Source organism: Mytilus californianus, unplaced genomic scaffold (genome assembly GCF_021869535.1).
Source record: "Mytilus californianus isolate M0D057914Y unplaced genomic scaffold, xbMytCali1.0.p SCAF_4, whole genome shotgun sequence".
Classification (NCBI taxonomy): Eukaryota; Metazoa; Mollusca; class Bivalvia; order Mytilida; family Mytilidae; genus Mytilus; species Mytilus californianus.
This window is the reverse complement of record NW_026262690.1, coordinates 105,219,393-105,291,481: the sequence shown is the minus strand read 5'-3', so window position 1 is coordinate 105,291,481 and position 72,089 is coordinate 105,219,393. Positions and strand designations below refer to the sequence as shown.

Genomic DNA, 72,089 nt, shown 5'->3' with positions numbered 1-72,089 from the left:
AAGTGTCGGAGAAAGGTTGTCACCTTGACGTACACCAGTATCTATCGAGAACCATTCCGTGAGTAAACCAGGTGATATAATCGGACAGCAACTTTTAGTTTTGAATAAAGACATCTTATCGTTTTGAACGTATTCCCAGATATTCCTGAACTTAAAAGTTTATTCCACAAAATAGTGTGGTTGACCGAGTCGAATGCTTTACTAAAGTCTACAAAACATAAGAATGTATCCAAATTCCTCAGTTTTCTATTTCGTAGAATTGTGCACAATGAATAAATATGATCAAGACATGACCTGAGGCACCTAAATCCATTTTGTTCTTCGCTGAGTAAATTGTTGTTTTCAAGATATCTAACAAGTCTTTCATTCATTATATGACTAAATACTTAAGCAACAGTTGACATTAGACTTATGCCTCTATATCCCAACGGGTCACGATAATCCTTTTCGTTCTTTAATATCGGGCAAATAATGCTTTGACACCACATATCAGGTACTACATCATGTAAAAAGCAAACGTTATATAACTCATGAAGAATGTTAGTCAATTTGTCATTTTTTAGAATTTCATTAGGAATGTTGTAGATTCCAAATGCTTTGCCATTCTTTATACTTTGCAATGCACGTTTTGTTCCTTCAAGTGAAATCGGATCGTTCATTTGTTGTAATTCCGTATCAGTTGTTTCGGTAGAAGGATTGAGAGTTTCGTATTCATGCTCTAATTGTTCGTTTAATTTCTGTAATTGCTCAAAAAATTCAGAGTCGGCTTGCTGGATCTCGCTGGAAAAGAGTCTTGAATATTCCTGTTTCCACCTGGACAAAATATCATTTGGGTTACTAGAGACACTTCCATCATCCATAATCACACTATCGATATTGTATTAGCTTTTCCCGGACCAAGTTTATTTACTTCCCGCCAGAACTCTTTTGGATTCGTACGGTTAAATGTTTTAATATCATTTAGTCTCTGAGCTATGTATTTGCGTTCTTCCTGGCGTAAAAGTTTATCAAATTTTTCTCTAAATGTGTTTTTCAATTCGTTTTTCAGTCGTCTGTCTCCTTTGAAATGTAGATAGTTTTTCTCTGCTTTATTCGTACTTATCAATAAGTCTCGTAAGTCGTTATTCCAGTACGGCTTAGCGTTTGCGTTTGTTAGAGCTTGGTGTGAAATCTTTGAAGTCCATGTTGTCGTCTGTTTCATTGTCAAGAGCGTCAATGAGTGATTCATAAATAGTTTTTATTCTTCCGCAAATGTTATGGAGATCACGTATTTAGTCAACCACATTTTCAAGACATCTTGCACATCGCTCACTGGTGAATAAACCTTGTGGTATAGCGGAAACATTATATTTACTTGTAGATTGATATTTTATACCTGTAGAGTTAGCTTCACTTTCACATTTACCAGGCCTTTCGTTGCGGATTCGTTCATATTCCGAGATATTTAGTGTACATGTTAATATTGAGTGATCCGGTATTCGTGAGTTCGTTGCTAGTTGCATGTCATACTCAATTACCAAGGATGAAATCAGTTTTACTTCAAAGTTACAAACATTCGGAAGTACTGTGTATGGAACAATCATGATTTGATTAGTCAACTACTGATTTTCCGACTGGTGAAACATACCTAAAACTGTCTTTTAAGGGATCCCCTCGTCCGTTTAACATGCAACAGTTCGAGTCCTTCAAAAAGTCTAATAAGAAATCACCAAATGCGTTCCGTGTTTCTATAGATAGGCGTGAAGGTAGGTGATCTAGTGAGTCATTAAAATCCTGAAGACCTCCAACTCGCCCATTAAAGTCACCGCAGATAAAAATCGGATTCCCTGAACTATACAGGTACATTTGAGAAAGAAGATAGTCATAAAACTCCTGTGCAATGTTACCTCTACATGATCGTTGATTTCTGAGTTACACGTCCGCCCTTGAATTGGAGTGCTGGAATAGATTTAATTAGTTGTCTTATGTTTGCTTCATGAATTCTTTCTTGTCGCGAGCGGTCTGTTTCTATATAGATATTTCTGTACTCATCAATGTCTTTTAATTTGCGTTTGTTCTTCAGGACATCTATACGTTGCTTTTCATCTGCGAATATGACGATGACTGGTTTCAGACGTGATGTATTGCCCGTGTTAACTGTCCCGTTATTAGGATTACCGATCTGCTGAGCGATGACCACACTGAATTCTAATCCTAATGCATTTAACATTCCGTTAATATATGTCTTCAGGCCATCGTTATTTACACCATCGGTTTTAATGTTTTTAAATACAAGTTTTGACTGAACGCTTTTCTCGATGACGGAAGATTGTGTTTTATTAGTTTTTTGTTGATTTAATTCAAAATTAGACATCTTAATTAGACATCTTAATTAGACATCTTAATTTCCAATTCCTTTATTTTGTTATCAACCTGGGCGAATTCTAATGCCATTTCATCTTTTAATGTTTTCATATTTAACTTTATTTCGTCTGTAAATTTTGTTTCCAGGTTTGTTATTCTCTGTTCGAAAGAAGTTCTCAGTTAATCTTGATTTTGTTTTACTGTCAACATTAACTGATAAAGGTCATTTGTGGATACTGTGTGATCCGGCTGAGGCTGGGAAGAGGTTTTCTCTGGCTTGGAAGACATAGTTAGGTTTATAGGATGGGAATATGATTTAGCTTTCATTCGTTTTGCATTTGGGCGATTAGAGTCACTCTCGGGTTCCGATGAACTGTACCTCTGCCTCTGATTAAGCTGATTTTTGTTTCTTGGAATAAGTGTTGAGTGCAAATATACCTTTTACTTCTACTGTATGTATCTTTTAGAATGTTATTCATATAATGATAAACAAATGTTTTCACTACATTTTCTGACAACAAAAACACACGTTCATCTTGCCTAGCCTCATTATATATATGGACCGTTATAGAATATCCGTTTCACAGATGATAGAGAATATGTTCCAAATGTCGTAACTACAATCCCGTCCCCTTTTCCCCGAATGTGACCTACCGAATTAGACTTTTTACCGGGTTTGTACTAACATGAGCAACACGACGGGTGCCACATGTGGAGCAGGAAATGCTTACCCTTCAGGAGCACCTGAGATCACCCCCAGTTTTTGAGGGGGTTCGTGTTGCTCAGTCTTTAGTTTTCTATGTTGTGTTTTGTGTACTATTGTTTGTCTGTTTGTCTTTTTCTTTTTTAGCCATGGCGTTGTCAGTCTATTTTCGACTTATGAGTTTGAGTGTCCCTTTGGTATGTTTCGCCTCTCTTTTGTAACTGGGCTTTGAGCAAACAAGCCAATCACATACTACTGTCATCTGCAAGTTTGAAATAAACGCTTCAAGATGATTTTAATCAAAACACTTATTCTATCTTAATTGATAAGATAATTTGATTGTAGTAAGAATTTTTTCAGTTTGGCATTTATATTCATATAAACTTGATCTGTATCTTGTCATGATAAAACAATACACCAAATGTCAAATTAATATCTTGAAGCATAGACAGACAGACAGACAGACAGACAGACAGATAGACAGACAGACAGATCGGCGGAGTGCAAACCTAAAGTCCCAAAAATACTTTGGAACACTAGTACTCAACTGTTGATATAGACGTCTCTTCATTTACGGACCTAGGGCGTGTTTTATTGGTCTCTTCTGTATATCTCCAGAATGTCTTCTAGTGAATAGTTCAAAATAATGAATCAGGACCTATTCAGGAGATATTCTGATGAAGAAGTTACAAAACAACAATACAATTTGCCGTCGAATATAGCACATTTTTTTTATGTTGGATTACATAAACGAAGTTTACGATAATTTATTAGAAAATTTAATTACGCCAGTTCATCTGGTAGACATGACTTTAATAGTGTTCTCTGTTTTGGCATTGATGTAATTATATAAGTGTAAAGACAAAAAAATGGTTGGAAGAAATCGCTGTGTACGTGATATTGTTTCTTAATGTTTTTCTAACTTAATTAAGATAACCAAATACGGCTTAAAGCTCAGACTATTTATCTTTTTGAAATAATCTGAAACTATACAAAAAAATGTCAATATTTTACTGGTATATATATGACCGAAAAGGACATCTTTCCTTTAGAAATTGTATATAAAAGATATTGCAGAGGTCTCAAAATCTTTATTCCCTGTTGGTCCTTGAAGAAAAATATACTGGTCAAAACCTTCGGACCACCACTTTTCCAGAACCTTGATCGTACAAATGTATATGTTTTCAAGGTACAAGTATACAAGGTAATGGCGTTTTCAGACTGTTTATGACTAAATCCGTTTGTTGTGTAATGATTGACAGAGGCGGATTTTGGGGGCGGGGTGCCCAATTCCCTTTTGTGGGAAAAATTCGGTTGATTATATAGGGAATTACTGAAGCATGATTAGAGCGAGTTTCCTCTTGCCCCACCACTCTTATGAACATTTCTTGATCCGCCATTGATTGATACTTTAGTCTGGAAGAGCAGGATTTATATGTTGGTTTTGATAAGTTTTCAGTTACTACAAATACTCTTATTTCGGTGCTTCACGTTTATCATCTTTAGTTAATGTTAGTTGTTGTTGTGTCTCGTACCGATCTTTTGGGTTAATCCAATTGGAACTGACTTTTACACGTTGTTTTTATGTTGTACTGTTACACCACTGTCTACCTTTTAGGGATGGGTTGAGCGCTCACAAACATGTTGAATCCTGCCACATTATCATGAGCCAGTAGTTCAGTGGTTATTGTTTGTTCATATCTGTCGACTCATATTTGATTTTTTCAGAATGGGTTTGTTATATATGTTTTAATTGTTTCACATTTTTTATGTCGGGGCCTTTTATAACTGATATACAGTATGTGTATTTGTCATTTTTGAAGGCCGCACGTTGGTTATAATTGCTAACGCTACTTCATTGAACTCCGGTTGATAGTTGCCTAATTGGCAATCATACCACATCTCCTTACTTGTGTTTTGATATTCTATACATGACTTTTAATTTCGCGTCTTGTCTAAACATGTATGGAATATTAGTCGCTGGACGTTAAAAACAAACAACCAACAATCAATCAATTTAAACTCGTGTTAAATAAGGAGAAAATCATTTGAGTTTTTGGGGAAAAGGGGGGGGGGGGCAGGAGGATTTTGAATATGAATATGGTGGCCTGGTAAGAGCTGGAAAAAATAGGCATGCTTAGCGAGAAGTTAAAAATTTTAAACGAATAAAAAATTCCGCAGAAGATCCTCCTGTCCCATTCCCCTCCTTAGAATATCAAAAGGTCGTCCCCTTACTGATATTATCCGTACGTGTGTTTTTATTATTTATCCAGCTAGTTGTCCTTATATAGTGTCCTACTAAGGTTGCCATACCATAAACACGTTTATCACACAGCTCATATTTTATTATTTCTGCATTTATAAATCTATTAAATTTTATGTCAAATAGACTAAGCGACGTGATGTTTGTTATGTGTCTGCAGTCTAAACTACCTATTAAAAAAGAAGAGGTAGAAGAGAGCCAGAATATCTCCCCAATGCAAAAAAAACAACAGAAATGGACCTCTTCTGGCTCACTACCGAAGAACAAAAATCACGCCCCTAGTTGACGTTATAATTTTATATATATACCCAACATGCTCAAAATTGGAATTAAAAAGTATCAATTTAGATACTTCTCTTCAGACTGATTATTTTTCCATAAATCATTTATTTCTTCCAAAGTCTAATTTTATACTTTAACTTAGTCTGAGTTGTCATTATAGATGGTCCGAGTTGTCTTTTTTTGAGACGGTCCGAGTTGTCCCAGGGCGGACTTGTCTTGCACCCAACTAAAATGCCCCAAGTTTGAACACCATATTCAATTTCATGACCACAATACCATACTAACCAATTGAAATGTGAACTACAGTAACTTTGATATAATTCGTAACTTTTTACCTTAAAGAATCCTGGTCCTGAGTAGATTTTGAAGTTGTCGTCAACAAAAGATTAAAACACCGTTCTATTGCGGGCTTCCGTTGTCGTTGATTTCTATATTTTGTGCAATGTCAATTTCATCATGGAACACTTTCTCCACAATCAGGGGTTCATTAGGGGATAAAAATAAGTTTGATATTTATGTTATTAATATATAATAGTTACGATTTAAAAAGCTAACAATGTATTAATTTAAGTTGCAGTATAAAAACAATATTAGGTCAATGTCATAAAGATATAAACTTTTTTGTATTCGGCACAAAACTGGGGAAGGGCTCAGTAAAACCTCGCCCTTCCCCAGTTTCTCAGCCTCATACAAACATTTTATATTTTTCTGACATTGACCTAATATTGTATGTGTAGAAGAACTTAAAGATGACAAAAAGTTTAAGTACTGAAAAATGACTGAAATTTTCAGTACTGAAAAATTACTAAAATATTCAGTGCTGTGAAATGACTGAAATTTACAGTACTGTAAAATGACTGAAATTTTCATTACTGAAAAATGACTGAAATTTTCAGTACTGAAAAGTGACTGAAATTTTCAGTACTGAAAAATGAACGAAATTTTCTGTACTGAAAACACAATTTTTTCTCAACATTACTAAAAATTATATATAAATAAATGTACTGATTAGTGATGTTTCTTAAAAGTACTGTTTATATTTCGGCATTTAATGTACTGATTAGTGATGTTTTCTAAAAGTACTGTTTATATAGCGGCATTAAATGTACTGATTAGTGATGTTTCCTAAACGTACTGTTTATATAGTGGCATTTAATGTACTGATTAGTTCTCTGATATCTTTATTTCTCATAAAGCCAATGCATTACATCAGTACAGAGATAACAACAATAACTATTTACAATATATACAAAACAAGGAGAGAGGTTACAGAAGTCACTAGCCAGGAGGACAAACAAAAGTATTAACATTTTTTATAAATAAACAAAGTTTCTTCAGGACTGGTTTCCGTGTACTCGACATAAGTTCCGAGAATTTAGATGTATTATGTCGTTGTACAAAATAGGAGGATAAATACTCTGTACGTTTTTGATCGAAAAAAGTACATTCAAATATATAGTGATATTCGTCACCGATTTGTCGATTGTTACATTGATGGCAAACACGGTTTTCTCTCAATACGTTTTGCCACCTTCCTGTTCCAATCGGCAATTTATTATTAGTCGTTCTAAATCGACAAAGAACAACGGCATCTTTAAAGTCCAAAATATTAAAATATTCCTCAAATTCCAAGTTTTTCTTAAAAATTTTGTAGTTTATAGCTTTTGACGAATTTTGAATAAGGGAATTCCAATTCTGAAGAAACTGGTCTAATAATCTTTGCTTTATAACAGTTTTTAACCAATCTTTATCTATATAATTTTGTGTTTCCCATATATATGAAAAACCACAATCTTGAAATATTTTTTTGACAAATAGAATCCATTTAGTCTGCATATTATAATGAGCGTTCATATGGCGAGAAAGTTGATACAATATAAAGGAAAACTTTGCTTGTTTGCCGTAAATCAAATTTGCCCAAAATAATACTACTCGAACTTTTATATCTATGTCAACCGGATGGCGACCTAGTTCCCCGTAAACCATATAATTTGGTGTTGAGGATTTCAGATTTAAAAGTAATTTACAGAATTTTAAATGTATCTTTTCTAATACCTCATTATTACTAAAACCCCATACTTCGCACCCATACAACAGAATGGGCTTGACAATTTTGTCAAAAAGATCTAGCTGACATTTTATGGAAAGCTGATACATCCTTCCCATTTTCAGGACTTCGTACATGGCTTTTAAGGCCTTATCGGATAAATGTTTTTTTGTCATATTAAAATTCCCTGTTTTAGTAAAAATAATTCCCAAATAGTTAAACTGCTTTACTATCTCAATGTTAGTGTCATTGTAAGAAAATCTGAGATTTTTTGGCAAACGTCCAAAACCAAACACTAAAGCTTTGGTTTTGTCAACGTTTACCTTCAATTTCCAAACCTTACAATAATCATGAAAGGCATTGAGTTGAGTCTGCAGGTCCTGTGCTGATTCGGCCAGCAATACCGTGTCATCTGCATACAATATAATAAAAAACTTTAAATATATTTCTAATTCTCTTTCCAGATCTTCTGAAATAGTTTTAAGTCCTGTGATATTTTTACTGACTAAGAAATTTTCTAAGTCATTCAAAAATAAAGAAAATAGGAAAGGTGATAAGTTTTCCCCTTGTCTTACACCATTGTCACAAGCAAAGTATTCCGAATTACAATTATTATATGATATACGAGATTTAATATCACTGTACATATTCAATATAACATTATACATCTTACCATTTATATTATTCAATAGCATTTTATAAAACAAACCATCTCGCCATACAGTGTCAAATGCCTTCTCAAAATCTACAAAGGCACAATATAATTTCTTCTTCTTACATTTCAACAGTTCAAAAAAAGAATATAAGGTAAACATATTATCTGTAGTAGAATACTTTTGACGAAAACCACTCTGGTTTTCTTGTATGATAATAAATTCATCTGAAAAATCATTTAGTCTTTTATTTAGTATTCCAGTAAATAGTTTTCCCAGGCAACTAACAATAGTGATTGGTCTATAGTTCTTTGGATCTTTAGAGTCGCCTTTATTTTTATATACAGGTTTAATAGTACCAATTAGCCAACTTTGTGGAATTATGCCTTTATCGAATATAATATTAAAAAGTTTCTCATAAATACATACAAAATGGCTTGATGTGGATTTTATGTATTCATTTATAATTTCGTTTTCTCCACAAGCTTTGTCATTCTTCAGTTTCTTAATGCACTGAAGAATCTCATCTTGTGAAAAAGGCGAATTTATATGTTCATTTAGCTGCTCACTTTGCATGGGATCAATGTCGGGAAAACGCACAGTTTGATCATCTTCCGGTGCAGCGTTCAAGTTTTTGAAAAAATCGTGTAATTTTCCTATATCAATATCGGGTTGCTTTTTCATCTTTCCTTGATTCAGAATTTTCCAAAATTCTTTCGGGTTGTTGCCACGCAAATTTTGAATTTTGTTTGTAAGATCATATCTATATTTTCTGTTTTTGTTATCGAGAACCTTTTTATAAACTTTTTCGGCATTTAACATGTCCAAATGGTTTTGGCAACTATTTTTCGACTTAAATCGTCTCTTTAATTTTCTGTAGTTTTGGCGTGCAAATTTACATTCCACATCAAACCAGGGTTTATTTTGATTTCCACTTTCTCCCTTTTTTTTATTACGTTTTACGGTAGAGATACCAAAAGTTGCTTGCCCACACCTGACAAAAATGTTACATAAATCACCTATAAATGAATTAACTACATTTTTATTAACATCGTTCAAATCAATATTACAAAGTTTGTGTTCTAATTCTACAATTTTTTCAACATCAATATTATTTTGAAAATCTTTTATCTTTTCAGAATCCCATCTATTTATTTTCTTAAAAGTATTATAGTGACTATTACAATCAACATTTTCTGCATGGTCGTCTGCCAAGTTTTTATTACAATAAAAAGTGACAGAAAGAGGGTTATGAACATCTGATAATAATTTACTTGAATCTAAAACCTCAAAGTCCTTAAATGATTTTAGAAGTCCAGGACTGCTAATACAATAATCAACGACACTGGCATTGCGACAGGTAAATCGCCCAATATTTTGATCCCGTCCCATCCTCCCATTTAGTATGAAAACGCCGTTACCTTTACAAAAATTCAACAGCATATTTCCATATCTATTTTTTCCTTTATCCATATTTACACGATTAATAGGGAAAGAGAGATCTCTAAGAGCATTAACGGGATTTTCGATAAAATCAGATAAATTATTATCACCATGTTCATTTTCATCTATAATTACAAAATCATCATCACAACCTGTTCTGGCATTAAAGTCGCCTAAAAGGCATATATAATTTGAATAATTTGAAAAGCGTAAGTATTCTTGTTCAATCTGATTTATCGCTTCATCTGATGAATACTTAGTATATTCCGGAGGAATGTAAACAACGCCAAAAATAACGGGTTTATCTAAATTAAAAACTTTCCCGTTTACTTGAAACCACAGAACATATTTACAATCTGTTTCTTTAATTTCTATCATGTTCTTTAAATTTTCCGTATAACCAACTATAATACCTCCTGATCGTCTGCTAGTCACCGTTTTTCTGTTTTTCATTTTAAAGTGAAAACCAGGAAAATTTATGACATCAATATCGTCCGTTTTCGTCTCAACAAAACATACGATATCGTGCGTTTTAATTATATTTTCAAATTCTGGATATTGCATTCTGGACTTTATGCCACAACAGTTCAGACATAAAATGTTAACATCATTAATGACATGATTACTATTATAGGTACTATTTACACTCGGTGAACGACCACTAGTGTCATAGGAATATGAACTATTTAACTCTCTGTCATTTAAATTATCATTTAAAAAATCTGAATAGAAATTAGCAATGATTTCTGAAAATAAATTGTATAATTCAACTGCAGTAAAATGGTCTGTTACATTCAAATCATTACACAATTCAAAGTACGACCTTTTGTCTATGTCACATGATCGTCTATTTTCACACTGGTCAACATTTTCATTAGGTTTAACCTGTGTGTTTTGATCTTTAAGATGTACAAGTATATTGTCATTTTCAAGTAATGAATGAGCAATACAGTTTATATTTTCAGATAAACAACTATGGGTATTTTCATATATTACATTGTCAATAAATTCAGTAGTATATTGTACTCCATGGCTATGCTAGGCGCCATTGCCATTTATTGGTGGGGATGAATCTGAGCGTCTCATCCTTTTGTACGGCCTGTCCGTATCTTTTGGCGTGGTCAAAAGGGAATCGCGGTAACTGTTAGAATTATCACTTCTAGGGTTACCACTTCTCATATCCACATGTTCCAAGCTTTCATCAAGGATATATTGTTTGCCGTCTATAAAGAGTTTATCACGGACAAGTACAGCATGTTTACCCGAATATTTGGCTTCCTTCTGTATAGGATATAACTTCCTACGACGTTCTTCTATTTCACTCGGAAACTGTTGGTGAATACTGTATGGTGTCTTTTTTAGCCATCTGGCATTATCCAGCACCATCTTAAGGTCATTGTGGTATAGAAAACGCGCCACGATAGGCCTCGGATTGTTCCTAGAGCGTTTACCGAATCGGTGAACGTTACCAAATTCGATATCGTGTTCTATACCTAATTGTTCATAAATGAAACTACGGAGTTTTTGCTCGACATCTTCCGTATGTTGTTCTTCCAAATTTTTGAATATTAAATTGTACTTCATAGAACGACATTGAAGATCTAGAACAGTATTTTGCAAAGTTTGTATTCTACTTGTATCATGTTGTTGTGTGTTCGATTTGGTGTTTTCTAACTGTTTTTCAAGATTTTTTATTTTGCGCGACATTTTTTCGGAATCATTGTTGACTTTTTTTATTTCATCTGAGTGCTTGATCAGCTGGGCCGCATGTTGACTGATCACCTCGTCTCGTTTGTTGCTTTTATCCTTGACATCATCAAACAGATCGCTTAGCACTTGGCAACTAGTCTCTATCTGCTTTTGCGACTTAACAATATCTGTAACCGAAGTTTCAAGTTCTCTAACCTGCGAGGACATGAGGAGAAGGTCCTTCCTCAAATCTTTGACGGACTCAACTGATGTTTCGATAGATTTCAATCTGCCGTCAATAGATGAAACAATACGGAGAAGCATGTTCAGCATCACTGGTGTATTTATACTAACATCATCACTCTCGTTAAAAATCTTTTGACTTTCCGTCAATAGTTTTGAAGTTTCCTCAAGCGACATCTTGAAATTAATATTAATATATCTATAATCAATAACAACGAGTGTTGTACCGCTAGCGTTATAATTAAAGGTCAATGTTAATAGTAGAGAACAGTTCACGCTTTTGGTAATATAACGAGTTGTTGTGAGCACTTTTTTTGAATCCTATAGTGTTGTGACTGTTTCTCTGTGAGGTTAAAGGTCAAACTAGAAAATTTTGATGATAACTCCTTTATATCTTTGTTTCCAGCAGTAATACGGGTATCAGGATTTCAAGCTACCCGGGGCCGGGGTCCACAGGATGGTCATATTAACCTTTACCGTACATTTAAGCCCGAAAAAAGGTGTTTACTATACTTTTTACCGGAGCTAGATTTAACCAACCTCCATCTTGGCTTTCGGAACCTCTCTCCTAGTGATGTTTCCTAAAAGTACTGTTTATATAGTGGCATTTAATGTACTGATTAGTGATGTTTCCTAAAAGTACTGTTTATATAACGGCATTTAATGTACTGATTAGTGATGTTTCCTAAAAGTACTGTTTATATAGCGGCATTTAATGTACATGTAAACGTTAGGCAAATTGTTGGTAGTGTACATGATCGTTCGGGTTGTAAATAGCACACACATAAGTATATACATAAATCTGGGTCCTCTTTGCATCTTAAATAGAGCCGTAAGATGTCATCTCTACTATCATCTAGAATATCAACTTCAAAATTGTCATAAACCGAGTTTTTTACCAAAAATCCGATTCCTCCACTTCCACGTCATGCGTTGTTTGAAATTAGTTTTCTATTATTTCCAATCCATTTAAAACCTTCTAAAATTATAGCTTGATCATTTCTCAAATGACTTTCACAAATTCCGACAATATCATAGTGCATTGCCGTTAAAATATTTTCCTTTAAATTTCGACTTTCGTCATTTTGTCGTGTAACATACCAACCATTACAATTCCAACTAGCTATGGTTAATTTAGCATCGTTACTAATTGACTGGCTTAAATGTTAATTTGATTTCTGAGTTACACGTCCGCCCTTGAATTGGAGTGCTGGAATAGATTTAATTAGTTGTCTTATGTTTGTTTCATGAATTCTTTCTTGTCGCGAGCGGTCTGTTTCTATATAGATATTTCTGTACTCATCAATGTCTTTTAATATGCGTTTGTTCTTCAGGACATCTATACGTTGCTTTTCATCTGCGAATATGACGATGACTGGTTTCGGACGTGATGTATTGCCTGTGTTAACTGTCCCGTTATTAGGATTACCGATCTGCTGAGAGCTGACCACACTGAATTATAATCCTAATGCATTTAACATTCCGTTAATATATGTCTTCAGGCCATCGTTATTTACACCATCGGTTTTAATGTTTTTAAATACAAGTTTTGACTGAACACTTTTCTCGATGACGGAAGATTGTGTATTACTAGTTTCTTGTTGATTTAATTCAAAATTAGACATCTTAATTCGACATCTTAATTAGACATCTTAATTAGACATCTTAATTAGACATCTTAATTTCCAATTCCTTTACTTTGTTATCAACCTGGGCGAATTCTAATGACATTTCATCTTTTAATGTTTTCATATTTAACTTTATTTCGTCTGTAAATTTTGTTTCCAGGTTTGTTATTCTCTGTTCGAGAGACGTTCTCAGTGAATCTTGATTTTGTTTTACTGTCAACATTAACTGATAAAGGTCATTTGTGGATACTGTGTGATCCGGCTGAGGCTGGGAAGAGGTTTTCTCTGGCTTGGAAGACATAGTTAGGTTTATAGGCAGGGAATATGATTTAGCTTTCATTCGTTTTGCATTTGGGCGATTAGAGTCACTCTCGGTTTCCGATGAACTGTACCTCTGCCTCTGATTAAGCTGATTTTTGTGTCTGGGCATAAGTGTTGAGTGGAAATATACCTTTTACTTCTACTGTATGTATCTTTTAGAATGTTATTCATATAATAATAAACAAACGTTTTCACTACATTTTCTGTCAACAAAAACACACGTCCATCTTGCCTAGCCTCATTATATATATGGACCGTTATAGAATATCCGTTTCACAGATGATAGCGGATATGTTCCAAATGTCGTAACTACAATCCCGTCCCCTTTTCCCCGAATGTGACCTACCTAATTAGACTTTTACCGGGTTTGTACTAACATGAGCAACACGACGTGTGCCACATGTGGAGCAGGATCTGCTTACCCTTCCGGAGCACCTGAGATCACCCCCAGTTTTTGAGGGGGTTCGTGTTACTCAGTCTTTAGTTTTCTATGTTGTGTTTTGTGTACTATTGTTTGTCTGTTTGTCTTTTTCTTTTTTAGCCATGGCGTTGTCAGTCTATTTTCGACTTATGAGTTTGAGTGTCCCTTTGGTATCTTTCGCCTCTCTTTTGTAACTGGGCTTTGAGCAAACAAGCCAATCACATACTACTGTCATCTGCAAGTTTGAAATAAACGCTTCAAGTTGATTTTAATCAAAACACTTATTCTATCTTAATTGATAAGATAATTTGATTGTAGTAAGAATTTTTTTCAGTTTGGCATTTATATTCATATATGTTTTAATAGTATTTATCATGGGGATAAGTTTGCCACCAGGGGACATCACAGAAGTGAACAAACTGTAAACTAATTAAAGAAAAATTACTATAGAAGATTGATTAAATGACAGGTCGAAAATATATTCATTGTTTCTCTCACATTCAGCACAAAGATCATGGGATACATATCACAAGAAATAATAATATACTGGTGCTGTCAACAGACCCTTGGGACATCACAGGATTGAACAAACAGGGTATATAAAAGAAAACTGATAAAGGTTAACAAAACAAATGTCAGTATCTGTATAATTAAAACTAGATCTTTATTTGCACCTGTTTTTTTATACTGATTATTTACGTGCGATACCAATTTCCGGATGCACGCCAAGCGTTTCTGTTGTAAAATTCTTCCGGTTATCGAACCCAATAGTTTGGAAAGCCAAATATAACTGTCACTGCTGTTTGAATCATTTTAATTTACCTAATATTGACTTGATTGGTTAATTTTTTTTAACGTCCAGTAGCAAATATTTCACACATACTCTACGTACACAAAGTTTCAGCTTTAACAGGTCCATTCCGACGGGATGTGGTAGCGTATTTATACATCTTGCCCAGCCAATCGGACGCACATCATATATGTTCATATATTTTATCATACCTTAAACCCATTCTGTCATAAAATTCAGAGGTATGGAAAGGTTATAATGTTTCTTGTAATAAATCACAATCCTCCTTATTCAATCTTTTAAATATTTATAAAAATCTTCAGTGTAAGAAACTTCATCTCAAGTTCTCTAAATTTATTCTTGGTGTTCACAAAAGGAGTGTAAATATTATCAGAACTGGGGCGTCTCCACTTACATTATGATATTGTAAAGTGAATTGTTATATACTGGTATAAATTTGAAAATCTTCCGACTGAATTCAGTCTGTTGAAATATGCCTATAAATGCAGTCAAGAGCCTAACAAATCTAACATAACTTCTTGATTCTCATTTGTTAAAACATTATTAGAAATTTTTGAAATTAAACAAGAAGTAAAACAGTTTGGACAAAGTGACCATATTTCTATACCCAAGTCAACTATGGGGTGCATCTTTTTGATAGCACGTACCTTTATCCGTCATCCATTGTACGTTACCCTAAGGGTGACTGGGGAATAGAAATATGGTCACTTTTGGTCTTTTTCTGACAGGCAGTAAAACCCTAGCCAAAGTGGGGCGTCCGATTGTTTGTGCGGGATGTATATTTACACAGCCACGTCAGGTCAGAATAGGGACGTAGATAGAGTGTCACGCTTTCTTCACGGTAAAAACCCCTGCAACAAGTCTTTGAGGGGTCCGTAGGTTGATGTTGCACGGCTGCATTTCTGTCTTTATCGGATATATCCTCATTCTTCTGTGGTATTCCAAATTTCAATCTGTTATCCCAATCGACCCCCTATTCCAGGACCAACCTTTTTTATTTATTGTTAAATTGGTCTCGTCCTGAGCATGCATTTAACTGACTATTTATAGGAAAATCGACAGGGGGAAGATGAATATATCACAAAGACTAATATGTTCCCGAATGGAGAATAAATTGTAGAAGGGTCGATTACGGTTCATATTATATAGCACTGGCAAACATTCTACAACATTGCGGCGATGAAACTTCTTTCCGGTTTTCTTTTTGTTTGGGGGATAGGAGCATACGTGTAATAACTTGTGGGAGCTCATCATTTTGCACCTGCCTCATATTAATATCACGATGCTGTTAACAGACCCTTGGGAGCATAACAGGATTTAAAAAACTGAGGATATGAATTAAAACTGTCAAAGGTTAACAAAACAAATGTCAGTATCAGTCTGATGTAAACCAGATCTGCAAATGCACCTGTTTTCTGTTAAATACGTGCGCTCCGATTTCCGGCGTACGACATTTGTTTCCGGAACAACACTCATCAGGTCATCGACCAAAAGTTTGGAAAGCCACAAGATCAAACTGTTTAGAGCTTCAAGTCTCACTTGAATTTTTTCGTTAAATTAAAAACACAGGCAAACCCTTGATGTCATATGTTACACACAGTATACTGACAAATCCACAAAGGTAAATTGGGTATCCAAACACCAGGATTCTGTTTGCAGTGTTCTAATTTGACAATTTCTTGTACTTCGAATTTATATTTTCGTAGATTTTTTGCAACTTTTAGATAAATGATAGCAACAGATAATTTTGTTCTTAAACAGAATGTTCAAATGCTAAAATGCAGTCAGTACTTCAGACAAGATAGAGGAAAAACATTTACGAAAGTAAATAGATCTTGTATTTTCGTTGACAAAGCCAGTTATTTTTGTTTTATTCTGTTGGTGAATTGCTGTAACAGATTTTACTTCATATCCTTATCTAATGAGAAATTCATTATAGATACCAGGTTTAAAATTGTGTACACCAGTCGCACGTTTTGTCTTCAAAAGAAATATCAGTGACGCTTGAATCGAAAAAGATAAAAGGTTAAATAAAGTACGAAGTTGACAAGCATTGATGACCCAAAATTCAGAAAGGTTTGGCCAAATACAGCTAATGTTATCTAATCCTGTGGTAGACATTTCCTAGTATTTCTAAAGATTCAAAATTTGTAAACAGTTGATTTATGATCATGACCGTGTCAATGATGGTTCATATCAACACAGAAGACTTAGTGCTGACTACTGGGCCGGATTTTGTTTTTCTCTATGTATTGTTCAATAAATCATGCAAAATCAGAACGAGAAATAATAAAACAATACACCAAATAAGAAACGGTTATGTAAGGGGATGGACCATATGATGATGGGTGTGAAATTCTAAAACAGAGGATATGTTGAATAGGGAAAACTTACAGTAGGCCACCTCCAAGATTTGTTGCAAGCACTCTTTAATGTAACAACAGGCTGGTAATCTCCAAACACAACGATGAAAATATACGTGTCGGGTGACATATTTTGATTCAAATTTTGAGTATATTTCAAATATGTATGTAATTGTAATTAAACTAAGGTTGCAAATCGCTCAGGAAATATTGAGGCATTTTTTTAATCATTAAGGTGCTTTCGGATTTGATGTTCCCAAATGTTTTTATTTACTAGTATTTGACTTTCAATAAATTAACTCAACTTAGATATTATTATACCACTCAAACATCGAAATAGTTTCTTGTTTATATTTTTTTTTAAAAACAAAGATGAACGACATATACCCACTTGTTATTCAAAGTGTATGTAACCATGTGGCCGACAGTCCTGAAAAACTCTCACACGGTACAACTCAGCACTGCCAATTAAGCTGCTGACCAAATATGTAGTCATTCTGTTTTGTTTTACCTGAAAAAGTCTGACGGAGATATCGAACGGATGAATGGACGCAAGGAAAGGGCGTACAGGGCGAATACAATATATCCCCCACTCTTACAATGGATGTATCAAATCGTAAATTTCAGTTTTGTCATTTTTACCTCCCTCAAGCATGTCAGTTTTAGTCGTTTTCCCATGGTAGGAATTCTCATTTTATTTCCTTGTTCTCATTGCTTAATACTATTTTAAAACTTCCGTTTCCAATGAAAGATATCAGTAAAGATATTCTTCAAAACCAACAACATTTCCAAACAACAAAGCACCACAATCTACTTTAAAGAATCCATATTGGTTAAACTAAGAATTTCAAATATCGCACTACAATGTACTTAAATGACTAGACTAAGACTAGTAAAATTGAGTCAATGATAAATACGAACAAAGCAATTCTACTTGATGAAAATAATTCGATGGATTTGGCTATTATTTTTATGTCCTTTTTATCATGAAGCTCTTCAACTGTATCGGTTCCTATACATCCTTGGCTTTCAAATATTCGGTATTGGGTGTTCCTGATTAAAGTAAATCAAGAATAGCGCCCAAAATGCATGAGATTTGTATACTAGTAGTGGTGTTTCATTGTTTACAGCACTTGGTTGCAACCGCTTCTGGTGACTATCAGTCCCCAAGGGTATCATCAAATCATGATCAGTTGTCTGTACTTCGGTACTGACATTATTTATAACAAACCTTTCTTAAATTGTCCGTTCATAAATTCATAAATTATTAAGAAACTAAGGTTTCAACTCCCTCAGGCAAAGTTAATCTTCGACGGATTTGGCATAATGTTTATGTCCTTTTGGTCATAAATTCGATTTTACACAGTCTCGGCTTTCAAATAATCGGCTTGGAGCATTCCTGATGAAAGTAATTCTAGAAAAGCGCCTCGGACGCATGCAATTTATAATCTGTTGTTTTCATTTTTTCACTTCTTCAAAAATTGGTTAATTAAAACTTTACTTCTGAGTAGACAAAATATTTTAAACATTTAAAATAACCTGGTCATTTATTATAAAACGTTGCAATGAAATGTGACATAGCTTCTTCACTATTAGGTGAAAATTTAAAAAAAATCTGTTTTTGCAGGTTTTTTTACGGATGAATTCGCATGATGAGTCAATAAAATATCTTCACTTGAAATTACATGTAAAATATATAAATTTTATATGAACAACACAAGCACATAAAAATGGTGATTGTCTATATGTACAGTATTTTTTTTTCAAATCACAGTACAAACTTTCGGACTGAATATTGACCGATGGCCCGACATTGTCATATTATCATTGCTTGTTTCATTAGGGATGTTATATATTTCAGAAAATCCGACCATGTATCTTCTACATCTGGTGTCCATTGATCGCCCAAAATAGGTTCCAAGGCATGAAGTAACTGAGGAATTATCAACTGAAAACAGAAAAAAAAACAGCTTTTATTTAATAGGTAAATTGTTGTTGAGCAGTTTAAAAAAAAACATCACTTTTTTCAAGTCGTCATGTGACGCATTGTATCTCCTTTTCTAACTTCAACAAAATTTAAATTTAAAATGAAACTCCATCAAAACGCCGAAATAACAAAAACAACAATACAAGAGCAAATTATTAATAAAACGTAGAGTAAGAATGCAAATACATGTATGACGACGCAGAATTTATATTTTTAAAACACCAATTTAGTATTTAAAATATTTTTAGTATTTAATTCCCTCGTGAGATTTGAACTTTGATAACGACTTCAAATAAATCAGATTTTCCTTTCCAACCGGCTCATTCCATTTTAATGCATGACATGTTTATATGTATCGTATACTTAAATAAGTACCATACGGTTCTGTAAGATCGTATTACTAAATAAGGGCGATAACCGTATTGATGCAAAAGAATTTTACTCTTTTCCTCGATTGTGACATATCCGAATGAGACTTCACCGAATGTGTACGTGAACATGAACAATACGACGGATGTCACATATGGAACAGGATGTGCATTTCCTTCTGAAGCACGCGATATTTTTTTTTCATATTTTGGTTTGTTCGTGTTGCTCCGCTATGCTTTTCTGTGTGGTTTTTTGTTGGCTGTTGTTTGTTTTTTCGTTGTATTTTGCCATGGTGTTGTCGATTGTTTTTCTTCGATTTTTTGTTGTCCCTTCGTCGTCTCTTGCCTTTTTTTTTGTACTGGTTTCGGATCTTAAAACATCGGTAGTTATTGAAAACTCATATTTTTTAAATTGTTATTATTCATATTGTATGAAAAAATTTATATGTAAGGGAGGTACCATTTGATTTTTATGGGGCTAGGATGAAATTTGAAGAAAAGGCAGGACAGGAGTTTTGAGTAAAAAAAAAAAGCCGGATGAAAATTTATGTAAAAAAGGTCAGGATAAACTAATAAAAAAAAAGGCAGGACCGAATAGAGTGAAAAATAAAAAAGGCAGGACAGAAATTACAACTAAAAAAATGCAGGACAAAATTTTTCATCCTAGCTCCCCATAAAAATCAAATGGTAGCTCCCTAACATATTTTAAGTCAACTTTTAACTTTGTTATAAATATGCGCATTAATTCAAATTAAACTTTATCGTTTGTACTGTGTCTAAAACATTAAGAATTCATACTTTTCATTTTTAAGACATTGTAAAACTTACATCAAAATATTGAATTTTAGTATCAAAGATAATGTGTTTCTGTCCTAGATCTGACATAAGAGTTTCAAGTTTCTCTGGTTTATCTAATCTAGCTATACATTTCTCAATCGTTCCCATCACCCTAAGGCCATGCTCACGCAATTTTATATTAGTTTTAAGCTCATCTGAAGATAATCCTCGAAAAGGCACAAATAAATCCTGAACGTCTGGAAACTTGTCGAATAATCTGCAAAATAAAGTCAAATATTTTATTTATTTATAATGAAAAAGTGAACTTGGTTTATCATCCTTTAGGTGACAATAACTCATCACACGACGCCCTTTTTATTATCGGTATTCCGAAACTATTACTAGAAGTATAACATCTCCGTGTATTTTGTCATGTTCATAGAACAGTATGCACTTGTAAAAAAAATCAGTTCATATTGGGAACATCGAAGGGGGGAAACTGTATACATTTGTGTTAACAGTTTTTTCCTCCGATTGTCCCAAGTTCGAATTGGCTTTTAAAATTATAAACTAATCAAAGTTTGTCGCTTTTTTCCATGATTTACGCCTAAATATGAACAAAGAGAGATAATACAAAATGTCTGGTTAAAATGCTATGGGAATTATATAGGTGAGTTACATAAATATTTCGCATTTTTTCAAAATTGCAAGATTCTAATTGAGAGAGTATATACATCTCAACTCATTCGACATTCTTGAGTCACGAAATAACAGTGTCACATTTGATCACGGCATATCTCCTCAGTTTATCATAGCAGCAAGCCGTTCTTCTTTGATTTCCGAACATGAACTTGCCTCCAGATTTTTATGAAAAACTTTAGAAGGTCACTTATTTGGAAGAAGTGGTTTTACTGTTCCACAGCACTTAAACTGATCCTGAATTAAACCTAAAAACAAACTCACAAAAGTATCAACACATCGATAAATAAATATGCCATTCAGTGTGGCGCCATTTTTAACAAATCAAATCAAATCAAATATTTTATTGTCGTATAAACTTTACAGTTTGTGACCAACATGTATTAACACAATAAACATATATACATACATATCAAACAAACAAACACAATAAAAACAGCATCAAAATTTATAAAAACAAACAAGCTGTTAAGAGTCCCCTGCCCTCAGTTCTAATGACTTTTTTCAAGAAAGATCCTAGCTTATTTAGTTAAATTATGTTAAATGAATGCCGTTCTTCTTTGATTACCGAACTTTGATTACTGAACATGAACTTGCTTCCAGATTTTAATGAAAAACTTTATGAGAACTCAGCGGATGTCACTTATTAATGTTGGTTTGTTTGCTCTATTACATAAGACCACAAAAAAATATCAGAAAGTTGACGTAAAAAATCCAAAAACCGTGACATATTTGGCCTTATACATTACAATGATGATAAACTAACTAACCAGACAGCAAGCCTTCTACTAAAATAACCAAAATGAAATATAAAGTCTTAATCGAAAGACCGGTGTCTATACAATATGTAGAGCTCTAAACCGCCCTGGGTTTGTTTGCTTTATTACATAAGACCACAAAAAAATATCAGGAAGTTGACGTAAAAAATCCAAAAACCGTGACATCTTTGGCCTTATACATTTCAATGATAAACGTCCAGTATCGCCTAATGTAGTTCACATCAAAGTCACGTGATCACAGTGCAGTTAATAATAGACATTGATTACAATGTACTCAGTATTTAAGCATTCTATCAAATGTCACAACACATATTCCTATCTTTTTGTTAACTGATTTATTGATCTATGTTATGTCAAGCACTTACAAAAACTGAATAAATTGCTATTTCGTCTATTGACTGAGATATTTTGTAATTAACGTCAAATATAGGCTTGCACAATAGCAAAGGAAAAGTAATAGGTTTTATCTGATCTGTTTTTTCCCATCTATTCCATTCTGACTCTTTCGAGAAGTTTTCTGTTTTGTTTTGGTTTTTTTTAACTAAAGGATTACCTCCAATAGATTAATATTTCGCTATTTGAACAGAAAGGTAGGGCCAAGGTCACTAGAGCTACTGTGAAATGAGAATTGTTCAGAAATAGGCTACTCGACTAGCTCAAGACAGCATAAGGTTGAAGTGCGAGCATGACAGAAAAAAAAACCAGTAAACGACAAAAATTACGTGTACATGAAAGCTACTGCATTTTAACCAAGCTCTAGGTGTCCTGTACCAAGTCAGGAAAATGGCCATTATTATATTATAGTTCGTTATGTTACATTTTAATGTTGTGTTTCTGTTGTGTCGTAGTTCTCCTCTTATTTGATGTGTTTCCCTCAGTTTTAGTTTGTAACCCGGATTTGTTTTTTGTTTTCTCAATCGATTTATGAATTTCGAACAGCGGTATACTACTGTTGCCTTTATTTCTCTTTGTAATTTTTCATGTGAAACGTATTGTGAGAAATACATGTTAGACTCAGTTACTGTATAAAAATATATTATAAAAAACAAGAATAACAAAGCATTTCTCCGAGGGTGTATATGAGATGTAAACTGTCAAAACTGTTGAGAAGTCATGATGGACATTTTTTTTTAAGTACATGTACCTACCATATAAATAGGAAGAACTGGTAGTGAAAACATAGAAACAACCACCTATAATGCCGTATATAGAGTGATATGGTAATCTTTTTACATACACAGGTGTATATTTTTGGTTTGAACTCAATACACTAGTACATTTCATTATATTCTATACAAGAATATATGTCCATAGGACACCATGTTTTCACATTGGCGTTTCCATGTTCAGTGAATCTCGGAATCTGGGTTAAAACAGTTATTTGGCATATATATATTTTTAATCACACCATAATGAACACGTGTACTTATTTTCAAGTTGATTTGACCAATTCATGGTAAACTACGTATCTACAAAATTTAAGACGGATTGTCCGGAAAACATGATAGCCCCTACTATCGCAGACTAGGAATAAATCATCCATCAAATTAAATTGAGTGTTTTTTTTTATATTCTTCCAATTCCAATTTCAAAGAATTTGCGACATGTTTCTAGTATAAATACATATGTAATAAAATAAATAATGAAACAATATGTTTGTACAAACTCCGAATGATTTCAAACAAACTGTTACAAAATGTATATCATAACCACAATGAGGCTGTAGACCCAAATAATTTTTTTTTAATAATTAGCAATTGCTTTTAAAAGCGTTTGTCTCCAGACCCCCCAACACACACGCACACACACACACGCACATCTTTCCATAAGACAGATCGTAAAACAATCAACGTAAGATTTTTACTCATACCAAAATTCCTTTATTGGCAAATTTTGAATGAAAATCGAATTAGAATCCACTGTACATATTTTTAAACAGGTTAGACACGAAGTCTGGATTTGCAGACAAAGGATGCAGGAAATGAAATTGGTATAAACATATCAGATTAAATTTGATATTAACAACCTACGCAACTTAATCACATTTCTTTGTTTAATCAATTTTGAAATGTATTTACATATGTAAATGTGTACAATATGTAAATTGAATTAAAAAAAATATACCTATTTTAAACCTGTTAGTTGAAACCGCAATGTAAAGGCAGAGAATAGACAATTTAACCAATATATATATTTATATATATTCCAAATGATTTGTTCATTTATTCGTTATATTTCTAGTTTTGCTTATATATGAAAAAAGAGTTCAATGGTCGTTCTAATTTATCTAAGAAGCAAATCGGAAAATCTTGTCGCGACACACTAGATTTGCCGAAATCATTCAATGAAATCACTTTGTCATAATTTTCTTTTGAATATAACAACACTATAATTATAAGTGGCATTTTAACACAACATTATAAAGATCTCTATGAACGATGTTGGCAATTTATATTCAGAAGTGTTGTTCATGTTCTTGTACCGCACTTTTTATTACATATAGTTAAAGACTCGGTGTTTCTTCTGGGAGCGTTGTCACGCTTAGAAATTAGCGCGTGGTCTGAATTTGGTGAGTCCAACTTCCAAAGGAACGATTAGGTTTATTAAGTCTTAGAACCAAAATAAAGTGTTCTGATAGTCACAAGCATGCTTAGAAAAAATATTTAAACCATGCCGAGAATTTGTCTTCTCCAAAATACCCAGTTGTTTTCTTTGTAATTCCTACTAAAGACCGATAAATTTGATAATGATGGTGGAGAGACACTATATTGAAGGTGAGACCGGTTGTAGCTGTTTACATTATTGCAACACATAAGTATGCTTGCTATAACCAAAGTATTTTCAATTTGTTCTTCTATGGCTGATATTGCCTCTTTTAACTTTTTCGTTCGCTGTTTTGTACATCGAACATGCTCATTTCAAACCACGCGATTCCTAATGGAGAAAACGAATTTTGTTTAATATATTTTTTTTTATTATTCCTTTCTTTTTTGTGTATGTGTACATTAGTATGGGGAAACATATCCGGCTGTATGGTTTTTAGAGACGATAAGAAAAAGAAAATTGTCCTATGATGGCACTTTTGTATATTGTTCTCAGGTATTGACATTTTATCTAGTTGATGAAAGTTAAATGCTTGTCTGGAAAAAATGTAGATAAAGTGTCAAAAGAGACTCGATCTTGCCTTCTGTAGTATCTTACTCACGGACATGGGGTGGACATTGCCTTTCTATTTGCTTCTTTGGTATAACAAAATGGTCACCTGCATGGGCTGATTTCTACCTTCCTACATGGCTGCGCGGGATATACAAACCTAGGCGACGGGAATTGTAACGTAGTTCAGTAGGTGACCTTTTACAAGGAAGTAATACTATCTTTACATCCATCTTTTCACAGTGAGTGTCCAATGTTTTTACCATTCATCCTTGAAGAACCTACATTTAATACCTATTGGATTTATTATCAATTTGTTCTCGCCTGAAACGGCATGACATATTTGCCACTGGACGTTCATCAAAAACCAATTAATCAATCAATCTTTTTTAATCGCCATATATTCTACAATGTATTCATTTTTTCCTAGTGCTCTTTTCATATTCAGAAAGTATTCTTGTATAAGTTTTGTAGTTTTGACGGAACCATTATTTTTGAGCCAAACAATATATATATAAATAAGATGTGGTATGATTGCCAATAAGACAGCTATCCATCAAAGATATATCTGTTTATTCAAAAAGTTAGTATGTACATGTATTTCGATGTCTTTTGTTGAAAGCATATACACTAATGTGTCCTTTGTTCAAAGACATCAACTATAGATGACTTTAGTGTTGATGTTCTTGACGAAGTGATATAAGATTTAAGCAGTGACCTATTTCTTTAATTCAATTATAAACCCAATTCTGGAACGTTTTCAAGGGAAATGACGTCTAATCACTATAACACAATACTAAAATTGATTTGTAAGTTTATATTGTTACTGTAATGTAAGCTTAGTTTTGTTTGATGTGTAATTAAATTATTTACCAAGATTTTGAAATGAGATTGTTTATATTTCAGTCGCATAATTTGGTAGACGTATGATGAATGTACTGATAATTGGTTTTATCTTTTTTATCTTTCATCTTAGAATAAACTGAAAGTTAAGAAACTCGAAGATGCTAAGAACGTAATCACAAAGATGGAAACACCTTAAATAGCAATTTTTCTGTGCAATTTCAAGGAATATATATATAATATATATATAAACTTGAAAGCTGCAATAATTGCACGACTCGAGTTTGTCTGCATTCCTTTCTTTTCTTTCGTTTTTTCGCTATGTTTTGATCCCAATGACTTTGCCTTTTTGTTTCACATCACGGTTCGAAACTATTAGTTTCAGTCGATATACACGCCATCTTGATATTGTTGATAAACAATAGTTAGTTATGAATGGTTGCTTATTGGTGTGACTAAGATTCTATCAGATTGAATGATATAAAATTGGGAAAACGTCAGGAAGGAGAAAAGAAATTATATACGGATGGTCTGACAGTATGGGTATTCGACACCCGACCGATGAATATGTTGCTATATGATCACATATAGTTGGATAAGCGCTGAAAGGCAAATTTAATGTATTTATTATTACGCATTTCCTATGCTTTAATCTGTACAACACGGTTAGTTTTATTTACATTATTTCCTATGTATAATGTGTATGGTGTTAATAGCATGTCATTAGTCATACCATATCCGGATTTCGACAATTAATGTCTCTTCAGTGATGTTAGGAATCAAAACGGTATATATATATATATATACGAAAATGATAGCACTGTTCAATGATGTGTTTACTCGATGAAGATCGATATATGTAATTATTAGATATTTGTTTGTTAAAACTAATTTGTTAAACTATTACAATATGCAATTTAGAAAGTAAAGGGTCTAAATGGAACTTTAAAAAACAGTACAACCAAATATAAATATAAAACGTCAACATTGTAGATGTAACTCTCGAAAAAATTTTAATTTAATTTCATGGGTTACTTTCGCTGTGTACTTTATGTGAGGATTAAGTCGAGAGTAGACATTTATTTGTACTTGACAGAAATTATTCAATTCATACGAGAGTACGAGATTGTAAAAATATTTAGTCAGAAACTACGGTATCGCGTGTAAGTCTAATCCAGGAGATCCGAATATCATCTCCTGTGTCTAAGGAATAATTTGTTAGTTTAGTTATTAAGAAACTAAGGTTTCAACTCCCTCAGGCAAAGTTGACCTCAGATGGATTTGGTTATTGAAATTAGGTCATATATCTCTTTAACTGTTTCAGTTCTTATACATCATTTTTGGCTTTCAAATATTCTGCTTTGGGCGTACCTGATGATGGCAAATCCAGAAAAGCACTTCGAAAGCAGGTAATTTATAAAGTGTTGTTTTCATTTTTTTAACTTTTTTATCACATTACTAATAATAATGAATGAAACCCAAATACAAGTAACCTGTAATAAAAAGAATAATAAATTATTCTAAAATAAAAATAATAAAATCTGTCGTTTTCTTAAAAAATCACCAAAACAAACCAACAAAAAAAAACAAAAGCAGACGTTAATTTATGATACTGTAAAGTACTCCATAACTTTTTTGGAAAGCTCTTTTCAGCATGAATTCATATCAAAAGGGACAATAACGATTTGTGGGTAAAACCATAGTAATGGACATTAAGTAAAATATCATGTCTGTCTAGCTCATGCCAATTGGGCTTTAACTGAAAGCTGAAAATGGGTGCGTATTCGACAGCTTAGCGCTTGTTACCTTTACGTAGCATACATTGTTGTTTAAGGGCGTCTTATCAGATTATCTATTTAAATTCATTTTTTTTCCGGCTACAAATGATGCATGGACAGTTAAAGATTTTTTGCAAAGAGTTAACTCACAGCGCTGCATCAATGAACGAAAACATATATACACATCTGCATAGTTCACAGTCTATAATAAGAAACTAAGGTTTCAACTCCCTCAGGCAAAGTTGACCTTAGATGGATTTGACTATTTTAGGCCCTTTTTTGTTATATACATGTATCTCTTCAACGGGATCGGTTCTTATACATCCTTGGCTTTTAGATAATTATTAGGCTTTGAGCGTTCATGATGAAGGTAAATCAAGAAAAGTGCTTCGGACGCCTGAAATTTATAACGTGTTGTTTTCATTATGCAATAAAACTTAACCGTTATTCACTAGAATCAGGGGCAATATATTTTGAAATTTTTAAATTTATACTATGCTCCAACAATATGCAGGTCAATTTGACTAGACATGTGAACATTACCATTAATAGTTTCAGGTTTATCAATTCAAGATTTAACAGAAAAATAGTCAACATACTTCAGACATGAATTCATTAAAAGATGCATAGTTTTAGACCTTACACAGTGTTAGTTTTGAGTCATGACCAACTTTTAGAAACTTTTGTAAAATTCAACGTTAAAATTTTTTTAAGAGTAGTTCAATGCTGTCAGAGGTAGAGAGCTACATATGCACATATGTAACGCATGTATATTCCACTGATTGTTCTGACATAATGGATAAACATGTAAATTATACTTGTCATTTGAATTAGTCCAGGGTTTTTGGAGATAGTCTTAGTGTCCATGTGGTAGGCGAACTGACCATATAAGGTACTATAGGTTTAAAAATAGGAAATCTTGAAACAAGAGGTTTTGCATAGCAAATTATTTTAACGACTTAGTATAGTTTCCATATTCCATAGTGATACAGCAAAGGAGACTCTAAAGATAGACGCATCTGAATATGTGGGAGTTCAAGGCTAACAGACCGAGCAACATGAAGCCTATAAAAAGGTGTTCAGTGATGGTTAGTAGAATATACTCCACTGGAAGCACTCGTCATGTTGTTCAGTCGTAATGCTAATAGCAAACAAAATTCCGAATAGAGACAGGTACTTCCCGAACGAATTCGATAACAGACATCTTCTGATATCTAAAGGATGCATACGTAATACGTAAATTGATTCAAAATTATCCATAACATTTTCAGCTTTGATATTAAGATTGCTGCAGTTTCTGCCACTGTTTAAAAAGGCACACCGAAACAGTTCACTTCTTTAGATAAAGAGTTGGTATTTAAATGAATGTTCATCTCAATTTTTGGAAGCTATTATTGCGTCTGCCAATTTTGTTCTTTTTTCTGCAGGATCGTTTATGAAAAAAGGGGGCATGAAAGTTCCCAAAACTAGAATAGTCGTATGTGTTTCTAAACTCTGGTTTATCTAGAGTAATAATCCATTAAGCAAAAGCAGATTAATTTTGAATTCATTTCTTTGTTTCGTGTGTATATCTAATAAATCTGATGTCGTCACATTAAGCTTGCTATACAACATTCCATATTTAGCAAGTATTTCTACATAATTGTCGTATTCACGAATAAACTACCAAATTGGATGTAAAACGTTTAGAATTAACAACCAACTACCAGTAAAAAAACACAACAATTAATTTGTAGACATATCCGTTCAGAGAGGTAATTCAATTACATCAAAACTAAATTCGTTTTGCTAAATTTTTCCAATGACTGGTTTCCTAAATAAGATAGTTTTCTTAATGACAGTAATTATCGTTTTCTGTGAAATGAGGTTTTTTATGAACTAAGAACAGGAGAGACTCGTGTCATATCAGCATGACTATCAGTGGTGCAGTTTCGTTTTTGTCTTCAATTATTTCCGCTTTGAACTATCAGTCCCTTCGGTACTTCTCTGGTCTCTACATGTGATTAGATAATTACGGAAACTAAGAATCTATAAGATTACAAAGATAATTGACTATTTCATAAACGAAGTCTGACATTAGATTAAAAGACTTAGTGACATCAAAGTTATTTTAGTCAACCTCAGTAAACATTTATGGTAACCCTTAAATCGGCCAATTGAAGAACTAAATATGTAAAAAAAATAATGCTGCTACGACACGTTCCACTATGGCTATAAAAAAGATCACAAAGGGAATTCATAGTCAGTCAAGTCTTATCATAATCTCCTAGAGTATAGTAAACAATTGATTTATATAGACATACAGAAACATGTTCAATTCATTCGTAAATAAATGCAACACTAGCAAAAATCGATTAAATATTATAAAAATTTTAAGATACAGAAACTGTTATCAAATAAAATTTTGCAATAAAAATTTTAATTTTTTGGGAACATATTTCGAGTTAAGTATGTTTTTTCAAAATAGTTCATTGAAAAATCAATAAAAAGAACGATATATCTGAATTATATAAAAATAAGGAGATGTGGCATGATTGACAATAACAGCTATGCGCGAGAGATCTAAGGACATGGATGTTAGCAACAATAGGTCACCACAGGACCTTCGACAATTATCAAAACCTATAACGTATAGTCAACTATCATAGGCTCCCTCTTGAAAAGATTGCCCTAAAGTATAAATAAAACATCTGAATTATAGGATTATGACTTGGGATAGGCACATAAAGCATGTGACAAAGGTTAGATATTTGATTAAGCGCAAAACCCTCCCCTAACATGGAAAGTGGTACAACAGCATAACATAAAATAAACTGTAAAAATCAGTTGGAAAGGATTTGAATCATCAGATCAGAGTAACAAAAAAAATTTAAAAAAAGTCGAAAAGACACAAATTACCGATCTAAGAGTAGTCTCAGTTACCGAAATCTAGTTCAAAGCCAAATACAACTAATTAACAAATCACGTTTTCCTAGACTGAAATATCAGTACATATTCAATTGATTAAATGTAAAAAGTCATTAACAGTCTGAGAAAAAACAAAACATTGTGCAATGCCTAAATATAAGTATCGACAGGACTTCTTAAGTGTTCATAACATTTAGTTCAACTACATTAGATAACTAGCAGCAATCCTGTTAAGCATTATCTAAACGATAGGACATTTAGCCGGGATATCTAATAAAACGTGGCTCCATAAATTCGTTTGTACGTATATAATTACCATTCTGCTACTTCTCAAAACGCCAGCAACTCAATGCAAAACTCAAAGACTGTTGTCGTCAAGTATATTTAGTGTAAGAACAAATTTATTAATCTACAAACACAGGGAAAAGACGACAGATGCCACCAGTGATGCATACACTGCTTATCCTTCCGGGCCACGTGATATGAGGATGCTTGCAGTTTCCTTTCTTTGATTAAATAGCGTTTTTCACTGCAGACGTCAATTTTATATCGTCATGTCAAAATTAAAGTTTTTACCGCCAGTCAGTTTCCATTGCCTTTCAGAAATCTTCATTTTCATGTCACGTAAGAGATTTCTTATCAGAGTATATCCTCATTTGGCATGAAAATATCGGTAATAGGGTTATCAATAATTCATTCTTATGGTCTATGAAACGAACATTGAATTCAATGTTTTTATTCGTTTTCTTGATAATGTGTATCTGAAATACTTTCACGGAAATAAAAGTCATATTATCCCTGAAGATTTCCTCCATCCCATTAAATGTGAAAATTAATATTGTTATTCATTCAAACTGATATTTTCAATGTTGACTTTTATATTTTAAATATTATTTTGTTGTATTAAATTAAAAAAATAGATTTTTTGTTAAACCATATGTTTGTTTATCATCATTAAACATAAATGTGAAATGCATACAAAACTGAATTTTCTTTAGCCTCGGAGATTTTACTGAAACTCTAATATTTGACAAATTAATTGACACACGTATGTCTTCTAAGAAGGTTTGCCTGAAGGATTTTATACTAACGATCTGTAAAACTCCTCATCAATGTCATCGTAAACTAAACATGTATTAAGCATTAGTTACCGTACGATCGCTATTCTATATTTTCTATAGGATGCACTTCTGTAAATATAGACAATGCAATTTCCCATAGGAACTCCTTTTACGGATAAAACGGTGACACTTTTACTATGAAGTTTCGTAAAAAATCATATCCTGGAATGGAAAGTTCATATGTACTATTTTTTACAACATAGGGTTGTGCGGCATATTTTCAACATTTATATGCCTTGAAATTCTGAGAGTTTAAACTTATACTAAAATTATGTACTTTACTTTGTATGCCATGAGTGCGTGGGGTTGTGAGTTCGGTTTCTGGTCAAGACTTTATGAAATTTATATTCGACTTTGCTCTGTCAAGAGATCCACATTTCCACGTATGGTTGCTTAGTAAAACATATCATGTCATGACATGATATTCTAAACAAAAGCGCGTGCCTTGCTTTTGTGTGCTGAAAATTGTACAATTTTAAACACAAGTAGCTATTATAATAGAAAATGAAAACAGGGAACAACCCGACCAAAGAGCAAAAAACAGCACAAGGCCAGTGTAAACTGTTTTTATACTCCACAGTCGGCTGTTATGCTAATTTAAAAAGATCAGTCCCTTAATGTATCTTCATGAGTTTTCATGATATCCAACGATAAGGGAGCTACCATTGGATTTTTATGGGGGGGGGGGGGGGGGGGGGGGGCTAGGAAGAAAAATTGTGTGCTGCATTTTTTTTAGTTGTAATCTCGGTCCTGCCTTTTTATTTTTCACTTTATTCGGTCCTGCCTTTTTTTTTATTAGTTTATCCTGACTTTTTATACATAATTTGTCATCCTGCCTTTTTTTTTTGCCAAGTTGCTTATCCTGCTTTTTTTTTTACTCAAAACTTCTGTCCTGCCTTTTTTTTTTCAAATTTCATCCTAGCCCCCCCCCCCCCCCCCCCCCCCCCCCATAAAAATCAAATGGTAGCTCCCTAAGGGAATAAGTTTTTTTTTCTCTAGGCATAAACAATTTTTTTTTTAATTTTCAAAACAAACTTTTTAAACGAATTTCGGCCTAAAAAATCCGGTAATTAACTTGGAGTAGGACGGCGGGCAGCTCCCGCTGTTTCCGTGCAATTACCTCAGGAACTGATTAACAATGTTTTTCGAATTTGAATATACTGTTACTGATGACAAAATGGAGGTCAAATTTGATATTGACGATTTTACTCCTTCCGTCCTAGATTATGATCCTTGGTTTATTGGTCAAAAGGGACATTATGTCGTTTCCGTGCAATAAAGAGAGAGAGAAGACGACAAGGGGCCAATCAATAATTATGTCATATATATATAAAAAACAAAAGACAATACCATGGCCAAAAAGAAAATAAACGACGACAAGAAATATAAAGATAACAAAGCATTACAGAAAACTGACGATTTTGTAACACGAATCCCACGAAACTCAAATCCTTTTTAAATTATAACAAGACATTGCTAATATAAACCTATGATTTAAGTTTCGTAAAATTCTGGCTAGAATTGTACATATGAGAGCGCTAACAATGCAATTCTCCGTATAATTTATATTTCCAAGGGGCATAACTCTTTTAAATAATAATTGTTTGATCAGCACTGATTTTCAAACTCGTCCAAGACATTGCTAATATAAACCTATGATATAAGTTTCATAAAATTCCCGCAAGAATTGTACACGAGAGCGCTAACGATTTTCCATAAAATGAATGTTTCCAAGGGTCATAACTCTTTTAAAAATAATTGATCGGCACTGGTTTTCAAACTCGTCCAAGACATTGCTGATATAAACGTATGATATAAGTTTCATAAAAATCAGACAAGAATTGTACACACGAGAGCGCTAACAAGACCGGACGGACGGACGCACAGACGCCCGGTATTTCTATATCCCACGCAAAGCGTTGTCGGGGGGACAATATGTTAATTGTTTCTCATAACGAAATGGAGGACAATGTTGGTTATCACAATTTTCACTTTTTGCAAACATAACAAAGAAACGGTCAAAGGCCAATCCAGCCCGATGAAGCAAATACTTTGGTATGCAAACTTGTCGTATAAGCTACTAGTAAGTAGTTGACAGGAATGCACATAATTGCTACTTTCCTGGTTATAACTTGTTCTTATCAGGCGCCCATTTCTTATATTAGTGTCTTTTGTCTTTCCTTGAAAACCGTGAACGATGTTCATTACGGACTGTTCTCTTGCATTTCAATCTGTCTTATCCGTCACCATTAGAGATTTCTTGTCAGAGAATATCGTAATTTGCAATGAAATATCAACAAAGAACGTATTAATTATTCATTTAATGGCCGTTATAATGAACATCGATTCAATGGTTCTGTTTCATTTTCTAGAAATTATATATCTGATTTAATTTTTTTAATAGTGACATATTTCACGTTGATAGAATGTTATGTTGGCCCAGTAGAAATCTTACATTCCATTAAATTTGCCGCTTTCTTTATTAATCCTTGAAACCAATATTTTTAAGTACATTTTATGTATTTCAAACTATTTTATTATTTTTCATATGCTCTTAGCCATTGAAATTACGAAGACAGCTGTGCATATTTGAAGGAATAAAATTTAATTCCGTAGCTCCAAGAAAATAGAGGTTTAAACTAGTTTTTCTCCAAATACTTTTGTACATCTTCTTTTTATACGATTTTTTTTTAACTTTAATTGACATTAAATTAATAAGCATGCGCGAATGAAATAATTCATAAGTCCTAGAATGTATATACTATCGAGACCCATTGGTAAAAGTAAAAACTCTTGGTAAAGATGAATACTCTATAATTATATTTTGTAACCACTGAATTAAAAAGTAGTAAGTTGTTATATGACTATATATAGACTAAGTACTCTATCATATGTTGTTTTTTTGTTGTTGTTTTTTTTTAAATTCAATACAATTTATTTCCAATATCTCGTAACAATTACCTAAGTAGCCTAGGAGAGCATTCTTAGGGTCCCTGTGTTACATTCTCACTCATATGTTTTAATTCCTAAATGAACATACTTTTTATTATTTTCAATTCCTTAATGAATTATTTTTTAATGAGTTAGTTAATAAAATAATAATTCGTAAATAAACATAGTGCAATTTGACGTTTTCCTCGTTTTGGCATTGTGACATGCAACTGTTGGAATTTTTCATTAAAACATATGTATCGTGAAATGCTTTTTGAAAGCCAATGTTCAATGTCAAAGTCAGAACTGACGAATGATAGACAGCACACAAAGTCCTACAGTACAAACATACGATACCGATCTAGAGGTCTAAGGACGTGACAAGTGTTGCTGTGATCTGTCATTATCTGTGATAAATCGTTCGTGACAAAATTTTGATAAAACGTCAAGACCAAAAAACGAACCCACATTGTCCCAAATCACCTAATGTGTAGCTTCTGTCTATCAGACACTGAACTTTCTATTGTATTTTTAAACGGGAAGTATTTCCTTTTTTGATATCTCGATGTACTGAAATTCTCCAAAATATCGTTATACGTGTAAATCCTCCCTATTAATCGAACAGTGGACCTTGAATGGTATTTTTAAACGGATAATATCTTCCTTTTGGCCTCGCTCTATTAACTAAATTCTATAAAATCTTTAAATGGGTAAACTTGTAAACTTTGTCTTTTATCGGGTAGTAAACTTTCAATTGTATTTTTAAAAATGTAGTATCTTTTTTTTATGCCTTATTTTTGTACATAAACTCACCGAAGTCATCTGATGTTTAAACTCTGCCATTTATATAATGCTTAATTTCTTTTTTTTTTAAAGAGTAGTTCTTTTTTTTTTCCTTTTCAATGCCTTGGTGTTGTACATAAATTCTCTAAAATACTTAAACGTGTAAACTTTTCCTGTTAGAGACAACCTTAGTTTTAGAAGAATTCTAAAAAAAAAACAAAATGTTCAACCTGAGAAGCTTTATTAAATACATCTTTATCAGCTAAATAAATATATTTAAATATGAAAAAATAGGTATAAACTATGACAAAATGTTTATAAGTTCTCACTTAGGCTCGTGTAACAAAACTGTACGACCCGAAAGATGTAAAAGAGAGGCGAAAGATACCAAAGGGACATTCAAACTTATAAGTCGAAAATAAACTGACAACGACATGGCAAAAAAAGAAAAACACCAAAAGACAAACAATAGTATACAAAACACAACATTGAAAACTAAAGACTGAAAAACACGAACCCCACCAAAAACCGGGGGTGATCTCAGGTGCTCCGGAAGAGTAAACAGATCCTGCTTCACATTTGGCACCCGTCGTGTTGCTAATGCAAATACAAACCCGATGATAAGTCTTATTCGGTAAAACACATTCGGGGAAATAGTACAGGATTGCGGTTACTACAATTGGAACATATCCGTCGTTATTTATGAAACAGATATTCTATAACGGTCAACCAACTCGCGATGCCGTCCGTAAAATTTACGAAGGGATGGTTTCCAGCTTCACCAGTTGGAAATCTTGGTTTGATAGCTTCTTTGTGAGCACCAACTCTCTATCAAAGAAATCATGATAGGACATGCAAGACCTGGAATATCGTATGAACTTGAAGATATATATTCCATATGCAGGCGCTACTGGAATGTTGATGCATAGAAATGGAAAGTTCACGATTGGTAAGCTGAAATCATTTTTTTTTGTCGTAAAGTTTTGTTTTCAACCGACCGTCATTGTCAATTTCTAGATATAAGTCAAGATATGAGGAATACTTAATTTATCTGGTGTATTCTTTATATCAAGTTCGATGGGATAGATGCGTTCAACCTATTCTTCAAAATTTGAATTATTTAGTGAGAGGATATCATCTTTATAACGGAAAGTGAAGTTAAAGGAATTTAAACAATTCTTTTCAGAACACAGTTAATTTGCAATGACTGCGGTAGTGATATTTTAACGTTGGTGCTAATAGTATAAAAGACAATGATGCTGAATGCTATTGGATAAGTGCAAATAGGACATAGATAAAGCACCCACAGGGCATAGTTTAAGCACTTATCCAGGACATACTAAAACTGCATATTTCCTTTGGATGGTTTAAATGTTTGAAACAAGGTTGAATGTTAGAAGTTTTTAAGACCTGTACTTACTGTATACTACAAATAACATTTAATAAGACAAGCATTTTCCATATATATTTCCTTAAAGGTGTTAAAAGACCTATATGTATCAAAAATAGTACTGTTAAATCTACAATCGTTTACAATTACTGTCAAGACACCGTCTCAATTATTCTTGTCTCAGTAGTCTGCTTGTCAAAACCATTGTAATTACGTAAAAAGTCTAAGGATTAAGCTGATTTTAATAGTTTGTATATTTTATTTTAAAAACGACAGGGTTTACAGATGTGTAAGTATAACATTATATCTTATGGCAAGAATAGATTTAGTTCTTTCCAGTCAAATTAGAAGTTCGTAAATTATTTGTTTTATATGTTATGAGGTGTAATTATTTTGACCGTATACTGTAAACCAACTAATTTTCGCAAGCGATTTATTTTTGCGACTTTCGCGAGGAGAAAGGTAACACGAATATAAATAGTCGCGATTATATCATATTGTGATATTCTCTTATATGAATACACGAACAAAGTAAGAAAATGGAGTGATATATTCACAAACGGCCCTTTTCAGGGCATTCAATATTTTACAAAAAATCGGCCGGAACGAGGAAAACGCGAAAAACGTTAACATTATAAGTTGGTTTAGAATAATCAGAAGACAAATTCGATGATCAAGTTTTGATATTCAATTAATAAAACAAAAAGGAAAACATCGATAGATATATACATGTAGTAATGTTACAAGTCTTTTTGAGATCTTACAATTTTTTGTCCTAAGAGGTAATTTCCTTGAGTGCGCAACCCGAAGTGAAATAACTTTTTAGGGTTTTTGATTTTGAATATTCGTCCTTTCTAAGGAGCAGTAATTGTTATATTGTACTGTACAGAAGAAGGGCCTTTCGAACAATTAAAGATATCTGTTAAAGAAGCACATGCCTACCCTCCCAGATTATCACAACACTTTAATACATCACAGACTGATTATATGCTTCTGCGTACAACAAAGATAGACAGACTATTTTTGTAAAATATTGAATACCCTGAAAAGGGCCGTTGGTGAATATATCACTCGATGGACTCCTAACCTGGCCTTTGCCATTTTGTTTACAAACTGCAGTGACGTCATTTTGATTGGTGAAAACTCGAATATAAATCGAGACTCAAACAAGGTTATTCACCGGTGAATTATAGTGTTATTAATAAAAAAATTATAAATGTTAAGAGTTATTCGCAGTTTCTTGCATTTTAATAAAAAAAATTACCCTGTTATTTCATGTCAGGTGATAATGTATTGCCATTAGAATTGTTTGTTCTCTATTTGTAAAGTATAATAATAGATCACCTATAGGACAGTATGGGACAAATCTCTCTCAGCATGAATATTATTGTGCATTCTATAGAATTTATATCTCACCTGGTAAGGATCTATATGAAAAATTACACATGAATTTCAGCAGTCTTTAATATCCTAAATATGAAATGAAAAATTCATATGTAGGATTTACATCCTGACTTTGAATACCAGTCTTTAGTTCAAAACTGTTTAATTGAACCACCCGTATGAAAGTTTAAAAAAAAATGTTATATACACTTTTGAAATTGAGGATATAATAAGAATGTCCTCTCATAACGTACCTGTGTAGCCCCCGCGAGATCGGTGAAATCGAGGTTACTGACTGATCTACTTGACTTTTATCTGTTTGTCCATCTGACGCGTTTATTGTTTTGTATTAGAGGATCGGAATAACGTTCGTCGTTAAGTGTTAAATGCCCAATTTTCGCTACTGTTAGCGACAAATGAGTCTAAATTTTATATCTTCATTCGTCATATTGTATTTTTGAGCTACCTAATGAGTCAAATGGAGGAGAATGTTGCTAGTAGCTGTTAAACTTCTTTTTATGTTTAAAATTTTTACTGTTTATTGTCAAGTATGGTATCCCATTCATCTCTCATACAAGGACCATCTTCTTCTAAGTAATTTTAAACAATCGCCATGTAACATTTACTGAAGATAGCAAGGGAAATTTTAATCGATCAGATTTCGGTTATATTGCACTATTTTAAATCTTGTGCAGGGGCGTAGCTAGGCCAATATGATGTGTACTCAATGCCGGAGGAGGAAGTCAAACGGCAGGGGGTATGGGGGCCGCTAAAGGCTCCCAGAAGCTCTGGGGTTCATGGTGCAAAATCCTGCATTCTCGCAATTTCCATAGACTTAAAATGACCTCACGGAAATCTTTTTTTCATGAGTAACAAGTCAACTTTTGAAAAAAATAATTGAAAAAAAATATTAATTAGAGAAAAACAAACAAGTACTGTTGGCTTAGGAATTTGGATTTCCTAATGTGTAGTGGGTTGAGCTTGATTAAATTAAATTAAATATAATATTCGTTGCTAGTTAGTAAAGGTTAAAAAGAGTGGTAAAGGGTGATACTTGCATGGAAAAAACGTTAAAAGGAAAATCATCAAATTAAAAACGACAGTCTTTTAATGTTACCAAGCACGGAAAACAAGCACTTTAAATCTCGCAGCATGGAAAATAAGCACTTTTAAGCTAGAAGCACGTATAATTAAGTTGGGGGAACACTTTGAATGAGGCACCAGTCTTGCACAACCGAACGTAAAAATAAAAAAAAGTAAAAACACGTTGATCGTCAATTAAAATTAAAAAAAAAAACGGCAAACACGATGCACGAAAATTACCATTTACGACCCCCGTTAAACTTAAGTCTGACTGGACTGTTTAAACAATCTATTATGGCTACGTATGTAATTAAGACTATCCATACCTCACAGGAAAATCATGAGAATGAATTGTTGTCCATGGTCTCTTTAGAACGTCATATTTTATTTCGTCAGTTATTTTGAAATCTTCAGAAAAGATGTAAGGACTAGGTAAGGAGGCATAGAATTGTTTTCTGACAGATCGAGGGCCATTTTATTTGTTTGCACCAGCAACATAATTAATCATGATGCTGTTTCCGTAAATGAAAAGTAAAGTGATTATTAACATGTTTATATGATAGTTTTTAATTTAATTTATTACTTTAGTTTTCTTCTTACTAGATTTACCATATTTTTATTTTTGTAAAATTTTCGATGTGTACGCAACTGCGTTTTTGCGTACGGGTTGCTACGCGCCTGTTGTGTTAAGTACATTTTACTGTTACCACAAAGAATACATATTGTTCACCGAGACCCATAATGTGTTGAGAAAAGTGCTAATTCATCGCGATAAGTCAAAATGATGGGTGTACTAATAAAAAAAAACTTTATTCTAGGAATCCAATATTAGCAATATTGTATAAAATGCATTAAACTCTTAGACTAGATTTTTTTTGTATTTGTTTTATCCGTTTGCAATCACTGATCCAAGTGCAAACACCAGATTTCAAGTCGCAACAAATATCGTTTACTGAATTTTGCCTTTTTGGCTGCGTAATACCCTAACTGTATCACTTGGGTATTTCCCAAGATAAAATCTATCAAACTTGAAACTGTCTGGTTTAGTTTGTACTGTTTATGGAATTAGCCATGTTTGGGCAAATTGAAAGCAATTCAGTGTTACTAAATGTGTCCTTTTAAAGAGAAACGAGGCCCAGTTTAGGCTTAATTTAGATATAATTTATTCTATCCTGTTTAAAGAATTGTGTTTACTTGCCTGTTCATGCAGCAATAGTGCTTCATTTTATAGTTTTTACCTTTTATCATATTAGAATTATTTATTTTTCTGCTGTTTGAAAGGACCATTTTTAGAAATGAATACCCACAAGGGACATAATTCATCAGCTTATTTTATAGATGAAAACAGGCAATAAAGGCAATTTTACAGCTGTGTATTTTGCATATTCAATGTCTGAAATGTTCAACATCTTTGTCTTCATCTTCTCCAGAAAGTTTTGATCATTTTATAACAAGTTCTGAAAATTTTGACCAAAATATGGCATATACTAAAGCATGGAAAGAAGTGGCATTTACTGAAACATGGAAAGGAGTGGCATATACTAAAGGAGTGGTATTTACTGAAGCATGGACAGGAGTGGCATATACTAAAGGAGTGGTATTTACTGAAGCATGGACAGGAGTGGCATATACTAAAGGAGTGGTATTTACTGAAGCATGGAAAGGAGTGGCATATACTAAAGGAGTGGTATTTACTGAATAGATATAGGAAGATGTGGTATGAGTGCCAATGAGACAACTCTCCATCCAAGTTACAATTTATAAAAGTAAACCATTATAGGTCAAGGTACGGCCTTCAACACGGAGCATTGGCTCACACCGAACAGCAAGCTATAAAAGGCCCCAAAAAATTACTAGTGTAAAACCATTCAAACGGAAAACCCAACGGTCTAATCTATATAAAAACGAGAAACGAGAAACACGTATGAACTACATAAACAGACGACAACTACTGTAATCAGATTCCTGACTTAGGACAGGTTATTTGAAAAGGCTTCCAAATTTTCATAAATTTGATATAAATGACGGTGGCCATGGATACTATAAAACAAGCTCTCTTGGAAGATGGTGATGTCACCATTTCACATCAATTTGTTACTAAAACAGAACAATAAAGTACTCATATCCGCATAACTGTTTCTTCGTGGTTTTTATTATAAAAAGTGTCAAATTTAGAAAATGTTAGTATTGTCGCCTACGGAAGAAAAATCCTAGTGGTTTCCTTATACTTAAGTTCTAAGTTTGCAGGAAATAATCCCGCAATATGATGTCGTGGTATCTGTTTGTTACATGACGCCAATTCTAAACAGAATTTACGACGAATCCCTGCGCAGAATGTATGCGTACATTAACGATTACGTGGGAATTGGGAAATTGTGAAAAGAACCTTTGCATTATGCCCATATGGGTATAAAATGTTAGCAAGATAACAAAGAAGAAAAACCAGACTGATCAAAATGTTGCAAAAAGTCCATCCTTTCTTAAGATCCAAAGAATTGTGGGTAATTGTATTGTTTATTCATTGTCAGGTCATATGTTGGACATCCACTGTAAACTAATCACATTATTCATACTACATGTATAAACTTTAAAAAGCTGATACAAATAACAGAACGTTAACATAAATCTACTAAGCAATGTTTACATTCTTTATTGACAAAGCAATAATTTGTCATACAGAGTTTGCTTTCGTAATGAATTCTCTTTAGCGAGTTGTCATTTCAATGCCGAAGTGTCAGGGTTCAAGCATGGATGAAATATTTAATAACAATATTGGTATTCAATCTAAATATGTTCTGGATGTGTATAAACATGCCATGCTGATCACACTTTCATATACATATATTGGATTGTTACATGTTATATATCCAATCTCTCTTAATGTAATCTAAAATTAATTTGAGATTAAAAATAGATGGAAAAAGTACAAAACTCCAAGGTTAATTGTCTGAATCAAAATCAACATTTGCCGGCATAGAGAAAAATACGAATTAAAGCATCGATGACGAGTGAAATCCGTCTTGTATACAATTTGCTTAAGTTAGAAGATCTTGATATGTTATTTATCAATGCCTGATTGCTCTCATTACAGCTGTTGTTAGAGAAGAACTGCTGACTTCGCTCTCTGCATCTATATGGTCTAAAGAATGTTTGTTTCCTCATGTTTTCAACTTTATTGATATGCTGTTACCCCTCAATCTTTTTCCTATAACTCATTTATGAATTTTACCAACCAATATTTTAATATCTCTTCAGAATCTCTCAAAAAAAAAAAATTAAACTTTTTTCAAATAGACTGCAGGTAAAATATTTTGTAAAATTCTTTACGATTTCAAGTGTTTTTACATACAGTTCAACATTCATTTCATCCTATGCATATTGTGGGGAAATCCAGGAATCTAAAAAATACTTGTATTTGAGAAAAAAAGAATATGGTATCATCTATATTTTTCGAACTTTTTTGGTGGTTTTGTATTTAAAAAAGATACCATTTATGAAAAAGTAACTTTTTTTTAAAATTTCAGTAGGCAACATCCTCTAATTTCATTTTTAATCATATATAAAATGTTAGTGGTATGCCTTTGTTCTGTAATTTTTAATTTGATTTTCAGATACACCGATGTGTTTTAGACTGGGATGCCAATGTCGGTGTGTAATTGTCCTGACGTATCATCGATTTATTAGAATGTTCTATTAATGAACATAATAGTGCCATTACTAAAAACTGTTATCTCAATCATAGCAATAGCACTTTTTTGCTAAAAACATTTAGTTATGTTTAACACATACAGAAAGGCGTATTATCGAAGTATAATTAACCTAAAAAGATGCAGCTATAAAATTGTTAAACCATCGTAAATAAAATAAATATGTTCGAACCCTGTATTTTTCATGTTACTAACTCTGTGTAATAAACTTATTGGCAAAGGTTATAGCAGCACTACACTACGTTTGGAAATGCAATTGAATACTCATTATCTCGTTGAATAAAAGATTACTGATTGTTTTTTTTTATTTTTAAATGTCTACTCTTTTGATTAAGTGTACGTCCAAATCCGTTTGACTATGCCGGAAACTTCAGGTATAACTAAGGACGTTATATTGGTCATTTACTAATCCTTGACCTTAAGAAATGTGTATATATATATAGACTCATGCCAGGCATATGCTCTCTGGACGAACACGGGTGCTGCAACTACCCTTAATTTGGAGCGCCTGCTTGATTGTGAGGTGTGTTTCAAATTCATATTAACTTCCCTTACATCTATACATAGTTATTTTCATTTCATGGCGTTGCAATTTTGTAGCCTATAGTAGAAGAATCGTTTTCATTGCGCATGATTATTGTTGTTTAAAACGTAACACATGAATAGTTCCCGTAGTATTTATGAATTTATGAATAAAAGGAGATGTGTAGGATAAACGTCAATCAAACAGCAACTCAACAACGTAAAAAAACAAACAAAAGACATCTGTAATCTAAGGACGAGAGAAACTTGTAAATTTAGCAAACCAATTATATGTATTCCTTCAGAATAAAAATAAGGAGATGTGGTATGATTGCCAATGAAACAACTATCCACATGAGTTCAAAGGAAGTGGATGTAAGCAATTATAGGTAACCGTATGGCCTTCAACAATGAGAAAACCCCATACCGTATAGTCGGCTATAAAAGGCCCCGACATGCAAAATGTGAAACATTTCAAACGACAAAACGTACTGCCTAATTTATAACAAAACAATTAACGAAACAAATATGACAGACATTAACCAACGACAACCACTATAATACAGGCTCCTGCATGACTTGGGGCAGGCAAATAAATAATGTTGCGGGTAGTAACTATTTAAACTAAAAACGGCAGAAATTTTAGGAATTATCAGATAATTGATGAGGTGCTTAGAATATTCTGCTGAATTTGCACAAATTGTCAGGATATTTGTGGACTTAGAGTTTACATGTATATATGAATATGTCAGATTTCATGAAAACAAGCAAAAGTTCAGAAAAACAGTCGATAAATCATATAAATGTTAATCAAGAAATTTCAAGGACAAGAATTTCCAAGGAACAACAAATTTATTAAGTGTGGCCTAAACTATTATTGACTTTAGTAATTAGTCAATAAACCGTGGCATATCTCATTCATATTTTATTAACTAGGATTCGTTCTACTGTATAATAAGAAATAAAACGGAATACACTTCTTTGATCCGGATTTGATTTTTAATTGAAATGCCATATCAGAGATAGTTATCATACACAAACAACGCATCCAGATCTTACAATTGTTTAAGTCAATCTGATTTCCACTTGCCTTTATACTTTCTCAAAGCGCGTTAAGTACATCATCATAAACACATCTGGGTTTCTAAATACAGAAGTGCAGATTCTGTTAATTTCAAAGATTGCTGAAATAGCAATGCTTCTCAGATCTAAACTGATAATGCACAATTCAAACCTGTAAGAAACAAGTTTATCTGAAAAAATATCTTCGATTTCACATCACTTTATCTCTATTCTATAGACACCGAATGTTAACTTTCGAATCTATTCTGACACCGACTGTTTGGAATCCAATTCCAGTTTTTAAATAATATTGAACGCACAATTATTATGTTATTTTATCGCATTAGACTCTTATCATTCGTCAGTAAATGTCTTTAGGAAAATCGTAAAACAGCATTTTACTCTATGAATGAAACATTTTAGATTTTGAATGAAAACACGTATACATATATGAGTAATGTCCATGTGCGATGTCACTAAATTCAAATTGCCTAAACATGGTTCAAAACTGCAATTTCGGTAGATTTTGGTAAGTTTTAATTAATTATCGTAAAAACTATCTTTACGGAATAAGTTACAGTCTAAGAATCTCGAAAAAGTCTTTCAGTCGTTCAAACCGGAAGTCGTTTCAACAATCCGAGTGGGATAGGCTACCAATCGGCAAACCTCGGGTGACTCCGCTTCTCTCCATCCATAAGTTGGAGGTAAGTAATCGGCCGAGTTGTGACGAATGGATAGGCTACAAAACAGTGCGCATTCTACCACGTTTATCATCATTAATTTTACGATTTCAACTTGTTTTTAATTTCACTAACAAAAGTTTATCAAAGACTTTATTTAATCCACTCTCGACATTTTGAGCCCAATATAGTTGTGATATGGATAAAATGAGATGTTGGGTATATGCTAAGCAGGTAGTAACCCAACGACAAGAATAACCAAAAGACATCTAGAGAGCAAATTTGTACATTAAAGCGGCTTTAAATAGATTAAAGAAATAGATCGGGTAATTTGGGGGTGACAAAATGAAAAAAAGATGTAATATGTGGATCAAATGTCAATGATACAGTAACCCTACAAGATAGCCAATATATATGGGACCTTAATGTGATACTGAGTAGGAACACAACTGAAAATTGAATAAAGCACCGACCATTCATCATTATGTGGTGGGGGACTTGAATAAATTGTTTGATTCTAATTTTGTTGATAAAAAAGTGTTTCAGAAGGGAAGTGAAAGTAAAGTGTGTTTCCATTGAAAAGAAAAGGAACACATAACATATATTGGAAGTTGCTTTACCAAAAATAAATCTTTTTCTTGTATGTTTTTGAAAAAAAGTTTGTTCTTGAAAATTCGTAACAAAATTGTTTGTCCCGAGAAAAAACAATGACCCATACAAACGATGAATGATCGGTGCTTAGCCTATCTTGATCTATATTATTGATACTATTATCGCTGTTCGTGACATCATCAAAACAAATTTTAACCACATAAAAATAATAACATTTAAATAAATATCGATATTTTATTACCATTTTATAACCAATGTTATATTATTGTGTATTAAAACTGTAATGATGACATTTCAAGGTCATTGTCGAGAGCCAAACAGAAAAAAATTGAGCGATTTAGAAAGCGTTTACATAGGCACCTGTCGATTGTTGTAAACGATAATGTGATGTTGAGTTCTAGATGTGTTTAGGTTTTTGTGTGTTATTAGATATAAGAAGATGTGGTATGAGTGCCAATGAGACAACCCTCCATCCAAGTCAAAATTTATAAAAGTAACCCATTATAGGTCACAGTACGGTCTTCAACACGGAGCCTTGGCTCACACCGAACAGTAAGCTATAAAGGGCCCCAAAAAATTACTAGTGTAAAACCTTTCAAACGGGAAAACCAACGGTCTAATCTATATAAAAAACGAGAAACGAGAAACACTTATGAACCACATCAACAAACGACAACTACTGAACATCAGATTCCTGACTTAGGACAGGTGCAAACAAATGCAGCGGGTTTAAACGTTTTAATGGTACCAAACCTTCACCCTTTTTCTGAAACAATAGTGTAACATCACAACATAGAAAGACAGACTATAAAATATCAACTGAAATAGCTTAACTCAATCAAAGGACATATTAACACCATTGAACATACACTGAACAAATAAATTTGACCTATGACACAATGTAAATACAAAATAAATAAACTAAGGGAAGAATAATAAAAGTAACATTTTATATCGAATTGACGTCACATGGACGTATACCCAAATTTTCTTATCTTTTATTCATTCCCATTGTCTACAGTTTAGCGATCAAATGCCAAAATATTTTGGCTGAGGTAAAATCCTATATGTTTTAGTGGAAACTGTGTAGTTTTTTTTTATTTATACTTGTCCATAGTAAATCCACACTGAAGTTGTAAAATATTGAAAGTCAATAACTTTCATTGATCACTAAATCTTTGATCTGTGTAAATATAAGAAGATGTGGTTTGATTGCCAATTAGACAACTATCCACAAGGGACCAAATGACATAGATGTGAGCAACTATAGGTCACCGCACAGCCTTCAACAATTAGCAAATTCCATACCTTATAGTAAAAGCTATAAAAGGCTACGGAAGGAATAACAAAAAGCAAAACAACTCAAACGAAAAATACAAACGGCCGGATTTATGTACGAAACAAAAAAAGAAAAATAAATATGAAAGACAGCGACCAACGACAACCACTGAATTACAAGCTGCCATGAATAAAACTTTGGATACTAAAAACATCTTTTGTGTTTAATGTAAATTAATGCAATTTCATATCATTTTTTCATTTCGTTTTGGATAATAACTAAGACACAGCAGTGTATTAGCAGGGAAACTTACCGTCAATTGCACCTATAAAAACCTAATACAAATCCATCAAATGCGATGTTCTTCATCAAGATATGACCAAAAAATCCATTAACCTTTGGCAGATTATGATGTAAATAGATTAATATACTGTCTTGCCAATGAGGCATGTATATTGTATATAAAAAAGCCATCATCACAGACAATAGCTTATCTCCGATATAAACTAACCAAATCTTATGCTCTGTCATAGCACATTGTTGTGAACCTAACTGTTTTCATTGAGAAAAGAGCGATTATATAATAAGTTTGCGATATTTGCGTTCATAGAAGAAACAAATAGATAATTCTAAGTTTAAAAGAAGTTAAAAATGTTAAAACAAAAAACAAAACAAACTTTGATGTCATTATTATTATTAATTTTATTATTGATATCGTTTTTTACAATTTAAACTTTTAATATCCCACTAGTTGTGGAAAAATTTCAAGATAGTAAAAAATAGCTTACCTCATAAAAGTGACCACGCCTACTTTTGCTATATCCTCCTTGACAACTGACCATGTTTCTCTAAGTAACTGTTTTTGGTGGTCATTAATTGGAGGAGTTTGGACCTCCACGTTGAATGTCTGTACCGACATGTATGTCTCTCGCTTAGACTCGTGCACACATTGTGAAAATTCACTCCCCATTACATTATAATTATGCAGTTAATGTAATTCTGTAGAGTAAAAAAAATATGAAAGATTGAATACAAATCGATTTCCTGACAATCTTATTGTGAACTGGTAGATTTTTAAATTTATCATTCACAAATAAATTTCTACTTCAAATTGTACAACAGATCAATCATAATCCGTTTAATTCATCACTAGTAACATTTCTGTACCTTTATCATCGAATTAACATCAGCTTTTAACAAGCGCTGAATCTATTTGCTTTGGATGCTATTACAAACTATAAGAGATATATAATATCGCTGTCTATCACAGGGAGACTTGATGTGACGACAATTTGGTTCTAATTCCATAATTAGATACGTCAACTCGAGCGAGTCTCACATACAAGTTAACAACATTCGCAGAATAATAAGAATAATGATAATAAATAAAAAATGTTTATTTTTGATAACCGCACTTGTTTTTAAAATCCCCAGTAGGTTTTAATTCCGTAATTAAACACGTCAACTCGAGCATATAACTTTAATACATTCGAACAATTATAAGAATAATAATAATTGATAATAAATGTACATTTTTGATAACCGCACTTGTTTTTTTTTAAATCACCAGATAAGTTTGTCATCTTTGAGAGAGTATAATGTCGTTTAAAAAAATTTAAATATCTGTATCCTCAAAAATCTATATCTTAAAACAACATTGACTTTTTAATACTATCGAATTGTTCATTAAAATCGATATGTTAAAGCAATAATGAATATTTGATATTGTTAAAATATTCAGTAAGAAAGGGTCAGATATTGTAGTTGTTTAATTGAACATTGTAATGTGTGTGCAGAAGAGAGAGAGAGAGAGAGAGAGAGAGAGAGAGAGAGATAGAGAATTCATCAAATGTAAACTGAATTGAAATTAGAGTGTGTATGAGAGAGAGAGAGAGAGAGAGTGTGTGTGTGTGTGTGTGCGTGTGTGAGAGAGAGAGAGTGTGTGAAAACGAAAGACAGACAGACAGACAGACCGTGTACAGAGAGAGGGAGAGATAGATAATTCGTTAAATGTGAACTGAAATGAAATAGTATAAAAAGGAAAGTTAATGGGTCTTTCAGATGGAGAGCTGAAATAAAAGCATCGTTCCTTTGTTTTGCATGTAATTAACGTAATAAATGAATAGTTTTTTTTAATTTTAGTTCATTTATATGTTTCGGAGTTTAGTGTGACGTCCATTTTCACTGAACTAGAACACATTTTTGTTTAAGGGCCAGCTGAAGCCCGCCTCCGGGTGCGGGATTTTCTCGTTGATTTGAAGACCCATTGATGGCCTTGGGCTGTTTTCTGCTATTTGGTCGAGTGGTTGTCTTTTTGACTAACACATTCCCCATTTCCATTCTCAATTTTAATTGTAGTCTATATCAATTTTTTCCGATTATTCGTAGAATGAGACCATCACACGTTCAATACTATCAGATGTGTCAGCCCTACTCTTAAATGACACCCTTTGTTTTCTAATGTTATACATAAGACATAAGACATAAAGCTTATTCAGAGTTGGTATATGCAAGAAATTTACAATTTATGACTTTAAAAAAAGCTTAATGTCTTATTTGTTTCATGTCGAACGTTAAAACAAGATCTCCTCACGTAAATGTGTTTTTTTTTAAAAGTTCAGAACCAATTTTCAAAAACTTTGACAATGCATGATGAACATACGGAAAAGATGGACATATTGCGAGTAATATCTGTTGGCCAAAAAGATCTCCTCACGTTAATGTGGTTTTTTAAGAAAAATCTGAACCAGGAACAAAAAAAAACGCAAAAAATAAACCTCTCGACCTATGAATTACGAAAAAAATCTACGAAAATAAACCATTTGAAAGTAGGCGATAAAAGTGGTAAAAGTTGTATATAACTTCTTCTAACCTGCGACCCGTCCCTAAAATCGGTCATTACAAAAATCGGTCACCAATTTAAATCCCAATGTCCTATGATGTTTGTTGTTTGTTGTCATTGACATCATTTCTGTTAATTTAATTTATTAAGGTAGATTAACTGTATACCGCCATCTTGGATTGTTAAATAGCAGTACACAGTCGGTCTAGTTCTTTGCTTAAATCTGCAAATTTTGTGACAGAATGGTCATTGTTGTGCAAGACTGTTTAATTTAATACAGAAAAACAAATGATCTATTGTATTATTTTGACTGTTTTTACATATAGGAAATATTTGGTTTTGTCCTATTCAATTTTTTAACTTTATAAAGGTATATATGTTAATGAAATGTTTACTTGTAGCAAGAAAACAAGTTTGGTGACACCTTTTTCTTCTTTTTATTTTCTAAAGTATATTATAAAACCTATCTTTTAATATTATATTTCAAAATTCTATCTGATATATTTCTTTTTTTTTCACAAAAGTATTTTTATGATGATTACTCGTAGCTTGAAAAAATAACGAAAAAATAAAATATTATATTTTTTGATAAATAAAAATAAGCATGGTAAAATCACATTTTGACAAAGTATAAGAACATTCTAACTGAGGAAATATTTAGTGATTATCCACATTAAGTAAATAATTATATAAATTGGCAGAAATGATGCCAATGTCAATGACAATTGTGCTCAATGACGTCATTTCTGATAGTTTACTATTAAGCGTACATGGATAGAACGCCTACTTTCAATTTGCTCGACGATTGTTAATTTTGTATTATATAAGTGAAATATGGCGGTCCTTTTAACTAACTTCTGACAGCCTCACGATCAAAACACTGCACATGGGATAGCTTTTCATAGAACGCTTGTATATATTCCTTTAAACATCATTCGGTAGCTTTCCCAATACGGTAGACTAGGGAAAACATATATATTGTCGGGTAAAACACAATAAAGGGAACAGTAAGGTTGCATTTGAGGTCAAAATTAAAGGTCAACACAATAGAAAAAAAATTGTGATCTTGAATAAATAATGCTTACCCCATTCAAAGTGGAAAATAAAACATTTCTCATTGTTTTTTTCCACTAACCAAATGAGTTTTACAAATTTCAAGCAAAGTGCTTGAACTATCCCAAGTCATTTTGCACAATTATAATTATGATACAATTTATCAACAAAATACCACCAAAAAAAAATCACAGGTGAATAAAGTTTAACTTTAGCATTCTGCAAAATTATACCCCCTTTCTTAATTGGTAAAAAAGGATTATTGTAACCACTCTTAAAATGAAAGACTATATACATGAAGCCCTTCAAAACCATTAAGAGTTGACCTTCCATTCATGGAAATATAAATCACAGCAGAAAATGTATTCCTTACATAAATGGTATCTAAAATAAACTCAATAAGTTATTTGAGTTACGGACACTACATTGATCTTATGTTTATAATTTACTCAATATGAATAACTTTTCATGGGTAACATATTTTTTAAAGTTTGTGTATTTCTTTTTTTTTATTATTTATATTTTTAACAACAGAATGACCCATGATTGAAAAGAAATATATGCAATTAAAGTTATTTCAAATGTAAACATATATGACATGTTGACATGGATGGAACCAAGTATATCATTTCAAATCTAAAGTAAAACCTTAAACATATCTAAACAAAGTAGGTGCAGTGCACTATTAAAAGGAATGATAAAAAAATATATTTCTGAAAAGAAAAAAAAGTAATGCTGATGGTTATGGACACTACACACTCAGTCTGGCTACTTTTTCCAACAATTTTCTAAAAATAACATACTTTTTGTGGATTAAAGGGAAGTCATTTCTACAGAACTTCATAAAATAAATAATGTTCTATCATAAGACACTACCAGAATTGTAGATAAAACAAAAATAAAGCATACTTTACCTTCAAATATACTTGAGTTCATTAAATTAACTTTTAAGTGTATTTTATAAAATGTCATATACTAATGTCAAGTACGGATCTTTAACAAATCTACATGCTAGTATACATGGTATAAATCAATAGGAGGAAGAAAAAACAAGAGATTTTGAAAAATGAAAAAGATATAATTATTTTTTTTACCCAGAAATAAAAAAAATCCCTGGGTTACGGACACTACAAAATAATCTGAAGACATAAAAACCATAAAAATAATCATGAAGATGAATTTTCTTAACCTAACATTACAAAAGAACTCATCTTTTGAGTTTATGACAAACTGATAGCAAAATGGGGGTTTTACAATAACATTTTCTGGTTTCAAATTAGTACCTCAAGGAATACTATCAGCTCAAATATTTTTAACAGTTAATTTCTAATCAAAAGACAATGAATGCAGCAAAGTAGACTTCATAGAACCTAGAAATTAAGCCTATTTTGATGAAATAAAATATTTATAATATCATGGTTACGGACACTATACATCACTTTTGTAGTGTCCGTAACCATATTTTCATTTATTATGACTAAATTCTAATAAGAAGGTGCAAAATTTTGTTATTATGTTAGTGTTAAGTGTCAAATCTATAAAGAAAAATAGCTTATTGTTTACTGTAGCTATTCTTTCTAGGAGAATAATAAGCTGGTTACGGACACTACACTTTTTTGAAAAATATTTTTTTCTATTTTGAAAATTTCAAAAATATTCTGTATGAATCATATCATTTATATAACTGTATTTTATTTGAGTACTATTATATTTGAGTATGTTGACATACATATTTAATGAATAATCTTGCAATTAGTTTATTTTCAGCACTTAATAAATTTAAAAATGTATAACGAAGCACCACTTTTACAATTCTGCATGTTAAATTTTTAAATTAGCTCAGATTTTTGTAATGTTGGAATCATTTTAATCGCCATTTAATAATCTGTAAATGATAACATCAGAAATGATTATTACACTTACTGTTAAAAATGATTTTAAAGATAAAAATAATGTAAAGTTTGAAGCGCAACCGCATAACGTCTGAAAATTACAATTTTTGGACCACTAATCTCACCTGTGTTCAAAAACTATTCAAGATAGAATTTTAAAATTTTGAATGAGGTTAAAACATTCAATGTCAAATATTAAAAACAGAAAACTGGCATCCTAATGTATTTAAGTTAGCTGTAGAGCTTACATAACAAAGACCAATTGTAAATGCCCCCGTTATTGTGTTTTACCCGACTACACTTTTGAAGCTTGACATTCTTTACATAATTTGTCATTTTTTGGCGGGATAATACAAATGAACACACAACAAGCTTTACCGTCACCGTATTATAAATAATTACTTAAATCTAGTAAATTGAATTTGAAAAAGAAAGAAACTAGCAGCGATGAAACAAGTTATTAACTTCATATGTGGTTCTGTTTCCTAGGGAACAACATTTAACTTTGAGGTGCTATGGTTTTTTTTTTTCATTCTGTATATAAATTTTATTTTCGTACCACGCAAGTATCAAATTTTCTATTTTTCTGTCGCGCAAAGCCCGATAACTTTTTAAGAACTTTACATTAAATTTAATGGCTTAAACTCTCAATCATTTTTTTTTTCCTTCTGATTGATCAAACTTTTTTTTAGAGAAAAACCATTACAACTAATCTACAAATTCTTGGCGAAAGCCCTCATCATAAGGATAATAATTGAGGAAAAAGACCTATTCATGGTACCACGTGGATAAATTGTGATTTAAGTTGGAATAGAGTAAACAAAATCAACAGGAACTGCCACGGACGAGTGTTATAGTTGTGAAATTTAATTAAAAACATGTCATTGTTCATTTTCACCTCTTATAGATATGACAATAAAACTGGTTTTAAATAAAGCCAACTAAATCAAATATTGACAATTATCAATAATATACTTATATTTGTGTTAATTTTAACGTCATCACTACATGATCTTTAATTTGTCGTAACATGACTAAAAAGGGTAAAAGGTGTTAAGAAAATAGATTAAAAAACACACATTTGGTAAGGTACGAATGTACAGTGACAAAATGGGGGTGATATTGCAGCAGAACTGATATTAAAATCCGAAATTATTGCATTATTTTTTGCTTTTTTTCTTCTCTCCAAAAGATTTTAACCAATCCGATTGCTATAATTATAAGTCGGTAAAAAAGCATAGAACATCATTTTTGTTTTTATTTCTACAAAAATATGGGCGCAGTACATTTAAGCGAAAAAATCAAAACTAGTAGGAGACATTTTGTTAGCATAGACTTTATAGCCCATTTTAGTGCCGGATTTATTCGTTCACCTATTTTGATAAGTTTAAATTTGTATGTACAATTTATTTCATCAAGGGAAAACATGTTGTTAATAAATCGGCCTCGGACGTTTTATTTAATGACATTTGCGCCATTCTTCATCTTGAAGAAAATTCAATGATTGTCCGAAAAAGTTTTTAAAATAACAACCGGACCAAAATCATGAACAGCTAAATTTCATGTTTCATAAATAACAGTGCAAATGTACAGATGTATCAGAATCCCTGAATATTGAAGGTAAACACTGTCATACCTATTAACAAGTAGTAAGTTGATGTTTCGAGACCCGATTTTCATCACTATTGCGTTTGTACAGTTATATGACGCTTAAAACAAAGTGACCACTCATCTCAAAATACATAAATACGGAAGCCGGTTAGTGTCAGGGTGTAGTTTTATTTTTAAGTCGTTATAACGACTTAGCTAACTCGTTTTAACGACTTAGCTAACTCGTTTTAACGACTTAGCTAACTTGTTATAACAACTTAGCTTATCTAACTCGTTATAACTTGCTAACTCGTTAAAACGACTTAACTAACTTGTTAATACGACTTAGCTAACTCGCTAAAACGACTTAACTAACTTGTTAAAACGACTTAGCTAACTCGTTAAAACGACTGAGCTAACTTGTTATAACGACTTTGCTAACTCGCTATAACGACTGAGGTAACTTGATATAACGACTTAGCTGAACGAACTTGTTATAACAACTTAGCTTACCTGTTATAACGGCTTAGATAACTCGCTAAAACGACTTAGCAACATGTTATAACGACTGAGTAACTCGTTATGACGACTTCGTAACTCGTTATAAAGACTTAAATAACTCGTTATAACACCTTAGCTTACTTGTTTAGTTATAACATCTTAGCTACTTTCTCAATTCAAGGACTTTACTATACCCTCCTAATATCTTGGTCTTGATTTATTTTCGATTGTCTTCTAATTTATAGATTTCCCAAAAGCGACTAAGTGCACATTTATTAAAAATAGAAGTTGGAAGATGTACAATTGCAAAAAAGAAATTGAAGATGAAATACATTTTTTACATAAATGTTCTTAATACATCGGAAAGCGCAAGTAATTTCTAGGTTATGTAGAACTTTATAAGGGTGTCAAATTTAAAGACATATACTTATAAATCTAAATTGTTTAATTTGTCTTGATGAATTGTTAAAACGGAAGAGGTAAATCAAAGACTTTTTTTGGTTCGCTTAGTTTTATCAGTAGTGGATCAAGGAACTTTTAAAAAGGGGGAGTGGTTACATGTTAGTAAGGGGAGTAGGAAGGAGTCAAACCTTATATTATACTATTCTTTTAAGAATAAGGAGATAATCAGTAAAAGTCAACAAACAGGTCAACAAAATAACGCAAAAGATTAACAGTCATTCGCATATATTGACTTGTTACGATACTAGTACTTCATACTGAAAATTCAAAGACAAGTCTGTCGTAGCTTGAAAAATAGAACGGTGACCCATACCTTTTTATTATATTTTTGATAAAAAAAGCATGATAAAATCTACATTTTGACAAAGTATAAGAACATTCTATCTTAGGAAATATTTAGTGATTATCCAAATTAAGTAATAATTATATAAATTAGCAGAAATGATGTCAATGTCAATGACAACTGTGCTCAATGACGTCATTTCTGATAATCTACTAATTAAGTGTACATAAACAGAACGCCTACTTTCAATTTGCTCGACGATTGTTTATTTTTGCATATTTGAGTGTAATATGGCAGTCCTTTTAACTAACTTCTGACAGCCCAATATATCACGATCGAAACACTGCACATGGGATAGCTTTTCATCGAACAATTGTTTATATTTTTTTGAACATCATTCGGTAGCTTTCCCAATATGGTAGACTAGGGAAAACATATATATTTTACATTTTTGAAGCTTGACATTCTTGACATAAATTTGTCATTTTTGGCGGGAGAACATAAATGAAACAAGCTTTACCGGCACCGTCTTATTATCATTGCTTAAATTGGGTAAAATAAATTTGAAAAAGAAAGAAACTAGCAGCGATGATATAAGTTGTTAACTTCATATTCTTTTTCTGACTTTTAGGGAACGACATTTAACTTTAAGGGGGCTAAAGTTTTTTTTTTTTTTTTCATTCTGTATAATTTTTTTTGTACCACAACGCAACTACCAAATTATTTATTTTCTGTCGCGCAAAGCCCGAACAAATTTTAAGAACTTAAAATTAAATCTAATGGCTTATATTTTTCCTTCTGATTGATCAAACTTTTTATTTCACTATTATTATATATTACTAGGAGACATTTTGTTAGCACAGACTTTAAAGCCCATTTAAGTGCCAGATTTATCCGTTCACCTATTTTCGATAAGTTTAAATTTGTATGTACAGTTTATTTAATCAAGGGAAACATGTCGGTCTGGGACGTTTTAAATAAGACATTTGCGCTTTAATTTTAATGACATTTGCACCGTACCAAGAAGGACTTGCGTTTTTTCTACAATACATTTGCGCTTTTTCTAGGGAACATCTAAGCTTCTGTGTTTTATGAATTCCTCCTTCCTTTATCTGGGCTATGTGACCAGTTGACTTGACCTTGTGGGGTTATTATAACCATGGAAGTATTATATTGTCAATATAATACTTACATGTTATAACGATGTCATATTGTTAACAGTTAACAGCTAAATCACAGCACAGTTATCTATTTATATACAGCTGGAAGTTAAAATCATAAATAAAACACATAAATTGAACACGTACAGTCATCACATGCTTTTTATACCCCGTAGTCCAAATTTGTTTTTGTAAATTGCTTGGGTAATCGGCATTAATCGAAATCTATCTCTGTAATGGTAATTGTGTTCAGTCAGATATTCTGCAAATTGTAAATTTAGATTTTTTCAGAGCTTCAGCCGTCATAATTTCAACAAAACAATTTTAAACGTCGTTGTCTTGAAGAAATTATTGTGCGAAAAAAAATTATTAAATAACAGCATTGACTCTTTTTTCACAGTCAACATGAACAGCCAAATTTCGTTCTTCACAAATTGAATTAAGTTCGTGTTTCATAACTAACAGTGCAAATGTACAGATGTATCATAATCCCAGAATATTGAAGGTAAACACAGTCATACCTATAACAAGTAGTAAGTTGATGTTTCGAGACCCATTTTTCATCACTGTTGCGTGTGTACAGTTTTATGACGCTTAAAACACTATCATGAAGTACATAAAAATGTATTTTCAGAAATGCTAAATGAAGTTCTGTTACATACGGATAAGTTAAATAAAAGAATTACGAGGAAAGAATAGAGGCTCTTGGCCTTCCTACCGATAAATATGGGCGTGATATATGTTGGAAGAAGATTTTATTCCAATTAATGACCCAAAGGGCATAAACATTTGACGCGACAATAACATTATAATCTGAGAATAACACAAATAACATTGAATAAAATCAAGTGATATATATATATTTACCATTTCTTAAGTAAATATTTAAGCAGCTTAAGCTTTTGAAATACACAATGCAAGTGTGGTTGATATTAGGTTCATAATTATAGATTGAGAGAAAACCAAATAATAATACATAGTTTTAATATAAAAGATATATATAAAGTTGTCTAGGCCAGAAGATTCAGTATGTTTACAGTTCTTCTCGTGTCGGCAGCAAATAAGAAAGCAGTATGGTATCCTTAATGCAGCTGACATCAGGGGATGATACAGTTAAAGGCTAAGGGAACGACCATTTAACTTCAAGGGGGTAGGGGGTTAGGGTTTTTGATCCCCAATTTGATGAAAAAAAAATATTGTGGTCAAGCAGATGACAAAAAAAAAATATTCTGAATCCAGATTTTCCCCATACCTTATAGTATTTAAAAAAAAATTCTGACTCAGACAACCCCCTCCCCCCACTTTTGAAGTTAAATGGTTGCTCCCTTACTGCTACGTGGAAAATGTCTTTATTCTACCTACCTGTATCAAAAGCATAAAAGGTAGCAACATAGGTAATTGAATGCAGTTGACACCAGGGGAAGGTGCCATTAAAATACAAGAACATTTTCATTTATAGAAACTTTTTAATCAATATATATCTTCCATTTCCATTTTTTTTTAATGACAAGTATTTGTTTGACGCTTAAATCAATAAGTAAATACAGCCAAAATTTAAAATATGTAAAAACTATGTGTATATTATAATCTTAAGGAAAATGTTTGTTACATATTATTTTAAGTAAATCAACATTTTCTGCACTAAAAAGCCAAATGATTTTGTTTTGACTGTTGAAATTATTAAAACAAGTATTAACTTTTACAATGCTAGACAACATGCTATCTCTTTCATCCTTAAAATTCGTACAATCAAAAGGAAACGAGCCTCATCTTCTAAGTACTGGAAGTACATTTATCAAATATTCTGCTGTGTCGGGGAATACCTTGATATCTACCAGTTTTATTTGTAAAATTGAGAATGGAAATGGGGAATATTCCAAAGAGACAACAACCCGACCAAAGAGCAGAAAACAGCCAAAGGCCACCAATGGGTCTTCAACACAGCGAGAAAATCCAGCACTCGGAGGCGGGCTTCAGCTGGCCCTTAAACAAAAATGTGTACTGGTTCAGTGAAAATGGACGTCACACTAAACTCCGCAAAAAGGCGGCGGGGTTACATGTGTTTTGTGAGATCTCAACCTTCCCCCTATACCTTTAGCCAATATAGAATAAACAAACACACAGCAACCTATTTGTGAAGAAATACGTTACCTTGTAAAACTTCTTTTAAGTTCAAAATTCTTAATCAGTGTGAGATATTTCTCAAAACCAAAATTAGATTTATACATATGATATGTTTTCAATTTACCATCTGAACATTCATCGAACAGTTTTTTCCCAGTAGCTAATGAACACAGTTGATAGCTTGGTTTGTATATACTTCTTAAATTTGTAAATAGAGTCATAAAAAGGAACATTTCTAGTATTTGTACAATCAATTCCAAATATCTTTAATATTACATTTATTTAACCATACCATGATTTTTATTCAGTTAGTATAGTGTTTTAGAGTGTTCATATAATATATGCCTCTTTTAATAGAGGAAAATTACTTCCTAAATTCTCTATTCGATACCAATACAATAGCATCCCTTTAATAATATTAAAATAAATTGGAAATCTACCAAATTCAGATAACACTGCCACATTTGTTGTTTTTTTTGTTGTTTTTTTTTGTGCACGCCAAGAATAAATTTGCTAAATTTAATTTGAAGTTTCTCACAGGGTAAACCTGAATATAATTTTTCAAGAGATACATCTTCCTTCTTGCATTTGGAGGAAAGAGAATTAAACATTCCCCATACTTCACTACCATTTAATTAAATAGGTTTCACAGTGTGATCAAAAACATGAATACTTGCTTTGATGTTAGGATTTAGTGATAAAAAATCTTTCTGCAATTTATAATATGCTTTTGAGGATTTCTTGCACAGTTCATTTTGAGCATAACTAAATGAGCCAGATGAGCTTAAATATAAACCCAGGTACTTGTATTTTGAAACACCTTCCAGGTTTATATTCTGGAATGTGAATTTCTGTTTAACATGTCTGCCTGGTTTGTTGAAAATCAAAACTTTTGTTTTGTAAGTGTTCACATTGAGACACAAATCTTTTCAAAATTTGTAAAAGCATGTTCAACTTTTCTTGTTACAAGATACAAGTTTATATAATTCTTCAAGGTATAGATGATATTAAATGTGTCAACGAATCAAACTAGATGTGAGAAAAGGAAAAGATACACGACGCTTTATCCCTGAAAGAAGTAGAAAAATTGAACAATTTATATCAGAGCGAACTTTATTTGAAATTACTATCACTGCAAATTTTTATTTAAGAAATAATTCTTTCGTGCCATGCTGTAAGCTCATTTTAAAATGAGTAGGCATTATATTTGTCATTATCTTTATACCGAGCGGTAGCGAGGAATAAGAACGGTTTCCTCAAATTTTTAATTTTAAAATTTTCCCCTTAAATTAGAATTCAGGAAATGAATTGGAATTAGAACATGGCTTTGTTTCCAAAGAGAAAGGAGAACGTCGTACTAGTATACTATATTTTAAAGTCGTCGAATGAAGAAAAATTGGAACCCAAAAGACTTTATATCTACATAATTGAACGATGCTGGTCATTACAGACAATTTGCCAAGTAAATTTATAAAACGATGTTATATTATGTCTTGTACTTTTATTATTCTTGTGGTGTTTTATGCACTGTGTTATTTTGTTAATTTAATGTATGTCATCAACTTCCATTGAGGGCTTATTACAACAAGTCGTTTCATTTATGAGGGTCTGGATTTGGGGGGGGGGGGGGGGGGGTCCTTCATTTTAATTGTTTAGGTAATTTTTCTCTATTTTTTTTATATTTTGCTCATTATTCTCTGCTCTTTATATCTAAACACCCCATTATTCTCTATTCTTTATTTTTTCACTTTTTACTCTTTTCTTTATATTTTTGGGTCTTTATTTTGCACTCCCCCCCCCCCCCCCCCCCCCCCCCATTATTCTCTATTCTGCGTATATCTAAAGTTTTGTAACAATGGAAAAATATTACTAGGTACTTTCCCGTGTCATGAAATGTCTCACAGCGCGCATAACCTTTTAAATTGCAAAACACATGTAAATATAATCTTTTCCAGTTACATGTTGTTTATAAAAATAATAAGATGTGTCATCATTGCCAATGAGACAACTATCTACTATAGACCAAAAGACGTAGATGAAAGCAACTATAGGTCAACGTACGACCTTCAACACTTATGTATATATATGCAAAATATTGTATAAAGTTAAAAGACGTTTGAACTTATTCAACTTTAAACAAATTCATTGACAATGAAATTTCTATGAAATCAAGTATAAGTCTTTTTGACAAAGCCTGAATTTTCTAGATCAAAATCTTTATAATGCTATTTTTATAAAAAGTAAAAACATGTGATATAATTGCCGATGATACAACTAGCCATAAAGACCAAAGGACAAGGGTGAGAACAGTAAAAGGTCACTATTATTTTTATATAACGCCAAAACTGTCTCATTATGTCCATTTAAAATCATTATATATATATGATACATGCTTTTACCATTATATGGTGTGCCATTTCAATTATATGGTGTGATACACCTTTATATGAAAATCCAAATACTCCCTTTATAAACAAATGCAAATGAGCAACGCTATAACTTCTGTTTCATGTCATGTCAAAGTCACAGTGAAGCGTCCAAAATGTGTGTTTGGTGTTTTGGGAGGCGGCTTTCCTGGTATGGAACTTGTGCTTCGAAAAGCAAAACCTCACACCATAAGTCACTTGCATTGTAATTAAGTGAATCAAATCTACCGTTTCGTCCTGAATATGTCTGAAACATTTGCCACTGGACGTTAAGCAACCAACAATCAATCAACAAATCTACAGTTCGAGTTCACTTCATTTGTCTATGCCAATTATCTCCCTTTGACAAATTTTAAATTGTGAATTTCAGTTTCTGTATTAATACTCGCAAATTTAGTATTAAACTTTACAGACATAATAATAAAACAATAATTATTTATATGTACAAAATTTCAACTTAAACTTGAATATTCGGGCCGAAATATTTTGTTCACAGGATAAAAGAAAAGAAAACAAAACTATACATTCAGCACTGATCACTTATGTCTGCAAAGTATTAAAGTGCAATTTTGAATAATAAATAAGAAAATAAAATTTCATTTGAAATTTGTACAGGGAGATTACTTTTTATTGTTTTATTTCTTATGGGGAGGGTTTTTATTGGTGGTTTTTTATTGTTTGTTAATATGATTGTTTTGTTTGTTACTGTTTTTTGGGGGTCCATTTTGGGTATAACTGTAGTAAATAAATATTCCAATAAAATAATCTAAATTGATTTCAATCAGTATGAAAACTTTATCATGTTGACAGCAGCAGACAGTTGAACCCTCAGAAATGGTAAAAACTACTCGATCGTTGACAAAAATACAGTTAAATCCTCAGAAATGGTAAAACTACTCGATCGTTGACAAAAATACAGTTTAATCCTCAGAAATGGTAAAACTACTCGATCGTTGACAAACATACAGTTGATCCACGGAAATGATAAAACTACTCGATCGTGAACAAAAATACAGTTAAATTCTTGGAAATGGTGAAAGTACTGGACCTTGAATAAATATACAGTATATCCACGAAACGACAAAACAACTTGACCGTGGAGAAAATTACAGAAAAATCCTCGGAAATGGTAAAACTATTCGGCCATGGAAAAATATACTGTAAAATCCACGGAAATGGTAAAACTTCTCGACCGTGGACAAATATACAGTCCAATACACGAAAACGTTCAAAATAACTATAATACACTTAAATCTACGGAAATGGTAATTGTAATGTACAGTGAAACCTGTTTTAAGAGATCACGAATGGGTGGGCTAAAAGTGGTCTCATAAGATAGGTGGCCTTTTAATACAGGTTCAATTTATATGAAATGCACTACAGAGGGACCTAAACTTAATGGCATTATTACACAGGTTTTACTTAATACAAGCGGGCTTTTAAGCAAGTTTTACTGTATCTTAAAACCGAGAGAACAGTTAACTGAATCGTTGATTGTGTGTTAGGTTATTCATTTCACATATTTAATCCGTTTTGTAGCGATCTTTAGCACACATTTTTGTTCGTCTTGACATACATAATAACAAAAATAATATAATTTCCTGAATAGCAATGTATTCTTCTAAATTGTAGTAGAAAAAAAAAACATTCTTACCTTTTCGACTTGGCAGGTTTTGTGATTTAATGTTGTTCTATTTCCCTTTTTCCCCGGTCAGACATTGACATACGTCATTCCTAAATGTCAACTGCGGCCACATATTTTGTTTCGGATATATATTTATCACACAAATTTCAGAAAGGTTATTTTGAGAGATATTCATATAAACGAGAGGACAATCCCTTCTTTTTAAAAGATCAATATTTTTTTCTGTATTTTTGCATCGTCTTCCTCACAGTTTTTGAAGATGCATTACACATTATCTTTGGTACTGAGTTAATAAAACATTTGTCCAAAATATAGATTTGCAATGAAATGTGTGAAACAAAAATAATTCGCCATGCTTTCATGTTATTATGTAGACTTTTGTTAGTCTTTTATCGTTTTTGTTTTCTGCATGAGTTTCGATTCTCCGTTAGGTATCTTCCGTCTCTTTAGTAGTCCAAAAATATTTGAGCACAGGTGCCAGACGAGTCTGTCTCATAATTATATTCACATACATGTACGTTGAATATGATTTAAGAATTGAATGCTTCTTTTTGTCAATTCATTGGGGTATAAAAGCGTTGACCGAAGTACATTTTGTAGGAAGCGCTTCATTCTAAAAATGTACGCACGGTCAACGCTTTTACAACCCTATGAAATTACTAAAAGAAGCCTTCAATACTTATAATTACATTTTTTCGCTATTATCATGAAAACATACGAAAGCCGATAAGGGTCATTAAAAAAAAAAATTATGTCGTAATTACGACATAGCATGTCGTAATAACGACATAACTATGTCGTAATTTCGACATAGCATGTCGTAATAACGACATCACTATGTCGTAATTACGACATCGCTATGTCGTAATTACGACATCGCTATGTCGTTATAACGACATCGCTATATATATAAAATAGTATGTATTATGATTGTCAAGAGACTATATGACACAGAAATTAACAACTATAGGTCATCATAATGCCTTCAAAAATGAGAAAAGCCCCCACATAGTCAGCTATAAAAGGCCCCGAAATGACAAATGTTAAACAATTTAATTCAAACGAGAAAACTAACGGCTTTATTAGTGTACAAAAAATGAACAAAAACAAATATGTAACACAGCAACAAACGACAACCACTGAATTACAGGCTCCTGATCGCTATGTCATAATTACGACAACCTTAGCGTTGTCACTTTTTGAGGCGATAGAAAAATCAAAATGGTCGTCAGTGAGGGCAAAGTTTGTAGCGTAAACAAATTCATCTTTTTTTGGAGAATAATGAACATTAAATGCAATCAAGCTTAATTAAAGTTATTTACTTGCACATACTAGAACTTTATTTTATAATCAAGTCAAATGAGACAGTTGCACAGGGGAGCGATTCGGGCTTCTTGGAGCCTCTAGTTATGTTTGGCAAGTACAGATTCGTGTAAAATATGACTGCATTTCCATTGCAGATTCTGAAGAAGATGAATTTTAAGCTTTTTCAAATAAAGACTGTTAAACTTTGGACTCCTAGTCCTCAGACCCATGGAGCTCTGTACCTTCATTTGTACACAATGGCCTACTGATGCTTGATGCAAATTATAACTGCATTGCTACTGTTGGTTCTTTATGAGATTCTTACAGCGTCCTCCCCATTGAAGCCTGTATTAAACGTTGGACCCCAAGTTCTTTAAACCAATGTTCCCCAGGACAACTATTCCTACAAACTAAGGGGAGGGTGAGGTTCCCGCTAACATGTTTAACCCCGCCACATTTTGTATGTATGTGCCTGTCCCAAGTCAGGAGCCTGTAATTCAGTAGTTGTTGCTTGTTGATGTGTTACATATTTGTTTTTCGTTTATTTTTTTGTACATAAATTAGGCCGTTAGTTTTCTCGTTTGAACTGTTTTACATTTCTTATTTCGGAGCCTTTTATAGCTGACTATGTGGCATGGGCTTTGCTCATTGTTGAAGGCTGTACGGTGACCTATAGTTGTTAATTTCTGTGGTATTTGGTTTCTTGTGGCAATCATACCACATCTTCTTTTTTATATTTAATCCTCATCATATAAGGATCAACCATTCTCTAAGATTGATCCAATATGGCCTGTAGTTCTTAATGAAAAGATTTTCAAAGCTTTTTCCATTGGAGTGCTTTGATTTTTGACTCCTTAAAACACAGCCGCTGCTATTAACTTGAAAATATAGGACATAATGGTCACACATTAGTTTTTTGATAATGTCTCGAATATCGTTACATTTATCTTAAATCTGTTGAGGGTTCATCATGACAAAATGGACCTATGCCGAAAATTTCAGAAAGATCAGTTTGACCCATATCTAAGTTGTGTCCTCTAAAACATTTTTTGGGGATAGCTACATGTATTGTCATCACTTGAAGTCCGTCGATTTTGACAGGCAACCAACAGCATGGACACTGTTACTAAATAAAGGCAACAGTAATATACCGGTGTTCAAAGGTCATAAATCGATTGAGAGAAAACAAATCCGGGTTACAAACTAAAACCGAGGGAAACATATCAACTGTAACAGGAAAATAAACGAACAACAGGAACACTAAAGTGAACAAAAATAAACCCTTAACATACATAGAAAGAACTATTGATAACAACTCTCATATTCCTGAATTGGTACAGGCCATTTTAAGAACAAATGGTGGGTTGAACTTGGTTTAATGGCTAGCCAAACCTCCCGCTTTATGACAATGTTAAAAATGGCGCTGAAATGATAACACTACGTGACAGAAATACAGATCAAACACAGGCAAGACCATATATCACAGAGAAACGCACAAACATATAATATACTACAGTGTAGTAATAGTCGCAAAACATGTAAACAGCAGAACAACAGCGAACATATTTCATCAACGACAAACACCACAGGATATAAAAAACAGTTAAGTTAAACTCACATGCAATCTCGAACTGTATGCAATTATTTCCACAATACTATACAAAAAAGACCACATAGCGAAATAGCAGATTTTTACCTCGCCTGCGACGAACGTCATAAATAGCGAAACTTTAGGAATTGATTTTGCGGCGACGGCGGCTAAACTTTTATCAACATTTTGTGATTTTGGTAATCTTTAATAAAAATTTAACGGTAAATATAGACGACGACGGACGACAAGCGATTGCAATAGCACACATAATCCTTCTGGTACTTAACACACCTTCTTGATGTGATCTACATAAATGCCAAATATAAATACAGAGGCTCCAACAAGCCTGAATCATTCACCATTTCAATGGGTCCCATTAGACTTGATTATGAAATAAAGTTCTATTATGTGCAGACATATAGCGTAACTAACTTTAATATTAATTAAGCTTGATTAAATTCAGTGTTTATCATTCTCAAAAATGAATATGTTTACGATAGGGTTTTGATACAAACTTTGCCCTCACTGGCGGCCATTTTTAACTTCGGATCAGCTCAAAACGTAAAAACTCTTTTTAAGGACCTAGATACTATTAACACATTGTATATTTATACTAAGTTTAAGCTCAGTCATTTCAGCGATCTTGAGAAGCAGATTTTGAACATTGATTTTTTCAAAGTCCCTTGGCGGTCATGTGTTTTAACTAATGTGTAACTAAGTAATAACACTTGAAAAGGACCTTATAGTGCACACGTATATCAAGTTTGATTCTATTCTGATAAGTAGTTCTTAAAATAAAGATGAAAATGTTGTTTCCCATATTGTTTCGATGCTCACAAAGTAGCAATGTTAAGGTTGTTGTTATAGATGATATAGATGATATGTCGTAATTACGACATAGCGATGTCGTTATTTCCACATAATATGTCGTTATTACGACATAGCGATGTCGTTATTTCCACATAATATGTCGTAATTACGACATAGCGATGTCGTAATTTCCACATAATATGTCGTTATTACGACATAGCGATGTCGTTATTTCCAATAATATGTCGTTATTACGACATAATAACGACATAGCGATGTCGTTATTTCCACATAATATGTCGTTATTACGACATAGCGATGTCGTTATTACGACATACTATGTCGTAATTACGACATAATTTTTTTTTTGAATGACCCTTATCGGCTTCTGTAATACGGCAATCATAATACATATTCTTTTATATATATAGCGATGTCGTTATTACGACATAGCTATGTCGTAATTACGACATAGTGATGTCGTAATTACGACTTGTTATGTCGAAATTACGACATAGCGATGTCGTTATAACGACATGTTATGTCGAAATTACGACATAGCGATGTCGTTATAACGACATGTTATGTCGAAATTACGACATAGTGATGTCGTTATTACGACATGTTATGTCGTTATTACGACATAAATTTTTTTTTTTGAATGGCCCTTATCGGCTTCCGTAGCTTCCGTAGTAAAGGGACGCTTCATAAGAAATAAATTTGTTATCTTCGCGCTGCGCCTCAGGATGTATGAATTTTCTACACCGGTGTTAAATTCTGTACACCCCTGAATACACAAGTAAAACACCTGTTCTGCGGACATGATACGTAAATGCTGATATTCGTTTGTCCGTCCGAAATTGTTAGCGCTCTCTCATTTCACTTAGTTCTCATCGGTACTTGATGATAAAGATCACCAATATCTAGGATAATTCGAAACTCATTCCTTATCAGTAATTTTGGGGTTGGGGTTGGTATTCCTTTGATATGTTAATGATATGGGTATGGAAATCAAAATTGTAAACATTCGCGTGCCAACATTTTTCAGATTAATGTTATGTCCATGGTTTACATCAATTTTATATTGAACGAGTTGAAAAATAAGCGTCAATCCAATATTTTTTAGGAAGATATTTGAAGTTGTAAAATATAAAAAAAAGTTACACTGTATCTTTCAAGTACCAATTCTATCATTAAATGAAGTTTATAACAAAGGTTAACATCAGCAATATCTCGGTAAGTTCGAAAATCAGGTCGATCGAATTTGTTTTGTTTTGTTGGGATTTATACCACTTTTGAGGGTAAATAATACAGAACATTTTTCATTGAAGTTTAAGGAAAATTAGGTCAAAAGTTAACGTCAGCAGTATCTCAGATTTGTTCGAAAATCAGAGCTGATCGAATATTTTGAAGGAGTTATGCCCTTTTAAATGTAAATGCTATGAAAAAGCAACGCGTCTACATTTTTCATTTGGGATTAATGATATTATTATGTTTATCGTTTACATTAAACAAAATAAATCAATTATAGTCATAATTAGTGAAGATTTATCAAGCTTGTCAAGCAATGTTCGACTGAAATTAAATTGTATTACTACGAATTGTTTCCGTAACTCATGAAAAATCATTTAAAAGCTAATAACACTACTGGTTAATTTTAAGACCAGAAAAGCTTTTAAATCACAAATGTATCTAATGCACTAACTTTTTGTGAATATATACTTGAAAAAATATGCAATAAAACAGATGAAACAACCATAAAGGATATAAATCCGGCTTCCTCAATTATACGGTATTGCAATAATCGTCTTAAAACATGGAAAAGATTTATGTAAACAAACAAGCAAAATGACAAATATTGGCCTGATACAAAACAGTGATTATTACACATGCGATTCAGCAATTTTTGTAGAAATTATTTTTGTAAGCTATTTAAAATCCTCCACTGACACCACGTTTGAAAATACCAGTGAAATAATTCATAAGAAGGATAAATGTGAAATGAGCAAAAGTATTGAAAGGTACATCAACAGGTCACACCAATCATTAACATTCGACTCCTCCGAAAAGTAAAAAAAACCCAAAAAAAACAAGGATAAACAACAACGAACAAACATGGTCCAGATAGTATGACTTGGTATAGGTACAAAACATGTCGGGTTAACTTGTTTTACGTGTACACAACACATGAATCCCCCTTTACCAATCTAGACCATAATTATGTGGTAAAATAAAAACACACAATAAAAAACTGCACATAACAGCTACCAACAGGATGGCCACAAACTTGAACAAGGACTAAAAAGACGGAAAATGCTTCGGAAACTTTCTCGCTACTACTAGAAGATAGCCACAGATTAATTGTTGATTAGACACTATATATCAATCAAGAAAACAAAAAAATCAGATACACTACCCCTTACCGGTTTCTTGAAGTATCATCATAAACTTCAATTGTATGTTTTTAAAGGGGCATTAGGCTACGATTTAGACAAAAATTTGAAATACGATTCTTTTTGTTAAAAGTATAAATAAAAGCGGAATTTTGAAATAATATTGCGTTATAAGGAATCAGTTTGGTCCAAATTTCTCAAAATAAGCTCAAAAACATAGCTGATGTATTATTGACTTGCAAGCTAATGATTTAACCTCATCGAATCCGTATTCATGTAACCTACAATTTAACACCTTAGCTAGAGGTGGGTTACGCATGTACTAGGCGTGTTCAGCTATTTTAAAAGGGGAAAGAATGTCAACATCGAAAGTGAAACAAGGTAGAATCATTTGGTGGTCTGATTCGATCCACAAAAAAATCTTTCTTATACAGATGAAACGATGAATAACATATTTTTTAAAACTATAATATGAAATCAAACAAACCTAGAAAAATCTGCACGTGCTCTTTATCTATTTATATTGATATTTATGTTTATATCGGGTTATATGACCGTCGGCAGTTTTCGGAAGTCATCTCGATGGTTAGTTAGATGTCGCCTAGACTCAAATACACACGAAATGCTGATACATATTATCGAGTCCATGCATTGTTAATTGTTTCTTTGACTTTTTGTTATTTGGATATACGTTTTAGAATGTTATAAATCATATATGAGAATTTTAATCAAATCGGTGAACACGAATTTGACAGCCAATGCCCCTTTAATTGCCAGATATTCTATTTATCCACTGGTAAATGGGACAAAATTACATTTCAGTCATAAAATCACGGACAAAACAAACTCAAAAAGGGGAGAAGATATTAAAGGGACAATCAAATACCGTAAGCAAACAGACAACGCCATGGTCAAAAGGAAAACGACGAAAGACAAACAACAAACATTCGTGTAAGGCTTTGAACATTTTAGCTAGTTGTGATGCCATCCATGAAAGCTCAATTTTGAGAGCATTATCTTTCAATGTCATCATTACGAAATAGCTTCGTGACTTACAAAAAAAATATAACTACAATACCTTTATTTTTTATGATTGTCTTTTTGAAAAATTCGTCTATGTATACAAATGAATATACATTGTCTATTTGCATTTGGCATTTTTAAAGATTCGTTTATGAATATACACATGAATATGCCTTGTTTTTTTGTCATACATTGTACTAATTTTATACGATGATGTTCACTTTGGCAGCTGTATCCAATATATTTAAGGCAGTGGCTATTCTCCTGGCTAAAAAAAAACATTTTTTTCACATTCTCCGCGCGGACGTTACCGATTATAAGCTAAAGATAAAACGTTCTGGAAAATAGTTGTAATGAAAAAAAGCTAAAAGAAAAACAGAATTACCATGGAAATAAACTCCTCGCGCACCAACTTCAATTTATTTTTCTACTGGCTATTCTTTGGAACACGCCGATTCTCAGTAAATATATCTGGCTTGTCAAGAGAGATCAAACGAAGAATATCAAAAACATCGATTCATATACAGCAAAGACACTTTTGAATTAAAGTCACTTGGTAAAAAAATTTTGTGCAAAAAAGATTCAGTCTAAAACAAATTAAAATTCAAATGAATTTACTTCATAGTATACAGCATATTCATACCTTTTTCTTGCTTACAAGGGAATGGAGGTAAACAAAAAAGCCTCTCCTCTTTTATGTTCTACCTACATGTACGAGTTAGGAGTCTGGCCAGTGATTTATTTAAAATGTTCGATGATTTTAAACACATAGAAAATAAGGGTAGGCACATGATAACTACACCTAAAGTAAGATTGTGTTTATATTAATAGCAAAGACATAATTTGTTTTCATTGAGTAAATAAATAAAACAGTATGAAATAAAAAGGGGATTTTATACCCAAAGCTTGGTATACTATTCCCACTGAGCCCTGGCATATCAGTGTATGTTCATAGATCTCAGTTGTAGTAGAACTTACAAATCATGCAGCCAAGTATATTTGATTTAGTCCTTTTCCTGTTAATTGTTTTTATACGTTTTGCCTCCATTGATACAGGTAAAGGTAATGGAATAAATCAGCAGTTTCTGTATGATTTCACGACTTTTAGAGTTTTTCCTATAGAAATTTGTTTTTTAAAGCAATCAATTTCTCTCTAATTTTCTTTAGGACATCTTTAAATATAAAACACGATCTCAAATTCTCAAATCGTCCATTGCATACGCACGTTTGCAATCCGACACCTCATCCGGGACACTTTCCGCGCCACAATCATGGCACTGCTGCTGATAATGAACATTTGCGCATGCCCAAATGGATGGTTGGAAAAAATCGAGATTTTCACCTATTTTTCCGTATATTTATCAATTGGAAACAATTCATAACCTACATGCGGTACTACTGTACAGTCAAACTTTTATGTATTGTAGTCGTGGATTATCACTTAAGTTTCTTTGTATCGTCATCGATTATCACTAAAGTTTCTTTGTATCGTCATCGATTATTACTTAAGTTTCTTTGTATCGTCATCGATTATTATTTAAGTTTCTTTGTATCGTCATCGATTATCACTAAAGTTTCCTTGTATCGTCATCGATAATCGCTAAAGTATCATTGCATCTCATTGATTTTCAATAAAGTTTCTTTGTATCGCCATCGATTATCACTTAAGTTTTCTGTATCGTTATCGATAATCGCTAAATTTTCTTTGTATCGTCATCGATTTTCACTAAAGTTTCTTTGTATCGTCATCGATTTTCACTAAAGTTGCTTTGTATCATCATCGATTTTCACTTTAGTTTCTTTATATCGTCATCATTCATTGATATATATCCCACATCTAATTTTATTCGAAATGAAACGTTTGGACCCGTATGTAAATGGATTAGGTGAATTAGGAACTTTTTTGTAAACTTTTATACTAAGATATTCTTTTTC

General features: G+C 32.5%; 1 protein-coding gene across 1 annotated transcript; it reads right to left on the bottom strand.

Annotated features, from left to right (window-relative positions):
• Nucleotides 1–18,738: 18,738 nt before the first annotated feature.
• LOC127738980 (cytoglobin-2-like) lies at nt 18,739–48,257 on the bottom strand. The gene is made up of 3 exons (XM_052250484.1): nt 47,843–48,257; nt 20,394–20,619; nt 18,739–19,158 (listed from the first exon to the last, which is right to left on the bottom strand). Exons 1-3 carry the CDS (start codon nt 48,022–48,024, stop codon nt 19,027–19,029), a joined length of 540 nt encoding a protein of 179 aa, XP_052106444.1. The 5' UTR covers nt 48,025–48,257; the 3' UTR covers nt 18,739–19,026.
• Nucleotides 48,258–72,089: the final 23,832 nt, after the last annotated feature.

What these genes read in the sequence shown, in the direction of transcription:
- LOC127738980 (XM_052250484.1), bottom strand. Translation starts at nt 48,024, where the DNA reads ATGGGGAGTGAATTTTCACAATGTGTGCACGAGTCTAAGCGAGAGACA. An exon ending in GGCGTGGTCACTTTTATGAG is followed by an intron (nt 20,620 to 47,842) that starts GTAAGCTATTTT and finishes TTTATTTTGCAG; the next exon opens with ATTATTCGACAAGTTTCCAG. An exon ending in CTAAAATTCAATATTTTGAT is followed by an intron (nt 19,159 to 20,393) that starts GTAAGTTTTACA and finishes TTCTGTTTTCAG; the next exon opens with TTGATAATTCCTCAGTTACT.